The sequence below is a fragment of the Heterodontus francisci genome, unplaced genomic scaffold, assembly GCF_036365525.1.
Source record: "Heterodontus francisci isolate sHetFra1 unplaced genomic scaffold, sHetFra1.hap1 HAP1_SCAFFOLD_1234, whole genome shotgun sequence".
NCBI classification, from domain to species: domain Eukaryota; kingdom Metazoa; phylum Chordata; class Chondrichthyes; order Heterodontiformes; family Heterodontidae; genus Heterodontus; species Heterodontus francisci.
In genome coordinates, this window is record NW_027142057.1 from 8518 (window position 1) to 80358 (window position 71841).

General features: G+C 46.4%; 1 long non-coding RNA gene across 1 annotated transcript; it reads left to right on the forward strand.

Annotated features, from left to right (window-relative positions):
* Positions 1-8938: 8938 nt before the first annotated feature.
* Positions 8939-33864, forward strand: LOC137366386 (uncharacterized). The gene is made up of 3 exons (XR_010973348.1): positions 8939-9049; positions 21021-21281; positions 33837-33864. It is a non-coding gene; the product is annotated as an uncharacterized lncRNA (long non-coding RNA).
* Positions 33865-71841: the final 37977 nt, after the last annotated feature.

Genomic DNA, 71841 nt, shown 5'->3' on the forward strand with positions numbered 1-71841 from the left:
CTATCACTCCCTCTCACTCGTTCCATCTCTGCCTCTCTCCCTGACCCTCCATCTGTCTTCCCACCCCCCACTCATGACTCCATCTCTCTCCTTTTATCTCTGTCTCTATCCCTCCTTCTGTCCTTCCTTCCCTGTCACTCCATTTCTTTCCCTGTCTCTCTCTCTGTCCCTCCATCTGTCTTTCCCTCTCTGTCTAGCCCGCTCTCTCCTTCCATCTGTGCCTCACTCTCTCTCTCTCTCTCTCTCCATCTGTCTTTACCTCTCTGTCTCTCCCTCTCTCTCCATCTATCTCTGTCTCTCTCTCTCTATCTTTCCATATGTCTTTCCCTTTCTGTCACTCCCTCTCTCTCCTTCCATCTCTGCCTCTCTCTCTTTCTGTCTCTCCAACAGCCTTTCCCTCTCTGTCTGTCCCACAATCTCCTTCTCTCTCTGTCTCTGCCTCTCACTCTGTCTCTCTGTCTCTCTCTCTCTGTCCCTCCATCTGCCTTTCCCTCCCAGTCACTCCTTCTCTCTCCTTCTATCTCTGTCTCTCTCTCTGTCCCTCCATCTGTCTTTCCCTCTCTGTTGCTCCCTCTCTCTCCTTCTATCTCTGTCTCTCTCTCTGTTCCACCATTTGCTTTCCCTCTCTGACACTCCCTCTCTCTCCTTCTATCTCTGGCTCTGTCTCTCGATCCCTCCATCTTTCTTTCCCTCTCTGTCACTCCCTCTCTCTCCTTCTATCTCTGTCTCTCTCTCTCTATCCCACCATCTGTCCCTCCCTCTCTGTCACTCCCTTTCTCTCCTTCTATCTCTGTCTCTCTCTCTCTATTCCTCCATCTGTCCCTCCCTCCCTGTCACTCCATCTCTCTCCTTCTCTCTCTGTCTCTCAGTCTGTCCCTTTATCTGTCCTTGCCTCCCTGACATTCCCTCTCTCTCCTTCCATCTCTGTATCTCTCTCTGTCTCTCCATCTGTATTTCCCTCTGTCACCCCCTCTCTCCTTCTCTGTCTCTCCCTCTCTCTCCTTCTCTCTCACTCTGTCCCTCCATCCGTCTTTCCCTCCCTGTCATTCCCTCTCTCTCCTATCTCTGTCTTTCTCTCTGTCTCTCCATCTGTATTTCCCACCCACCCCCCCATCACTCCATCTCTCTCCTTCTATCTGTCTCTATCTCTCGATCCCTCCATCTGTCCTTCCCTCCCTGTCACTCCATTTCTCTCCCTGTCTCTCTCTCTCTGTCCCTCCATCTGACTTTCTGTCCCTGACACTCCCTCTCTCTCCTTCTCTCTCTGTCTCTCTCTCTGTCCCTCCATCTGTCTTTCCCTCTCTGTCTCTCCCGCTCACTCCTTCCATCTCTGCCTCTCTCTCTCTCTGTCTCTCCATCTGTCTTTACCTCTCTGTCTCTCCCTCTCGATGCATCTATCTCTGCCTCTCTCTCTCTCTGTCTCTCCATATGTCTTTCCCTTCCTGTCACTCCCTCTCTCTCCTTCCATCTCTGCCTCTCTCTGTTTCACCAACTGCCTTTCCCTTTCTGTCTCACCCACATTCTCCTTCTCTCTCTGTCTCTGCCTCTCTCTCTGCCTCTCTCTCTCTCTCTCTCTCTCTGTCCCTCCATCTGCCTTTCCCTCCCAGTCACTCCTTCTCTCTCATTCTATCTCTGTCTCTCTCTCTGTTCCACCATTTGTCTTTCCTTGCTGTCACTCCCACTCTCCTTCTCTCTGTCTCTCCCTCTCCCTCCTTCTCTCTCTCTCTGTCCCTCCATCTGTCTTTCCCCCCATGTCACCCCCTCTCTCTCCTTCTATCTCTGTCTCTCTGTCTCTATCTCTCCATCTCTCATTGCCTCCCAGTCACTCCCTCTCTCTCCTTCAATCTCTGTCTCTCTCTTGGTCTCTGCATCTGTCTTCCCACCCACCCCCATCATTCAACCTCTCTCCTTCGATCTCTGTCTCTCTCTCTCTCTATCCCTCCATCTGTCCTTCCTTCACTGTCACTCCATCTCTCTCCTCTCTCTGTCTCTCACTCTGTCCCTCCATCTGTCTTTCCCTCTCTGTCACTCCCCCCCTCTCCTTCCATCTCTGTCACTCCCTCTCTGTCTTTCTATTTCTATCTCTGTCTCTCTCTCTCTATCTCTCCATCTGTCCTTCCCCCACTGTCACTCCATCTCTCTCCTCTCTCTGTCTCTCACTCTGTCCCTCCATCTGTCTTTCCCTCTCTGTCACTCCCTCCCTCCCCTTCTATCTCTGTCTCTATCTCTGCGATCACTGACACGAGGAGAGAGACAGAGGGACGGAGGTTTACATATGAAGGCATAGAGAGTGCTGGAGAGAGGGACAAACTTGGAGAGAGAAAGAGATTGTTGAGTTGGATGAAGAGGATAATGTAAGATATATTAATTTGATTTAATCTTTCACTGCTGTGCACACAAACATATTTGAGATAGGTATGGAGAGAAACAAAACATCGGGAGAGGGAGGAATGCAGATGAAGTTGGGGCCCAGGCGGACACTTTTGATGATCCAGAAGGAATAGCCTCCATTTTAAATATTCAGCCAGCTATTCCACTGTGGGAACCATCACACCCTCATGATATTGTTTGTGGAAATTTCATGCTGGCTTATTGGTCAATTTTTAAACCTGTGATTGATAGATTCTTGTTAACCAAATGTATTAAGAGAGAAAGGGGCAAAGGTGGGATATATGGTGTTATTTCGATCACAGATCAGCCCTGATCTCATTGAATGCTGGAACAGGGTCGAGGGGTTAAATTGCCTCCTCATCTTCCGATGTCTGATGTTAAGTATCCTTCTTTCACTCTCAGACACCCTGTCAGTCTGTGTCTCCCTCTATTTCTCTCTTTCTGTCTCTCTCTCTGTCTGTTTTGGACAGTGTAGAGTGAGATTCACTCTGTATCCACCCCATGATGTTCCTGTCCTGGGACTGTTGGATGGGACAGTGTAGAAGGAGCATTACTCTGTATCTAATCCATGCTGTACCTGTCTGGGGAATGTTGATGGGAGAGTGGAAACAGAGAGGTCTGGGACCAGGGTCCTCATGGGGAGGACTTAATGGTGCCTCCTAATTGACCAGTTAGCAATATTGGTGCTCCAGGGATGAAAGGGACATTGGCTGAGTGGATACGACATTGACTGAGAGAGTGGACAATGGTTGTTTCAGACTGGAGGGAGGTATACAGTGGAGGTTTATATTAGGATCACTGATCTTTTTGATATATACTAATGACTTGGACTTGTGTTTACAGGGCATAACTTCAATGTTTGCCAATGTTTGTGACATCTGCAATGTAATAAACCGGGAAGGGACTAGTAGCAGACTTCAGGAGGAGAGAGGCAGTCTGGTGAAATGGAACACACAAGAACAAATGAATTAGGAGCAGGAGTAGGCCATTCGGCCCCTCGAGCCTGCTCTGCCATTCAATGGCTGATCTGATTGTGAACTCAACTCCACTTTCCTGTCTGTGTCCCATAACCCTTGACTCCCTCATTGATCAAAAATCTATCGAACTCAGCCTTGAATATATTCAATGATCCAGCCTCCACTGCTCTCTGGGGAAGAGAATTCCACAGACTGACCCCCCCTCTGAGAGAAACACATTTCTCCTCATCTCAGTTTTAAATGGGACGTCCCTAATTTTTAAACTGTGTCCCCTAGTTCTAGTCTCCCCAACAAGGGGAAACATCCTCTCAGCATCCACCCTGTCCAGTCCCCTCGGGACCTGAGATGTTTCACTCAGATCACCTCTCATTCTTCTAAACTCCAGTGGGTATAGACCCAACCTGTTCAACCTTTCCTCATAAGATAACCCCTTCATCCCAGGAATCAGCCCAGTGAACCTTCTCTGAACGACTTCGAATGCAATTATCTTATTTCTTCAGTAAGGAGACCAAAAGTGTCCACAATCCTGCAGACGTCGTCTAACTTATGCCCTGTACAGCTGGAACAACACTTCCCTACTTTTATATTCTATTCACCTTGCAATAAACAACAACATTCCATTTGCCTTCCTAATCACTCGCTGTAGCTACACGGTAACATTTTGTGATTCATGTACCAGGACACCCAGATCCCTCTGTACCGTACAGTTCTGCAGTCTCTCTCCATTTCAATAATATACTGATTTTTATTCTTCCTGCTAAAGTGGACAAGCTCACATTTTCCCACATTGTACTCCATCTGACAATTTTTTGCTCACTCACTTAACCTATGGAAATCTCTTTGGAGACACTTTATGTCCTCTTGACAGCTTACTATCCAACCTATCATTGGACAGACACAGGGCAGGTTAACTTCAATGCTGAGAAATGTGAAGTGATGCATTTTGGAAGGAAGACTGAGTGATATAAACTAAATGGTACAATGTTAGAATGGGTGACAGGACAGAGAGATCTGGGATTTCATCAATGTTCCCTGTTCTCCCCAAAAGCTCAATTTGGGGCTTGGAATCTGTGAGTTGAATTTAGCTTCATCCTGAAAAGTGTTAGTAAACGTGTTGGGAAATGTGTCAAAAGCTGTTTCCATTCAGACATTCCTGCATTGTGGAAGTGTGAGCTATCTTTGCAGAGACAGGAAATAGAGTTGTTTGAATGGACCTGCAGGTTTTGGTTGATGCAATAAGGTGAGAATTTGAATTGTGTCCCTTCCAGATACACAGAATTGAAGGTATTTACAGAACACCACATGAAGTAGTTTACCAATGTCTGACAAACTTCAAAGACTTCAAACACATGGAAGAAGAGGAGAAGGGAACAATATACAAAACCTCAGTCAGTCAGACAACAGCAGGAGGAAAATGAATCTCTTTTTATGGGTTTTAATTTGAAGGCCTGAGCTGATGATAGAAAAAGCAGGAGTTCAAATCCCACACAGGGCTGTTGTGAATTTGAATTTTTTTTTAAACATTAATGTGGAGTTAAAAAGCCTCGAGGTTGGAATGATTCACTCCTGTCTACTCGTGCAAAGCCCGTGTGTGTCTCAGTTTTGCTGTATTTATTAATGATTTAAGATGTTGTGGTAGAATGCAACATACCCAAGTTTACCAATGACACAAAAATAGGCAGCATTGTAAGCAGTGTAGCTGGAAGCATCAAATTACAAAGAGATATTAATATCTTAAATAAATGGGCAAAACTGTGGTAGTTAGATTTCAATGTCAGTAAAAAAGGACCAGAACAGAGTACTTTATAAATGGTGAAAAGATAGAAACACTGGAGGTCCAAAGAGACTTTGGGGGGGGTCCGTGTCCATTTGAGTGCAGTGTAGATTTACCAGAATGATAACTGGACTCCAAGGGTTAAATTACGAGGTGACATTACACAAACTGGGGATTTATTGCCTGGAATTTAGGAGGATCAAGGTGATTTGTTCGAAGATGTTGAGATATTTAGGGGAACTGATGGGGTAGTTTGGGAGAAACTATTTCAGCAGCTTGGGAACATAGGAACAGGAGTAGGCCATTCAGCCCATCGAGCCTGCTCTGCCATTCAATACGATCATGGCTGATCATCCACTTCAATGCTTTTTTCCCAGACTGAGTTTCCACAGCCCTCTGGGATAGAGAATTCCAAAGATTCACAACCCTCTGAGCAAAGACATTTCTCCCCATCTCTGACCTAAGTGGCTTCCCCCTTATTTTGAAATTGTGTCCCCTGGTTCTAGACTCCCGAACCAAAGGAGACATCTTACCTGCATCTAACCTGTCTATCCCTTTAAGTATTTAGTATGTTTCAATAAGATCACCTCTCATTCTTCTAAACTCCAATGAGTATCGGCCCAACCTGTTCAACCATTCCTCATAAGACAACCCCTTCATCCCAGGAATCAGCCGAGTGAACCTTCTCTGAACTGGTTCCAATGCATCCAGGCCTGACCATTTATCCACTTTGAAAGTTGCCAAACACCTTAATATTTCCCTCTCACTCTGTTTATCCCATCCAATATTTCACACTCTTCCTCTTTAACTACAATATCTGCATTGTTCCCCCTCTTTTATAAAGATGGAGACAAAGTATTCATTAAGAACCATGCCCACATCTCCCACCTCCACACACACATTCCCTTTTTGGTCCCGAATACTCTATCCTTAATTATCCTCTTGCTCTTCATTTATTTATAAAACATCTTTGTGATTTCTTTGATTTAATGGTAATATTATTTTCCGGCCATTTCATTACTCTCCTAATTTGATTTTTAATTTCACCCTTGTACTTTCTCCACTCATCTCGGCCTCTGTGGTATTGAGCTCTCGGTATCCAACATAAGCTTCCCTCTTGTGCCTTATCGTACCCGGTTTGATCCTTGACATGCAAGGGGATCTAGATTTGGGAGCCCCACCCTGTTTGTCTTTGTGTGAACATATTTGATATCAACCCTCAGTAACTCTCACTGCTCTGACACTGATTGACCTTCAAGGAGCTGTTTCCAATCCACTTTGCTAAAATCCCCCATCTCTGGATCCACCATCCCCTCTGCTCCCTACAATGGACTCTCACATCCTTCTGAAAGTGTGGTCACCAGAATTGGATGCAGTATTCTGGTCGAGGCCTAACCAGAGGTTTATAAACATTCAGCATAACTTTCATGCTTTTGTATTCAAAATCTCTATTTATGAAGCCCAAGATCCCATATGCTTTGCTGCCTACTTTCTCAATATGTCCTGCCACCTTCAAAGATGTATGTACATGTATCCCCAGGTCTCTCTGTCCCTGCACACTCCCTAGAACTGGGCCATTAAGTCTATATTCCCTCTCCCTATCCCTTCTGCCCATTTCACATTTCCCTGTATTAAATTCCTTCTGCCACTTGTCTGCCCATCCCACTCACCTATCTATGTCCTGTTGGAGTCGATTGGTGTCACCCTCACTGTTTGCATCTCCTCCAAGTTCGTTAACGGCAAATATTAAAATTTTACAAGAAGCACTGACTTTTGGGGAACACTGCTGTCTCCCATCTTCCAGTCTGAAAAACAACCATTTACCACAACTCCCTGTTTTCTGTCCTTTCACCAATTTTTGATCCAAGCTGACACTGGCCCTCCTATCCCATGAGCCTCAGTTTTGTTAACCAGAATTTTATGTGCCACTTTGTCAAACGCTTTCTTCAAATCCATATCAAATCCATTGCATTCCCTTCATCAACCTTCTCTGTTACTTCATCAAATTCTTGCTGGCTTTCCCTAATGAACTCAAACCTCTCCAAGTGCCTGTTGATTTTTTTCTCTTTCAATGATTTCTCCAATTGTCCTTTTGAAAGTTACTATTGAATCTGTCTCCACCACTATCAGACATTGCATTTCAAATCTGAAGCACTTGTGTGGAAAAAAAATCCTTTTCCTCATGTCGCCAATGTTTGTTTTTGCCGATCACCTTCAATCTGTGCTCTCTGGTTATCAATCCTTCAGCCATTGGAAACACTTTCTCTTTATTTCCTCCATCTAAAGCTTCCATGATTTGATACACCTCGATCAAATCTCCTTTTAATCTTCTCTGCTCTAAGGAGAACAAGCCCAGTTTCTCCAGTCTATCAGTGTAACTGTAATAATCTCATCCAGGAACCGTTCTAGTAAATCTCTTCTGTACATTCACCAAAGCCTCCATGTCTTTCCTAAAGTGTGGTTCCAGAATTGGACACAATACTGCAGCCGAGGACAAACTATTATTTTATAAATGTTTAACATCACTTCCTGACTTTTACACTCTATACCTGTTTATAAAGCTCAGGATCCCATCGGCTTTATTAACCCATCAACAAAGGGGGAAATTCTCCCAGAACAATTGATCAGTTCCCTTAGACATGAATCCGTGAGTCGTTCCGAGGCTGAAGGGAGGGTTTAGAGAGAACCCCAAACTGGTCATTTTTTGAAGCAGAAAACCATCAATGCATTGGCAGGGATATTAATAAAGCCCTTCGGAAGACAGGAGGAAGCCATTCGTCCCCTCGAGAATGTCCTGCCCATTCATTCAGGTCATGGCTGATTTGCTCCTTACCCACATCGAGCTGTCTCTGCTCCGAAAACATTAATACCCTTTCCGAACAAATCTCTACCGGCAATCAGGAATTAATGTCACTGCCTGTTAATACTGGGGAATTCCTTCCCTAAACCTCTCCGTCTCTCTATCTCTCATTCCTGCTTAAAGACGTTCCTTAAAACTAACCTCTTTGACCAAGCTTTTTGTCATCAGCCTTAATCTCAACTTCTGTGGGTTTGGTGTCAGATTTTGTTTTGTAATGCACCCTGTGCAGCGTCTTTGGGACTTTTTATTCCTCACCTTCTCCTTCACTCCGTCACTCTCTCTCTTTCTTTCTCTCCCTCACCCCCCTCCCTCTCTCTTTCTCCCCCTCACCTCTAAGACAAGTATATCCTTCCTTCAGTACTGAGACCAGGACTGTACACAATATTCCAGGTGTGGGCTCACAGAAATACCATCACACACCTAACTTGTGTCTTGCAAGTGATGGAAAAGCTTTGGGGAGTCAGGGGGTGAGTCACTTGTAGCCCAGTATTGATGTGATTTTGTCAGCTCAGTTCCTGGTCAATGTTTCCCCAGGATGTTGACGTTGGGGGATTCAGCGATGGGATAATGCTTTGAATGCCAAGGGGAGGTGGTTGGATTCTCTCTTGTTGCAGATGGTCATTGCCTGGCACTTGTGTGAGGTGAATGTTACTTGTCACTGGTCGGCCCAAACCTGAATGTTGTCTGGGTCTCGGTGCATGTGGCTCTGGATTGCTTCATTATCTGAGGCAAAATACTGTGGATGTTGGAAATCTGGAAATCATCGAGCTGAATCACTAACTCTGTTTTTCTCTCCACAGATGCTGCCTGACCTGCTCAGTATTTAAAGCACTTTCTGCTGGGATCTCAGCTGAAGATGGTTGAGCCTCGGACACTACCCTGAGGAACTCCTGCAGTGATGTCCTGGGACTGAGATGATTGACCTCCAACAACCACAACCATCTTCCTTTGTGCTCGGTATGTGTCCAACCAGCGGATTCCCACTGACTTCAGTTTTACTCGGGCTCCTCGATGTCACACACGGTCAAATGCTGCCTTGATGTTAAGGTCAGTCTCTCTTCCCAGTAGCAGACAGGAGTGAATCATTCCCTTTGACCCTTTGTACACTGAAGAAGCTGTGTTTCTTCACAGCCTGATACAGGACTGTACACGGCCGATTAATGTAGCCCATCAAACACTCCCAGAGCAGGTTCAGCACAGCTTAGGAACAGAGTACAGTTCCTTCAACATTCTCTCTCTGTCTTCCTCTCTCTGTCTCTCCCTCCTGCTATCTCTGACACGAGGAGAGAGACAGAGGGAGAGAGGGTTAGATATGCAGACAGAGAGAGTGTTGTGGAGAGGGACAAGGTTGGAGAGAGAGAGATTGCAGGGTCGATTGAAAGGGAGAATGTAAGAGAAATTAATTTGATGTAATCCTTCACTGCTGTGTGCACAAACATTTCAGAGATAGGTATGGAGACAGAAACATCGGGAGATATATCTGTCGCTCTCTCTGTCCCTCCATCTGTCTTTCCCTGTCTGTCACTACCTCTCTGTCCTTCTATCTCTGTCTCTATCTCTGTTCGTCCATCTGTCTTTCCCTCTACGTCTCTCCCTCTCTCTCCTTCTATCTCTGTCTCTCTCTCTCTCTATCTCTCCATGTGTCTTTCCCTCCCAGTCACTCCATCTCTCTCCTTCTATCTCTGTCTCTCTCTCTCTCTATCCCTCCATCTGTCCTTCCCTGCCTATCACTCCATCTCTCTCCCTGTCTCTCTCTCTCTGCCCCTCCATTTGTCTTTCCCTCCCTGACACTCCCTCTCTCTCCTTCTCTCTCTGTCTCTCTCTCTGTCTTTCCACCTGTATTTCCCTCCCTGTCTCTCCCTCTCTCTCCTTCCAACTCTGCCATTCTCTCTCTCTGTCTCTCCAACTGCCTTTCCCTCTCTGTCTCACCCACACTCTCCTTCTCTGTCTGTCTCTGCCTCTCTCTGCCTCACTCTCTGCCTCTCTCTCTGTCTCTCTGTCTCTGTCTCTCTCTCTCTGTCCCTCCATCTGCCTTTCCCTCCCAGTCACTCCTTCTCTCTCCTTCTATCTCTGCCTCTCTCTCTGTTCCACCATTTGTCTTTCCCTCTCTGTCACTCCCACTCTCCTTCTCTCTGTCTCTCCCTCTCCCTCCTTCACTTTCTCGCCGTCCCTCCATCTGTCTTTCCCATCATGTCACTCCCTCTCGCTCCTTCTATCTCAGTCTCTCTCTCAATCCCTCCATCTGTCTTTCCTTGCTGTCACTCCCTCTCTCTCCTTCTATCTCTGACCCTCTCTCTCTCTGTCCATCTGTCCTTCCCTCTCTGTCTCTCCCTCTCTCTCCTTCTCTCTCTGTCTCTCACTTTGTCCCTCCGTCTGTCTTTCCCTCCCTGTCACTCCCTCTCTCTCCTTCTATCTCTGTCTTTCTCTCTGTCTCTCCATCTGTCTTTCCCTCCCCATCACTCCCTCTCCTTCCATCTCTGCCTCTCTCTCTGTCTTTCCCTCCCAGTCACTCCTTCTCTCTCCTTCCATCTCTGCCTCTCTCTCTGTCTTTCCCTCCCAGTCACTCCTTCTCTCTCCTTCCATCTCTGTCTCTCTCTCTGTCCCTCCATCTGTCTTTCCCTCTCTGTTGCTCCCGCTCTCTCCTTCTATCTCTGTCTCTCTGTCTGTCCCTCCATCTGTCTTTCCCTCTCTGTTGCTCCATCTCTCTCCTTCTATCTCTGTCTCTCTGTCTGTTCCACCATTTGTCTTTCCCTCTCTGTCACTCCCACTCTCTTTCTCTCTGTCTCTTCCTCTCCCTCCTTCTCTCTCTCTCTATCCCTCCATCTGTCTTTCCCCCAATGTCACTCCCTCTCTCTCCTTCTATCTCTGTCTCTGCCTCTTCCTCTGTCTCTCTCTCTCTCGCTGTCCCTCCATCTGTCCTTCCCTCCCTGTCACTCCATCTCTCTCCTTCGCTCTCTCTCCCTCACTTTGTCCCTCCATCAGTCTTTCCCTCTCTGACACTCCCTCTCTCTCCTTCTATCTCTGTATCTCTCTCTGTCCCTCCATCTGTTTTTCCCTCTGTCAGCCCAATTCTCCTTCTCTGTCTCTCCCTCTCTCTCACTCTGTCCCTCCATCCGTCTTTCCCTCCCTGTCACTCCCTCGCTCTCCTGTCTCTATCTTTCTCCCTGTCTTTCCATCTGTATTTCCCTCCCTATCACTCTCTCTCACTCGTTCCATCTCTGCCTCTGTCCCTGTCCCTCCATCTGTCTTCCCACACCCTCCCATCACCCCATCTCTCTCCTTCTATCTCTGTCTCTATCTCTCTATCCCTCCATATGTCTTTCCCTCCCTGACACTCCCTCTCACTCCTTCTCTCTCTGTCTCTCTCTCTGTCCCTCCATCTGTCTTTCCCTCCCTGTCTCTCCCGCTCTCTCCCCCTCTCTGACGCTCCCGCTCTTCTCTTCCATCTCTGCCTCTCTCTCTCTCTGTCTCTCCATCTGTCTTTCCCTCTCTGTCTGTCCCTTTCTCTCCTTTCATCTCTGCCTCTCTCTCACTCTCTGCCCATCCATCTGTCTTTACCTCTCTGTCTCTCCCTCTCTCTCCATCTATCTCTGTCTCTCTCTCTCTGTCTTTCCATATGTCTTTCCCTTCCTGTCACTCCCTCTCTCTCCTTCCATCTCTGCCTCTCTCTCTCTCTGTCCCTCCAACTGCCTTTCCTTCTCTGTCTCATCCACACTCTCCTTCTCTCTCTTTCTCTGCCTCTCCCTCTGTCTCTCTGTCTCTCTCTCTCTGTCCCTCTATCTGCCTTTCCCTCCCAGTCACTCCCTCTCTCTCCTTCTATCTCTTTCTCTCTCTCTGTCCCTCCATTTGTCTTTCCCTCTCAGTTGCTCCCTCTCTCTCCTTCTATCTCTGTCTCTCTCTCTCTGTTCCACCATTTGTCTTTCCCTCTCTGTCACTCCCACTCTCCTTCTCTCTATCTCTCCCTCTCCCTCCTTCACTTTCTCGCCGTCCCTCCATCTGTCTTTCCCCCCATGTCACTCCCTCTCGCTCCTTCTATCTCAGTCTCTCTCTCTGTCCCTCCATTTGTCTTTCCCTCTCTGTTGCTCCCTCGCTCTCCTTCTATCTCTGTCTCTCTGTTCCACCATTTGTCTTACCCTCTCTGTCAATCCCACTCTCCTTCTCTCTATCTCTCCCTCTCCCTCCTTCACTTTCTCACCGTCCCTCCATCTGTCTTTCCCCCCATGTCACTCCCTCTCTCTCCTTCTATCTCTGACCCTCTCTCTCTCCGTCCGTCTGTCCTTCCCTCCCTGTCTCTCCATCTCTCTCCTTTTATCTCTGTCTCTCCATCTGTCTGTCCCTCTCTGTCTCTCCCTCTCTCTCCTTCTCTCTCTGTCTCACACTTTGTCCCTCCGTCTGTCTTTCCCTCCCTGTCACTCCCTCTCTCTCCTTCTATCTCTGTCTTTCTCTCTGTCTCTCCATCTGTCTTTCCCTCCCCATCACTCCCTCTCTCCCCTTCCATCTCTGTCTCTCCATCTGTCTTTCCCTCCCTGTCACTCCCTCTCTCTCCTTCCATCTCTGCCTCTCTCTGTTTCTCCAACTGCCTTTCCCTCTCTGTTTCTCCCAATCTCTCCTTCTCTCTCTGTCTCTGCCTCTCTCTCTGTCTCTCTCTCTGTCCCCCCATCTGTCTTTCCCTCTCTGTCTCACCCTCTCTCTCCTGCTATCTCTGTCTCTCTCTCTCAATCCCTCCATCTGTCCATCTGTCCTTCCCTCCCTGACACTCCCTCTCTCTCCTTCTCTCTCTGTCCCTCCATCTGTCTTTCCCTCCCAGTCTCTCCCTCTCTCTCCTTCCATCACTGTCTCTCTCTCTCTGTCTTTCCATCTGTCTTTCCCTTCCTGACATTCCCTCTCCCTCCTTCCATCTCTGCCACTCTCTCTCTCGCTCTGTCTCTCCAACTGCCTTTCCCTCTCTGTCTCTCCCAATCTCTCCTTCTCTCTTTGTCTCTGCCTCTCTCTCTGTCTCTCTCTCTCTGTCCCTCCATCTGTCTTTCCCTCTCTGTCTCTCCCTCTCTCTCCTTCCATCTCTGTCTCTCTCTCTCTATCTCTCCATCTCTCTTTCCCTCCCAGTCACTCCCTCTCACTCTTTCAATCTCTGTCTCTTCCTCTCTCTCCTTCTATCACTGTCTCTCTCACTGTCTTTCCATCTGTCCTTCCCTCCCTGTCACTCCCTCTCTCTCCTTCCATCTCTGCGTCTCTCTCTTTTTCTGTCTCTCCAACTGCCTTTCCCTCTCTGTCTCTCCCAATCTCTCCTTCTCTCTCTGCCTCTGCATCTCTCTCTGTCCCTCCATCTGTCTTTCCCTCTCTGTCTCTCCCTCTCTCTCCTTCCATCTCTGCCTCTCTCTCTGTCTCTCCATCTGTCTTTCCCTCTCTGTCTCTCCCTCTCTCTCCTTCTATCACTGTCTCTCTCTGTCTTTCCATCTGTCATTCCCTCCCTGTCACTCCCTCTCTCTCCTTCCATCTCTGCCCCTCTCTCTCTCTGTCTCCAACTGCCTTTCCCTCTCTGTCTCTCCCTCTCTCTCCTTCTATCTCTGTCTCTCTCTCTCTATCTCTCCCTCTCTCTTTCCCTCCCTGTCACTCCCTCTCTCTCCTTCCATCTCTGCCTCTCTCTCTTTCTCTGTCTCTCCATCTGTCTTTCCCTCTCTGTCTCTCCCTCTCTCTCCTTCAATCTCTGTCTCTCCCTCTCTCTCCTTCTATCACTGTCTCTCTCACTGTCTTTCCATCTGTCCTTCCCTCCCTGACACTCCCTCTCTCTCCTTCTCTCTCTGTCTCTCTCTCTGTCCATCCATTTGTCTTTCCCTCCCTGTCTCTCCCTCTGTCTCCTTCCATCTCTGCACCTCTCTCTGTCTCTCCATCTGTCTTTCCCTCTCTGTCTCTCCCTCTCTCTCCTTCTACCACTGTCTCCTTCTCTCTGTCTTTCCATTTGTCATTCCCTCCCTGTCACTCCCTATCTCTCCTTCCATCTCTGCCTCTCTCTCTCTCTCCAACTGCCTTTCCCTCTCTGTCTCTCCCAATCTCTCCTTCTCTCTCTGTCTCTGCCTCTCTCTCTGTCTCTCTCTCTGTCCCTCCATCTGTCTTTCCCTCTCTGTCTCTCTCTCTCTATCTCTCCATCTCTCTTTCCCTCCCAGTCACTCCCTCTCTCTCCTTCTATCACTGTCTCTCCATCTGTCTTTCCCTCCCCGTCACTCCCTCTCTCTACTTCCATCTCTGCCTCTCCCGCTGTCTCTCCATCTGTCTTTCCCTCTCTGTCTCTCCCTCTCTCTCCTTCTTTCACTGTCTCTCTCCCTCTGTCTTTCCATCTGTCTTTCCCTCCCTGTCTCTCCCTCTCTCTCCTTCCATCTCTGCCTCTATCTCTCTCTCTGTCCCTCCATCTGCCTTTCCCTCTCTGTCTCTCCCAATCTCTCCTTCTCTCTCGTTCTCTGCCTCTCTCTCTGTCTCTCTCTCTGTCCCCCCATCTGTCTTTGCCTCTCTGTCTCTCCCTCTCTCTCCTTCAATCTCTGTCTGTCTCTCTCTATCTCTCCATCTCTCTTTCCCTCCCAGTCACTCCCTCTTTCTCCTTCAATCTCGGTCTCTCCCTCTCTCTCCTTCGATCACTGTCTCTCCCTCTCTGTCTTTCCATCTGTCTTTCCGTCCCTGTCACTCCCCCTCTCTCCTTCCATCTCTGCCCCTCTCTCTTTCTCTCTGTCTCTCCAACTGCCTTTCCCTCTCTGTCTCTCCCAATCTCTCCTTCTCTCTCTCTGTCTCTCTCTCTGTCCCTCCATCTGTCTTTCCCTCTCTGTCTCTCCCTCTCTCTCCTTCTGTCTCTGTCTCTCTCTCTCTCCATCCCTCCATCTGTCCAATGGTCCTTCCCTTCCTGTCACTCCATCTCTCTCCTTCTCTCTCTGTCTCTCTCTTGGTCTCTCCATCTGTCTTCCCACCCAGCCCCATCACTCCATCTCTCTCCTTCTATCTCTGTCTCTCTCTCTCTCTGTCCCTCCATCTGCCCTTCCTTCACTGTCACTCCATCTCTCTCCTCTCTCTGTCTCTCACTCTGTCCCTCCATCTGTCTTTCCCTCTCTGTCACTCCCTCCCTCTCCTTCTATCTGTCTCTATCTCTGCTATCACTGACACTAGGAGAGAGACAGAGGGACGGAGGGTTAGATATGAAGGCATAGAGAGGGCTGTTGAGAGAGACAAACTTGGAGAGAGAGAGAGATTGTTGAGTTGGATGAAGAGGATAATGTAAGATATATTAACTTGATTTAATCCTTCACTGCTGTGTACACAAACATATTTGAGATAGGTATGGAGAGAAAAAAAACATCGGGAGAGGGAGGAATGCAGATGAAGTTGGGGCCCAGGCGGACACTTTTGATGATCCAGAAGGAATAGCCTCCATTTTAAATATTCAGCCAGCTATTCCACTGTGGGAACCATCACACCCTCATGATATTGTTTGTGGAAATTTCATGCTGGCTTATTGGTTAATTTTTAAACCTGTGATTGATAGATTCTTGTTAAACAAATGTACTAAGAGAAAAGGGGCAAAGGTAGGATATATGGTGTAAGTTTGATCACAGATCAGCCCTGATCTCATTGAATGCAGGAACAGAGTTGTGAATTGCATCCTCCTCTTCCAATATCCCCTGTTAAATATCCTTCTTTCTCTGTCAGTCACCCTGTCAGTCTATGTCTCTCTGTTTCTCTCTTTCTGTCTCTCTCCCTGTCTCTATCGGACAGTGTAGAGTGAGATTCACTCTGTATCCACCCCATGATGTTCCTGTCCTGGGACTGTTGGATGGGACAGTGTAGAAGGAGCATTACTCTGTATCTAATCCATGCTGTACCTGTCTGGGGAATGTTGATGGGAGAGTGGAAACAGAGAGGTCTGGGACCAGGGTCCTCATGGGGAGGACTTAATGGTGCCTCCTAATTGACCAGTTAGCAATATTGTTGCTCCAGGGATGAAAGGGACATTGGCTGAGTGGATACGACATTGGCTGAGAGAGTGGACAATGGTTGTTTCAGACTGGAGGGAGGTATACAGTGGAGGTTTATATTAGGACCACTGATCTTTTTGATATATACTAATGACTTGGACTTGTGTTTACAGGCATAACTTCAATGTTTGCCAATGTTTGTGTCATCTGCAATGTAATAAACAGGGAAGGGACTAGTAGCAGACTTCAGGAGGAGAGAGGCAGTCTGGTGAAATGGAACACACAAGAACAAATGAATTAGGAGCAGGAGTAGGCCATTCGGCCCCTCGAGCCTGCTCTGCCATTCAATGGCTGATCTGATTGTGAACTCAACTCCACTTTCCTGTCTGTGTCCCATAACCCTTGACTCCCTCATTGATCAAAAATCTATCGAACTCAGCCTTGAATATATTCAATGATCCAGCCTCAACTGCTCTCTGGGGAAGAGAATTCTACTGTCTGACCCCCCTCTGAGAGAAACACATTTCCCCTCATCTCAGTTTTAAATGGGACGTCCCTAATTTTTAAACTGTGTCCCCTAGTTCTAGTCTCCCCAACAAGGGGAAACATCCTCTCAGCATCCACCCTGTCCAGTCCCCTCGGGACCTGAGATGTTTCACTCAGATCACCTCTCATTCTTCTAAACTCCAGTGAGTGTAGACCCAACCTGTTCAACCTTTCCTCATAAGATAACCCCTTCATCCCAGGAATCAGCCCAGTGAACCTTCTCTGAACTACTTCGAATGCAATTATATAATTTCTTCAGTAAGGAGACCAAAAGTGTCCAAAATCCTGCAGACGTCGTCTAACTTATGCCCTGTACAGCTGTAACAACACTTCCCTACTTTGATATTCTCTTCACCTTGCAATAAACAACAACATTCCATTTGCCTTCCTAATCACTCGCTGTAGCTACACGGTAACATTTTGTGATTCATGTACCAGGACACCCAGATCCCTCTGTACCGTACAGTTCTGCAGTCTCTCTCCATTTCAATAATATACTGATTTTTATTCTTCCTGCTAAAGTGGACAAGCTCACATTTTCCCACATTGTACTCCATCTGACAATTTTTTGCTCACTCACTTAACCTATCGAAATCTCTTTGTAGACACTTTATGTCCTCTTGACAGCTTACTATCCAACCTATCATTGGACAGACACAGGGCAGGTTAACTTCAATGCTGAGAAATGTGAAGTGATGCATTTTGGAAGGAAGACTGAGTGATATAAACTAAATGGTACAATGTTAGAATGGGTGACAGGACAGAGAGATCTGGGATTTCATCAATGTTACCTGTTCTACCCAAAAGCTCAATTTGGGGCTTGGAATCTGTGAGTTGAATTTAGCTTCATCCTGAAAAGTGTTAGCAAACGTGTTGGGAAATGTGTCAAAAGCTGTTTCCATTCAGACATTCCTGCATTGTGGAAGTGTGAGTTATCTTTGCAGAGACAGGAAATAGTGTTGTTTGAATGGACCTGCAGGTTTTAGTTGATGCAATAAGGTGAGAATTTGAATTGTGTCCCTTCCAGATACACAGAATTGAAGGTATTTACAGAACACCACATGAAGTAGTTTACCAATGTCTGACAAACTTCAAAGACTTCAAACACATGGAAGAAGAGGAGAAGGGAACAATATACAAAACCTCAGTCAGTCAGACAACAGCAGGAGGAAAATTAATCTCTTTTTATGGGTTTTAATTTGAAGGCCTGAGCTGATGATTGAAAAAGTAGGAGTTCAAATCCCACGCTGGGCTGTTGTGAATTTGAATTTTGTTTTTTCTAAAAATAAACATAAATCTGGAATTAAAAACCCTCTAGGTTGGAATGATTCACTCCTGTCTACTAGTGCAAAGCCCGTGTGTGTCTCAGTTTTGCTGTATTTATTCACGATTTAAGATGATGTGGTAGAATGCAACATACCCAAGTTTACCAATGACACAAAAATAGGCAGCATTGTAAGCAGTGTAGCTGGAAGCAGAACAATGCAAAGAGATATCTGAAGTGAATGGTTAAAACTGTGGTAGATAGATTTCCATGTCAGTAAAAAAGACTAGAACAGAGTATTTTATAAATGGTGAAAAGATAGAAACACTGGAGGTTCAAAGAGACTTGAGGGGTCCATGTCCATTTGAGTGCAGTGTAGTTTTACCAGAATGATAACTGGACTCCAAGGGTTAAATTACGAGGTGATATTACACAACCTGGGGATTTATTCCCTGGAATTTAGGAGGATCAAGGTGATTTGATCAAAGTTGTTGAGATATTAAGGGGAACTGATGGGGTCATTTGAGAGAAACTATTTCGGCAGCTTTGGAATATAGGAACAGGAGTAGGCCATTCAGCCCATCGAGCCTGCTCCGCCATTCAATACTATCATGGCTGATCATCCACTTCAATGTGTTTTTCCCAGACTATCCTCATATCCCTTTATGACATTGGTATTCAGCAATCTGTCAATCTCTGCTTTAAACATACTCAATGACTGAGCTTCCACAGCCCTCTGGGATAGAGAATTCCGAAGATTCACAACCCTCTGAGTAATGACATTTCTCCTCATCTCTGTCCCAAGTGGCTTCCCCCTTATTTTGAAATTGTGTCCCCTGGTTCTAGACTCCTCAACCAGGAGAAACATCTTACTTACATCTACCCTGTCTATCTGTAATGTTCCCCAAGGGTCTCCACACAGCCTGTCTCCCCGTCCCCCTGCTTCTAAAGTGTCTCAGGGTCTCCTGGCACTTTCTATCTCTCTGCTTCTGTCTCTATCCCTCAGTATCTCTCTGTTGCTCTACCTCTGTTCCTCTCTCTCTGTCTATCACTCTCTCCCACCATGTTGGTTATCATTGGGGGTTGAGTTAAATCACAGACAAAATAAACACTTCACCTGTCTGCCCCGGAATAAATAGCAAAATGTGTGGATATTTTATGTCTGTATTCAGACAATATAGACAGGAGTGTATATTATATGATGGGATGCTGCAAATCGATTTACACTGGTACTGTTGGAAAAACAACTTAAAAAGAATTATTCACAAGTCTAGTCCAACTTAACGACAGATTTGACCCGATAAGGTAATAAATGCCAAAAGTCTGGAGTTTTTTGGAAAACGTTAAGCTTTACTCTGTCTGGCTTTCAGAAATTAAACATGACACATGCACTGCAAGATTAAAGATTATACATAGGTTAGGTTACATAGAATTTTGGAAGGACTAACAAGGCTAGGGAATATCCAATGAATGGTAGGATCATAGGAAGTACCGAGTGTCAGAGGGATCTTGGTGTACTTGTCCATAGATCACTGAAGGCTGCAGCGCAGGTAGACAAGGTGGTGAGGAAGGTATATGGGATACTTGCCTTTATTAGTTGAGGCATAGAATATAAGAACAGGGAGGTTATGATGGAGCTGTATAAAACACTGGTTAGGCCACAGCTGGAGTACTGTGTACAGTTCTGGGCACCACACTATAGGAAGGATGTGATTGCACTGGAGAGGATGCAGAGGAGATTGACCAGGATGTTGCCTGGGCTGGAGCATTTCAGCTATGAAGAGAGACTGAAAAGGCTGGAGTTGTTTTCCTTAGAGCAGAGAAGGCTGAGGGGGGACCTGATTGAGGTGTACAAAATTATGAGGGGCATTGATAGGTTAGATAGGAAGAAACTTTTTCCCTTCGCGGAGGGGTCAATAACCAGGGGGCATAGATTGAAGGTAAGGGGCAGGAGGTTTAGAGGGGATTTGAGGAAAATATTTTTCTCCTGGAACGTTATTGGATGATTTGTTGAAGGTTTACAAAATAATACGGGAAACTGATATGGTGGACTGAGAGTAAATATTCCCTTTGGCTGCAGAGTCAGGAACTTGGGGTATAGTCAAAAATATAAACAGTGGCCACTTTGACTTCATCCCATCGTGTCGTATGTACATTCTCACATATAGCAGGTATAGCAGCACATATATAACAGGATAACAGGTATAACTGTAGTTATAGTATTCAGCTGAAAATTGATCAGTTACATTGTTATTTCAGTCCATATTTACAGTACACACGGTACCTTACTGTTGTAATAAAGTCATATAGTGTCTATTCATCCCACTGGGGCAAAATGTCACTGGCTCAACATTCTCACCAAATACTAAAGCATTCCACAATGCAAGACTCACAAATTCAACACAAGTTTCCTTTTCTGAGTCTCGCTGGTCTGTTCTGATTCTCTGAGGGATTACTGATGCTTATCCTCCACATGAGCAGTTGTCCTAATCCCGTGTGCCTGTCCTGCTCCCAAACCCGGCATCCACTTACATTAAGGCAAGTGATACAGGAGCGTCTCAGTGACTGAGGCAGGTGAGTCTTGAGGCTGAGCCGGGGACAGTGAGTGACCCGGGTTAATCCGACACTCCAGGGACAGTTTAAACTGAACTGTACTCTGTATCTAACCCGTGCTGTACCTTCTCTGAGATTGTTTTCTGGGGCAGTGCAGACGAGGAGAGTTATTCCTTACCCATTTTAAACATGGAGAAGTGAATATCCAAGAGATTGTTTTAAATGTGATGAGGGTTTCTGCCTCTACCATCCTTTAGAGTTATAGAGAGATACAGCACTTATACAGGCCCTTCGGCCCGCCCAGTCTGTGCCGGCCATCAACCACCCATTTTATACTAATCCTTTCAGGCAGTGAGTTCCAGACACCCACCAGCCACTGGGTGAAGAAACTATTGATGTGTTTCGTTCAGTTAAGTTTGATGTCAATGTTTCCCCAGGATGTTGACGCTGGGGGATTCAGTGATGGGATAATGCTTTGAATGCCAAGGGGAGGTGGTTGGATTCTCTCTTGTTGCAGATGGTCATTGCCTGGCACTTGTGTGACGTGAATGTTACTTGCCACTGCTCGGCCCAAACCTGAATGTTGTCCGGGTCTTGGTGCATGTGGCTCTGGATTGCTTCATTATCTGAGGCAAAATACTGTGGATGCTGGAAATCTGGAAAGCATCGAGCTGAATCACTAACTCTGTTTCTCTCTCCACAGATGCTGCCTGACCTGCTCAGTATTTAAAGCACTTTCTGCTGGGATCTCAGCTGAAGATGGTTGATCCTCGGACACTACCCTGATAAACTCCTGCAATGAAGTCCTGGGACTGAGATGATTGACTTCCAGCAACCAAAACCATCTTCCTTTGTGCTCGGTATGTGTCCAACCAGTGGAGAAATTTCCCCCGATTCCCACTGACTTCAGTTTTACTCGGGCTCCTCGATGTCACACTCGGTCAAACGCTGCCTTGATGTTAAGGTCAGTCTCTCTTCCCAGTAGCAGACAGGAGTGAATCATTCCCTTTGACCCGTTGTACACTGAACAAGCTGTGCTTCTTCACAGCCTGATACAGGACTGTACATGGCCGATTAATGTAGCCCATCAAACACTCCCAGAGCAGGTTCAGCACAGCTTAGGAACAGAGTACAGTTCCTTCAACATTCTCTCTCTGTCTCTCCCTCCTGCTATCTCTGACATTAGGAGAGAGACTGAGGGAGAGAGGGTTAGATATGAAGGCAGAGAGAGGGCTGTAGAGAGGGACAAATTTGGAGAGAGAGAGATTGTTGAGGTGGATGAAAAGGATAATGTAAGATATATTAATTTGATGTAATCCTTCACTGCTGTGGACACAAACATATAAGAGATAGATATGGAGAGAAAAAAACATCGGGAGAGTGGGAAATGCAGACAATGTTGGGGCCCAGGCGGATAATGTTGATGATCCAGAAGGAACAGTCTCCATTTTAAACATCCAGCAAGCTATTCCACTGTGGGAGCCATCACACCCAAACAGACATAGACACACACACAAACACACAGAAATACCCACACAATTATATTGGTTGTGCAAATTTCATGCTGACTTATTGGTTAATTTTTAAATCTGTGATTGATAGATTCTTGTTAACCAAAGGTATTAAGAGATAAGGGGCAAAGGCAGGATATATGGTGTAAGTTACATCACAGATCAGCCAAGATCTCATTTGATGCCGGAACAGGGCTGTGGGGTTGAATTGCATCCTCCTCTTCCAATATCCCCTGTTAAATATCCTTCTTTCTCTTTTAGTCACCCTGTCAGTCTATGTCTCTCTGTTTCTCTCTCTCTCTCTCTCTCTGTCTGTCTCTATCGGACAGTGCAGAGTGAGATTCACTCTGTATCCACCCCATGATGTTCCTGCCCTGGGAGTGTGTGATGGGACAGTGTAGAGGGAAATTTACTCTGTGTCAAACCCAACATTGTGCTTAGCTTGGGAATATTTAATAGGACAGTGTAGCTGGAGATTTACTCTGTATCCCTGGAATTTTGAAGGCTCAGGTGTGATTTGATGATTGTTTTCAAGATAATAAGGGAAACTGATGGGGTAGACAGAGAGTAACAATTCCCACTGGCTGCAGAGTCTAGAACATGGGGGCATAGTCTAAAAATATAAACCTAGTCTAAAAACCTTTCAGGAGTGAAATGAAGAAACACTTCAACACACCAGGTGTGGTATCAGTTTGGAACTCTCTTCCACAAACAGCAATTGATGCTGAGACACTTGTTAATTTTTAAATCTGAGTTTGATAGATTTTTGTTAACCAAAGGTATTAAGGGGCAAAGATAGGTACATGGAGTTAGATCACAGATCAGCCATGAGATCATTGAATGACAGAACAGGGTTGAGGGGCCAAATGGCCTCCTCCTCTTCCTCTGTCCTACGACAAATATCCTGCGATCACGCTCTGTGTCTTGGTCTCTGTCTCCCTCTTTGTCTCTCTTTCTGTCTGTCTGTCTGTCTCTCTCTCTCTCCTCTCATCTGTGGAAATCCACACACATCAGTCAGCCATTTTAGGTTCATTTTCAGTGGCCATTTTATGTTCCCACAACACTGGGACATTTATCGCTGTCTATCCCAAACCATCTCTCTTTGTCGTCTATTTGTGTTCTCCTCACAGCTTATTGTCCCTCCTAACCTAGTATCTCTCTCCTTTGCTCTGTCTCACTCACGCACTCTCCCCCCTCTCTCTCCCCCCCCATTTCTCTCTCCCCCCATTTCTCTCTTCCTCCCCCAAACCCCCCCCCCCGCCGCAATCTCTCTTTAAGTGTCCTGTTATCACATCCTTTATTATAGATTCAACCATTTTCCCTATGACTGATGTTAGACGAACAGGTCTTTAGTTCCCTATTTTCTCCCTCCTTCCTTTTGTAGATAGTGGGGTTACATTTGCTACCTTCTAATCTGCCTCTCTCACTCTGCCTCTCTCACACTGCCTCTGTCCCTCGCTATCTGTCTTTCCCCCCTCTCTCTCTCTCTATCTCTCCCTCTCTCTCTTTTTCTCTCTCTCGCTCGATCTCTACCTCTCTCTCTCTACCTCTGTCCACGTCTCAATTTGTGCCTCCCTCACACCATCTCTCCCTCTCTCTGTCTCTCTCTATCTTTCTGTCTGCCTCTCTCTCTCTGCCTCTCTCTCTCTCTCTGCCTCTCTCTCTCTCTCTGTCACTCCCTCTCTCTCTTTCGCTGCCTCTGTCCACGTCTGAGTTTGTGTCGACTCCACACCATCTCTCCCTCCCTCTCTCCCTCCCTCTCTCTCTCTCTTTCTCCCTCTCTCCCTCCCTCTCTCTCTCTGTCTCTGTCTCAGAGTTACAGCTCAGATGATTAACCTCTTTATCCATGTGTTATGAACACGGGACTTTGTCTCTCTCCCATTTTCCAGGATGTTGCCAGGACTGGAGAATTGTAGCTATGAGGATAGGCAGGGGTTGTTGTCCTTGGAAAAGAGAAGGCTGAGGGGAGATCTGATTGAAATGTACAAAATGTTGAGGGTCCTGGATAGAGTGGAGGTGAAGGGCAGAGAACCATAGCAGAAAGGTCAGTGACGAAGGGGCAGAGATTTAAAGTGATTGGCAGAAAAATTAGAGGGGAGTTGAGGAAAATCTTTTTCACCCAGAGGGTCGCAATGGTCTGGAACTCACTGCCTGAAAGGGTAGTTGAGGCAGAGACCCTCAACTCATTCAGAAGGAGTCTGGATAGACACCTCAAGTGCGGTAAGCTGCAGGGCTCCAACCAAATGCTGGAAGGTGGGATTAGAATCGGTTGATCGTTTTTCGGCTGGCACAGAGAGGATGGGCCAAGTGGCCTCTTTCTGTGCCTTAAAATTTCTATGTTGCCCTCGCCAACTCTATTTTTCCCTCTGTTACCCTCTGAATCCCAGTCTCTCCCTCTCTGTTACTCTCTGAATCCCAGTCTCTCCCTCTCTGTTACCCTCTGAATCCCAGACTCTCCCTCTCTGTTACCCTCTGAATCCCAGTCTCTCCCTCTCTGTTACCCTCTGAATCCTAGACTCTCCCTCTCTGTTACCCTCTGAATCCCAGTCTCTCCCTCTATGTTTCCCTCTGAATCCCAGTCTCTCCCTCTCCATTACCCTCTGAATCCCAGTCTCTCCCTCTCTGTTACCCTCTGAATCCAAGACTCTCCCTCTCTGTTACCCTCTGAATCCCAGTCTCTCCCTCTCTGTTACCCTCCCGATCCCAGTCTTTCCCGCTCTGTTACCCTCTGAATCCCAGACTCTCCCTCTCTGTTACCCTCTGAATCCCAGTCTCTCCCTCTCTGTTACCCTCTGAATCCCAGCCTCTCCCTCTCTGTTACCCTCTGAATCCCAGTCTCTCCCTCTTTGTTACCCTCTGAATCCCAGTCTCTCCCTCTATGTTTCCCTCTGAATCCCAGTCTCTCCCTCTCCATTACCCTCTGAATCGCAGTCTCTCCCTCTCTGTTACCCTCTGAATCCAAGACTCTCCCTCTCTGTTACCCTCTGAATCCCAGTCTCTCCCTCTCTGTTACCCTCCCGATCCCAGTCTTTCCCGCTCTGTTACCCTCTGAATCCCAGACTCTCCCTCTCTGTTACCCTCTGAATCCCAGTCTCTCCCTCTCTGTTACCCTCTGAATCCCAGTCTCTCCCTCTCTGTTACCCTCTGAATCCCAGTCTCTCCCTCTATGTTTCCCTCTGAATCCCCGTCTCTCCCTCTCCGTTACCCTCTGAATCCCAGCCGCTCCCTCTCTGTTACCCTCTGAATCCAAGTCTCTCCCTCTCTGTTACCATCTGAATCCCAGACTCTCCCTCTCTGTTACCCTCTGAATCCCAGTCTCTCCCTCTCTGTCTCTCTCTCCCTCCCTCTCTGTTTCTTTCTCTCTCGCTGTCTCTCTCTGTCTCTCAGTGTCTCTCCCTCTCTCTCTCTCTGCCTCTGTCCACACCTCTGTCTCTCTCACACCATCTCGCCCTCCCTCTCTCTGTCTCTCCCTCTCTCTATCTCTCTCTCTCTCTCTCCTTTTACTTTGTCTCTCCCTATCTCCCTTTCTCACCCTCTGTCCATGACTCTGTTTACATCTCTCTCATTCTCTGTCTCTGCCTATCTCTCTCTCTCTCTCTCTCTGTCTCAGTCCATGACTCCATTTGTGGCTCCCTTACACCATCTCTCCCACTCTCTCTGTCTCTCTCTCTGTCCGTCCATCTGTCTTTCCCTCCCTGTCACTCCATCTCTCTCCTTCTCTCTCTGTCTCTCACTTTGTCCCTGTATCTGGCTTTCCCTTCCTGACACTCCCTCTCTCTCCTTCGCTTTCTGTCTCTGCCACTCTCTCTGTCTCTCTCTCTGTCCGTCCATCTGTCTTTCCCTCCCTGTCACTCCATCTCTCTCCTTCTCTCTCTGTCTCTCACTTTGTCCCTGTATCTGGCTTTCCCTTCCTGACACTCCCTCTCTCTCCTTCGCTTTCTGTCTCTGCCACTCTCTCTGTCTCTCTCTCTGTCCGTCCATCTGTCTTTCCCTCCCTGTCACTCCATCTCTCTCCTTCTCTCTCTGTCTCTCACTTTGTCCCTGTATCTGGCTTTCCCTTCCTGACACTCCCTCTCTCTCCTTCGCTTTCTGTCTCTGCCACTCTCTCTGTCTCCCTCTCTGTCTCTCCGTCTCACTCCTTCTATCTCTGTCACTCCCGCTCTCTCTCTGTCTCTCGCTCTGTCCAACCATCTGTCTTTCCTTCTCTGTCTCTCCGTCTCTCTCCTTCTATCTGTCTCTCCATCTGTCTTCCCTCTCTGTCTCTCCCTCTCTCTCCTTCTCTCTCTGCCTCTCTCTCTGTCTCTCTCTCTGTCCCTCCATCTGTCTTCCACTCTCTGTCACTCCCTCTCTCTCCTTCCATCTCTGTCTCTCTCTCTGTTCCTCCATCTGTCTTCCCCCCGCGTCACTCCCTCTCTCTCCTTCTATCTCTTTCTCTGTCTCTCTGTCTGTCCCTCAGTCTGTCTTTCCCTCTCTGTCACTCCCTCACTCTCCTATCTCTGTCTCTCTCTCTCTATCCCTCCATCTGTCCTTCCCTCCCTGTGACTCCATTTCTCTCCCTGTCTCTCTCTCTGTCACTCCATCTGTCTTTCCCTCTCTGTCTCTCCACACTCTCCTTCTATCTCTGTCTCTCTCACTCTCTGTCTTTCCATCTGTCTTTCCCTCCCTGTCACTCCCTCTCTCTCCTTCCATCGCTGCCTCTCTCTCTCTCTGTCTCTCCAACTGCCTTTCCCTCTCTGTCTCTCCAACCCTCTCCTTCTCTCTCAGTCTCTGCCTCTCTCTATCCCTCCATCTGTCCTTCCCTCCCTGTCACTCCATCTCTCTCCTCTCTCTCTCTCTGTCCCTCCATCTGCCTTCCACCCCCCATCACTCCCTCTCTCTCCGTCTCTCTCTCTCTATCCCTTCATCTGACCTTCCCTCCCTGTCACTCCATCTCTCTCCTTCTCTCTCCGTCTCTCACTTTGTCCCTCCATCTCTCTTTCCCTCTCTGTCTCTCCCTCTCACTCCTTCTATCTCTGTCTCTCACTGTGTTCCTCCATCTGTCTTTCCCTCTCTGTCTCTCCCTCTCTCTACTTCTCTCTGTCTCTGCCTCTCTCTCTGTCTCTATCTCTGCCCCTCCAGCGGTCTTTCCCTCTCTGTCTCTCCTTCTATCTCTGTCTGTCCATCTGTCTTTCCCTCTCTGTCTCTCCCTCTCTCTACTTCTCTCTGTCTCTGCCTCTCTCTCTGCTCCTCCATCGGTCTTTCCCTCTCTGTCACTCCCTCTCTCCTTCTCTCTGTCTCTCCCTCTCTCTCCTTCTCTCTCTCTCTGTCCCTCCATCTGTCTTCCCCCCCGACTCTCCCTCTCTCTCCGTCTCTCTCTTTCTATTCCTCCATCTGACCTTCCCTCCCTGTCACTCCATCTCCCTCCTTCTCTCTCTGTCTCTCACTTTGTCCCTCCATCTGTCTTTCCCTCTCTGTCTCTCCCTCTCACTCCTACTCTCTCTGTCTCTCACTGTGTCCCTCCATCTGTCTTTCCCTCTCTGTCTCTCCCTCTCTCTCCTTCTATCTCTGTCTGTCCATCTGCCTTTCCCTCTCTGTCTCTCCCTCTCTCTCCTACTCTCTGTCTCTGCCTCTCCCTCTGTCTCTCTCTCTGTCTCTGTCCCTCCATCTGTCTATCCCTCACTTGCACTCCCTCTCTCTCTCCTTCTATCTCTGTCTCTCTCTTTGTCCCTCCACCTGTCTTTCACTCTCTGTCACCCTCTCTCTCCTTCTCTCTCACTCTGTCCCTCCATCTGTCTTTCCCTCCCTGTCAATCCCGCTCTCTCCTTACATCTCTGCCTCACTCTCTCTGTCCCTCCATCTGTCTTTCCCTCTCTGGCTCTCCGTCTCTCTCCTTCTCTCACTGTCTCTGCCTCTCTCTCTGTCCCTCCATCTGTCTTTCCCTCCCTGTCACTCTATCTCGCTCCTTCTCTCTTTGTCTTACACTCTGTCCCTCCATCTGTCTTTCCCTCCCTGACACTCCCTCTCACTCCTTCTCTCTCTGTCTCTCTCTCTGCTATCACTGACACTAGGAGAGCGACAGAGGGAGGGAGGGTTAGATATGACGGCAAAGAGAGGGCTGTAGTGAGGGACAAACGTGGAGAGAGAGAGATTGTTGAGGTGGATGAAGAGGATAATGTAAGATATAATAATTTGATGAAATCCTTCACTGCTGTGTACACAAACATATTTGAGATAGGTCTGGAGAGAAAACGAACATCGGGAGAGGGAGGAATGCAGATGAATTTGGGGCCCAGGCGGTCACTTTTGATGATCCAGAAGGAATAGCCTCCATTTTAAACATCCAGCAAGCTATTCCACTGTGGGAGCCATCACACCCAAACAGGCATAGACACAAACACACAAACACACAGAAATACCCACACAATGATATTGTTTGTGGAAATTTCATGCTGGCTTATTGGTTAACTTTTAAACCTGTGATTGATAGATTCTTGTTAAACAAATGTATTAAGAGATAAGGGGCAAAGGTAGGATATATGGTGTAAGTTTGATCACAGATCAGCCATGATCTCATTGAATGCCGGGACGGAGGTGTGGGGTTAAATTGCATCCTCCTCTTCCAATATCCCCTGTGAAATATCCTTCTTTCTCTCTCAGTCACCCTGTCAGTCTATGTCTCTCTGTTTCTCTCTTTCTGTCTCTCTCTCTGTCTGTTTCGGACAGTGTAGAGTGAGATTCACTCTGTATCCACCCCATGATGTTCCTGTCCTGGGACTGTTGGATGGGACAGTGTGGAAGGAGCAATACTCTGTATCTAATCCATGCTGTACCTGTCTGGGGAATGTTGATGGGAGAGTGGAAACAGAGAGGTCTGGGACCAGGGTCCTCATGGGGAGGACTTAATGGTGCCTCCTAATTGACCAGTTAGCAATATTGGTGCTCCAGGGATGAAAGGGACATTGGCTGAGTGGATACGACATTGGCTGAGAGAGTGGACAATGGTTGTTTCAGACTGGAGGGAGGTATACAGTGGAGGTTTATATTCGGACCACTGATCTTTTTGATATATACTAATGACTTGGACTTGTGTTTACAGGGCATAACTTCAATGTTTGCCAATGTTTGTGTCATCTGCAATGTAATAAACAGGGAATGGACTAGAAGCAGACTTCAGGAGGAGAGAGGCAGTCTGGTGAAATGGAACACACAAGAACAAATGAATTAGGAGCAGGAGTAGGCCATTCGGCCCCTCGAGCCTGCTCTGCCATTCAATGGCTGATCTGATTGTGAACTCAACTCCACTTTCCTGTCTGTGTCCCATAACCCTTGACTCCCTAATTGATCAAAAATCTATCGAACTCAGCCTTGAATATATTCAATGATCCAGCCTCCACTGCTCTCTGGGGAAGAGAATTCCACAGACTAACCACCCTCTGAGAGAAAAACATTTCTCCTCATCTCAGTCTTAAATGGGAGAGCCCTCATTTTAAACTGTGTCCCCTCGTTCTAGACTCCCCGACAAGGGGAAACATCCTCTCAGCATCCACCCTGTCCAGTCCCCTCGGGACCTGAGATGTTTCACTCAGATCACCTCTCATTCTTCTAAACTCCAGTGGGTATAGACCCAACCTGTTCAACCTTTCCTCATAAGATAATCCCTTCATCCCAGGAATCAGCCCAGTGAACCTTCTCTGAACTACTTCGAATGCAATTATAGAATTTCTTCAGTAAGGAGGCCAAAAGTGTCCACAATCCTGCAGACGTTGTCTAACTTATGCCCTGTACAGCTGTAACAACACTTCCCTACTTTGATATTCTATTCACCTTGCAATAAACAACAACATTCCATTTGCCTTCCTAATCACTCGCTGTAGCTACACGGTAACATTTTGTGATTCATGTACCAGGACACCCAGATCCCTCTGTACCGTACAGTTCTGCAGTCTCTCTCCATTTCAATAATATACTGATTTTTATTCTTCCTGCTAAAGTGGACAACCTCACATTTTCCCACATTGTACTCCATCTGACAATGTTTTGCTCACTCACTTAACCTCTGGAAATCTCTTTGAAGACACTTTATGTCCTCTTGACAGCTTACTATCCAACCTATCATTGGACAGACACAGGGCAGGTTAACTTCAATGCTGAGAAATGTGAAGTGATGCATTTTGGAAGGAAGACTGAGTGATATAAACTAAATGGTACAATGTTAGAATGGGTGACAGGACAGAGAGATCTGGGATTTCATCAATGTTACCTGTTCTACCCAAAAGATCAATTTGGGGCTTGGAATCTCTGAGTTGAATTTAGCTTCATCCTGAAAAGTGTTAGCAAACGTGTTGGGAAATGTGTCAAAAGCTGTTCCCATTCAGACATTCCTGCATTGTGGAAGTGTGAGCTATCTTTGCAGAGACAGGAAATAGAGTTGTTTGAATGGACCTGCAGGTTTTAGTTGATACAATAAGGTGAGAATTTGAATTGTGTCCCTTCCAGATACACAGAATTGAAGGTATTTACAGAACACCACATGAAGTAGTTTACCAATGTCTGACAAACTTCAAAGACTTCAAACACATGGAAGAAGAGGAGAAGGGAACAATATACAAAACCTCAGTCAGTCAGACAACAGCAGGAGGAAAATGAATCTCTTTTTATGGGTTTTAATTTGAAGGCCTGAACTGATGATTGAAAAAGTTGGAGTTCAAATCCCACACTGGGCTGTTGTGAATTTGAATTTTGTATTTTCTAAAAATAAACATAAATCTGGAATTAAAAAACCTCGAGGATGGAATGATTCACTCCTGTCTACTAGTGCAAAGCCCGTGTGTGTCTCAGTTTTGCTGTATTTATTAACGATTTAAGATGATGGGGTAGAATGCAACATACCCAAGTTTACCAATGACACAAAAATAGGCAGCATTGTAAGCAGTGTCGCTGGAAGCAGAACAATGCAAAGAGATATCTGAAGTGAATGGTTAAAACTGTGGTAGATAGATTTCAATGTCAGTAAAAAAGACTAGAACAGAGTACTTTATAAATGGTGAAAAGATAGAAACACTGGAGGTTGAAAGAGACTTTGGGGGGTCCATGTCCAATTGAGTGCAGTGTAGATTTACAAGAATGATAACTGGACTCCAAGGGTTAAATTACAAGGTGATATTACGCAAACTAGGGATTTATTGCCTGGAATTTAGGAAGATCAAGGTGATTTTATCAAAGTTGTTGAGATATTAAGGGGAACTGATGGGGTAGTTTGCGAGAAACTATTTCGGCAGCTTTGGAATATATGAACAGGAGTAGGCCATTCAGCCCATCGAGCCTGCTCCGCCATTCAATACGATCATGGCTGATCATCCACTTCAATGTGTTTGTCCCAGACTATCCTCATATCCCTTTATGTCATTGGTATTCAGCAATCTGTCAATCTCTGCTTTAAACATACTCAATGACTGAGCTTCCACAGCCCTCTGGGATAGAGAATTCCTAAGATTCACAACCCTCTGAGTAATGACATTTCTCCTCATCTCTGTCCCAAGTGGCTTCCCCCTTATTTTGAAATTGTGTCCCCTGGTTCTAGACTCCCCAACCCCCAGGAGAAACATCTTACCTGCATCTACCCTGTCTATCTATCAGGTTACCAAAGAGTCTCCACACAGCCTGTCTCCCCGTCCCCCTGCTTCTAAAGTGTCTCAGGGTCTCCTGGCACTTTCTATTTCTCTGCTTCTGTCTCTATCCCTCACTGTCTCTCTGTTCTCTCTCCATTTCTATCTCTCCCTATCTCTCTGTTACTCTACCTCTGTTCCTCTCTCTCTGTCTATCACTCTCTCCCACCATGTTGGTTATCATTGGGGGGCTGAGTTAAATCACAGACAAAATAAACACTTCACCTGTCTGCCCCGGAATAAATAGCAAAATTTGTGGATATTTTATGTCTGTATTCAGACAATATAGACAGGAGTGTATATTATATGATGGGATGCTGCAAATCGATTTACACTAGTACTGTCGGAAAAACAACTTCAAAAGAATTATTCACAAGTCTAGTCCAACTTAACGACAGATTTGACCCGATAAGGTAATAAATGCCAAAAGTCTGGAGTTTTTTGGAGTACGTTAAGCTTTACTCTGTCTGGCTTTCAGAAATTAAACATTACACATGCACTGCAAGATTAAAGATTATACATAGGTTAGGTTACATAGAATTTTGGAAGGACTAACAAGGCTAGGGAATATCCAATGAATGGTAGGATCATAGGAAGTACCGAGTGTCAGAGGGATCTTGGTGTACTTGTCCATAGATCACTGAAGGCTGCAGCGCAGGTAGACAAGGTGGTTAGGAAGGTATATGGGATACTTGCCTTTATTAGTTGAGGCATAGAATATAAGAACAGGGAGGTTATGATGGAGCTGTATAAAACACTGGTTAGGCCACAGCTGGAGTACTGTGTACAGTTCTGGGCACCACACTATAGGAAGGATGTGATTGCACTGGAGAGGATGCAGAGGAGATTGACCAGGATGTTGCCTGGGCTGGAGCATTTCAGCTATGAAGAGAGACTGAAAAGGCTGGAGTTGTTTTCCTTAGAGCAGAGAAGGCTGAGGGGGACCTGATTGAGGTGTACAAAATTATGAGGGGCATTGATAGGTTAGATAGGAAGAAACTTTTTCCCTTAGCGGAGGGGTCAATAACCAGGGGGCATAGATTGAAGGCAAGGGGCAGGAGGTTTAGAGGGGATTTGAGGAAAAGATTTTTCTACCGGAAGGTTATTGTGTGATTTGATGAAGGTTTACAAAATAATAAGGGAAACTGATAGGGTGGACTGAGAGTAAATATTCCCTTTGGCTGCAGAGTCAGGAACTTGGGGCATAGTCTAAAAATATTAACAGTGGCCACTTTGACTTCATCCCGTCGTGTCGTATGTACATTCTCACATATAGCAGGTATAGCAGCACATATATAACAGGATAACAGGTATAACTGTAGTTATAGTATTCAGCTGAAAATTGATCAGTTACATTGTTATTTCAGTCCATATTTACAGTACACACGGTACCTTACTGTTGTAATCAAGTCATATAGTGTCTATTCATCCCACTGGGGCAAAATGTCACTGGCTCAACATTCTCACCAAATACTAAAGCATTCCACAATGCAAGACTCACAGATTCAACACAAGTTTCCTTTTCTGAGTCTCGCTGGTCTGTTCTGATTCTCTGAGGGATTACTGATGCTTATCCTCCACATGAGCAGTCGTCCTAATCCCGTGTGCCTGTCCTGCTCCCAAACCCGGCATCCGCTTACATTAAGGCAAGTGATACAGGAGCGTCTCAGTGACTGAGGCAGGTGAGTCTTGAGGCTGAGCCGGGCACAGTGAGTGACCCGGGTTAATCCGACACTCCAGGGACAGTTTAAACGGAGCTTTACTCTGTATCTAACCTGTGCTGTACCTTCTCTGAGAGTGTTTGATGGGGCAGTGCAGACGAGGAGAGTTATTCCTTACCCATTTTAAATATAGAGAAGTGAATATCCAAGAGATTGTTTTAAATGTGATGAGGGTTTCTGCCTCTACCATCCTTTAGAGTCATAGAGAGATACAGCACTTTTACAGGCCCTTCGGCCCACCCAGTCTGTGCCGGCCATCAACCACCCATTTTATACTAATCCTTTCAGGCAGTGAGTTCCAGACACCCACCAGCCACTGGGTGAAGAAACTATTGATGTGTTTCGTTCAGTTAAGTTTGATGTCAATGTTTCCCCAGGATGTTGATGCTGGGGGATTCAGTGATGGGATAATGCTTTGAATGCCAAGGGGAGGTGGTTGGATTCTCTCTTGTTGCAGATGGTCATTGCCTGGCACTTGTGTGACGTGAATGTTACTTGTCACTGGTCGGCCCAAACCTGAATGTTGTCTGGGTCTTGGTGCATGTGGCTCTGGATTGCTTCATTATCTGAGGCAAAATACTGTGGATGCTGGAAATCTGGAAAGCATCGAGCTGAATCACTAACTCTGTTTCTCTCTCCACAGATGCAGCTTGACCTGCTCAGTATTTCCAGTATTCTCTCCTGGGATCTCAGCTGAAGATGGTTGAGCCTCGGACACTACCCTGAGGAACTCCTGCAGTGATGTCCTGGGACTGAGATGATTGACCTCCAACAACCACAACCATCTTCCTTTGTGCTCGGTATGACTCCAACCAGCGGATTCCCACTGACTTCAGTTTTACTCGGGCTCCTCGATGTCACACTCGGTCAAACGCTGCCTTGATGTTAAGGTCAGTCTCTCTTCCCAGTAGCAGACAGGAGTGAATCATTCCCTTTGACCCTTTGTACACTGAACAAGCTCTGCTTCTTCACAGCCTGATACAGGACTGTACACGGCCGATTAATGTAGCCCATCAAACACTCCCAGAGCAGGTTCAGCACAGCTTAGGAATAGAGTATAGTTCCTTCAACATTCTCTCTCTGTCTCTCCCTCCTGCTATCTCTGACGCTAGGAGAGAGACAGAGGGAGAGAGGGTTAGTTATGAAGGCAGAGAGAGGGCTGTAGAGAGGGACAAAGTTGGAGAGAGAGAGATTGTTGAGGTGGATGAAAAGGATAATGTAAGATATATTAATTTGATGTAATCCTTCACTGCTGTGTACACAAACAGAAAGAGATAGATATGGCAGAAAAACACATCGGCAGAGAGGGAAATGTAGATGAAGTTGGGGCACAGGCAGATACATTTGATGATCCAGAAGGAACAGCCTCCATTTTAAACATCCAGTAAGCTATTCCACTGTGGGAGCCATCACACCCTCATGTTATTTGTTGTGCAAATTTCTTGCTGGCATATTGGTTAATTTTTAAAGCTGTGATTGATAGATTCTTGTTAACCAAAGGTATTAAGAGATAAGGGGCAAAGGCAGGATATATGGTGTACGTTACATCACAGATCAGCCAAGATCTCATTGGATGCCGGAACAGGATTGTGGGGTTAAATTGCATCCTCCTCTTCCAGTATCCCCTGTTAAATATCCTTCTTTCTCTTTTAGTCACCCTGTCAGTCTATGTCTCTCTGTTTTTCTCTTTCTGTCTCTCTCTGTCTCTATCGGACAGTGCAGAGTGAGATTCACTCTGTATCCACCCCATGATGTTCCTGCCCTGGGAGTGTGTGATGGGACAGTGTAGAGGGAAATTTACTCTGTGTCAAACCCAACATTGTGCTTGGCTTGGGAATATTTAATGGGACAGTGTAGTTGGAGATTTACCCTGTATCCCTGGAACTTTGAAGGCTCAGGTGTGATTTGATGATTGTTTTCAAGATAATAAGGGAAACTGATGGGGTGGACAGAGAGTAACAATTCCCACTGGCTGCAGAGTCTAGAACATGGGGGCATAGTCTAAAAATATAAACCTAGTCTAAAAACCTTTCAGGAGTGAAATGAAGAAACACTTCAACACACCAGGTGTGGTATCAGTTTGGAACTCTCTTCCACAAACAGCAATTGATGCTGAGACACTTGTTAATTTTTAAATCTGAGTTTGATAGATTTTTATGAAACCTCTCTGTCACTCCCTCTCTCTTCTCCCATCTCTGCCTCTCTCTCTCTCTCTCTCTCCATCTGTCTTTCCATCTCTGTCGCTCTCACTCTCTCCTTCTCTCTCTGTCTCTCTCTGTCCCTCCATCTGTCAAAGAACAAAGAACAGTACAGCACAGGAACAGGCCATTCGGCCCTCCAAAACTGCGCCGATCTTGATGCCTGCCTAAACTAAAACCTTCTGCACTTCCGGGGTCCGTATCCCTCTATTCCCATCCTATTCATGTATTTGTCAAGATGTCTCTTAAACATCTCTATGGTCCCTGCTTCCACCACCTCCCCCGGCAACACGTTGCAGGCACTCACCACCCTCTGTGTAAGGAACTTGCCTCGCACATCGCCTCTAAACTTTGCCCCCTCTCACCTTAAACCTCTGTCCCGTAGTAACTGACTCTTCCACCCTGGGAAAAAGCTTCTGACTATCCACTCTGTCCATGCCACTTATAACTTTGTAAACCTCTATCATGTCGCCCCTCCACCTCCGTCGTTCCAGTGAAAACAATCCGAGTTTATCCAACCTCTCCTCATCGCTAATGCCCTCCAGACCAGGCAACATCCTGGTAAACCTCTTTGGTACCCTCTCCAAAGTCTCCACGTCCTTCTGGTAGTGTGACGACCAGAATTCTAAGTGTGGCCTAACTAAAGTTCTGTACAGCTGCAACATGACTTGCCTATTTTTATACTCTATTCCCCGACCGATGAAGGCAAGCATGCTGTATGCCTTCTTGACTACCTTATCCACCTGTTTTTCCCTACTTGACACTCCCTCTCTCTCCTTCTATCGCTGTCTCTCTCTCTCTGTCTCCCATCTGTCTTTCCCTCCCTGTCACTCCCTCTCTCTCCTTCTATCTCTGTCTCTGTTCTATCCCTCCATCTGTCCTTCCCTCCCAGTTACTCCATCTCTCTGCTTCTCTCTCTGTCTCTCTCTCTCTGTCCCTCCATCTGTCTTTCCCTCCCTGACACAACCTCTCTCTCCTTCTATCTCTGTCTGCCTCTCACTCTGTCCCTCCATCTGTCTTTCCCTCTCTGTCTCTCCATCTCTCTCCTCTCTCTGTCTCTTTCTTTGCCCCTCCATCTGTCTTTCCCTCTCTGTCTCTCCGTCTCTCTCCTTTTCTCTCTCTCTGTCCCTCTCACTCTGTCTCTCTCTCTCTCTCTCTCTGTCTCTCCCTCTCTCTCCTTCTATCTCTGTCTCGCCATCTGTCTTTCCCTCTCTGTCAGTCCCTCTCTCTCCTTCTCTCTCTGTCTCTGCCTCTCTCCTTCGATCTCTGCCTCTCTCTCTGTCTCTCTCTCTGTCCCTCCATCTGTCCATCAGGCTCCTCGATGCCACACTCGGTCAAACACTGCCTTGATGTGAAGGTCAGTCTCTCTTCCCAGTAGCAGACAGGAGTGAATCGTTCCCTTTGACCCGTTGTACACTGAACAAGCTGTGTTTCTTCACAGCCTGATACAGGACTGTACACGGCCGATTAATGTAGCCCATCAAACACTCCCAGAGCAGGTTCAGCACAGCTTAGGAACAGAGTACAGTTCCTTCAACATTCTCTCTCTGTCTCTCCCTCCTGCTATCTCTGACACGAGGAGAGAGACTGAGGGAGAGAGGGTTAGATATGAAGGCAGAGAGAGGGCTGTAGAGAGGGACAAAGTTGGAGAGAGAGAGATTGTTGAGGTGGATGAAAAGGATAATGTAAGATATATTAATTTGATGTAATCTTTCACTGCTGTGGACACAAACAGAAATAGATAGATATGGAGAGAAAAAAAACATCGGGAGAGGGGGCAATGTCGATGATGTTGGGGCCCAGGCAGATACTTTTGATGATCCAGAAGAAATAGCCTCCATTTTAAACATCCAGTAAGCTATTCCACTGTGGGAGCCATCACACCCTCATGATATTGTTTGTGGAAATTTCATGCTGGCTTATTGGTTAATTTTTAAACCTGTGATTGATAGATTCTTGTTAAACAAAGATAGTAAGAGATAAGGGGCAAAGGCAGGATATATGGTGCAAGATAGATCACAGATCAGCCCTGATCTCATTGAATGCCGGAACAGGGTTGTGGGGTTAAATTACATCCAATATCCGATGTTAAATATCCTTCTTTCTCTGTCAGTCACCCTGTCAGTCTATGTCTCTCTGTCTAAACTAAATGGTACAATGTTAAAATGGGTGAAGGAACAGAGAATCCTTCCCCATCCAGGAGCTGACAGTGTCTCTCCCTCTCTCTCTCTACCCCCTCTCTCACTCCCCGCTTTTTGCTGTCTCTCTTCCTCTTTCAATCCTGATCCTGACTTTTCTCGGAATCCTTCTTGGTTGAATAGTACCCTGAAATGTTTCAGTCTCACTGTTACAAGGAACAAGTCACATTTCTGTGGTATTTTCGATATCTTAATGATTCAATTTGGAGCTTGGTTTGTGTCAGGTAAATGTGGTTTCTCATTCAGACATTTCTGCATTGTGGAACTGTCAGTTATCTGTGCAGGGACAGGATATCGGGGTGTCTGAATGGAGTTGAAGATTTTGGTTGCTTGAATCGGGTGTGAATTAGATTGTGGATCGTGTCCCTGAAGGTATTTAAGCCGATGTCCTGAGAGAATGAAGTGGTTTACCAATGTCTGAATAACATCAAAGTCTTCAAACACATGAAAGAACAAGATTGGAGACAATACACAAAAGCTGAGACAGTCAGGTCACAACAGGAGGAAGGTGAATGTCTTTTACAGTTTGTAATCTGAAAGCCTGAGCTAATGACTGAAAAAGTCGGAGTTCAAATCCCACATTGGGCTCTTGTGAATTTGAATTTCTCTGAAAATAAAAAATAACTCTGGAATAATAAATCCTCCAGGATGAAATGATTCAATCTCACTGCTCTGACACTGATTTACCTTCAAGTACCGTTTTCCAGTCCACCTTTTCTAAATCGCCTTCCACCGGCCCAGCTTCATTCCCTAAAACTAAGTGTCAAACTGACCCATCTCTTGTTGACCTTGCTACGTACTGGCCTAAAAAACTTCCCCTGAATGTATATTTAGAATTCTGTATCCTTGATACCTTTTACACTAGTCTCAGTTATCAATGCACTAGTTAGGTCTGCACTAGACCCTGTCTCTGTTTATATTACACATGGACCTGTCTCTGCTATAAAAATGGTTTAAAAAGTGGAGAGCAAACCCTCCAATTTATACACTAGATCTGAAGAAATAGGAGCAGGAGTAGGCCATTCAGCCTCTTGAGCCTGTTCTGTCAGTCAATATGATCATGATTGATCTGATAGTGACTTTCACTCCATTTTCCTGCCTGCCCCCCCATAACCCTTGACTCCCTTGTAAATTCATTGACCCAACCTCCACTGCTCTCTGGGGAAGAGAATTCCAAAGCCTAACCAACCTCTGGGAGAAAGAAGTCTTCCTTAGCTCAGTCTTAAATGGCAGACCCTTTATTTTTAAACGGTGCCCCCTAGTTCAAGACTCCTCCACAAGGGAAACATCCTCCCAACATCCGCCCTGTCAAGTCCCCTCAGAATCTTGTATGTTTCAATAAGATCACCTCTCATTCTTCTAAACTCCAATGAGTATAGGCCCAACCTGTTCAACTATTCCTCATAAGATAACCCCTTCATCCCCTTCATCATTTAAGGGCGGCACAGTGGCTAGCACTGCAGACTCACAGCTCCAGGGGCCCGGGTTCGATTCTGGGTACTGCCTGTGTGGAGTTTGCAAGTTCTCCCTGTGTCTGCGTGGGTTTTCTCCGGGTGCTCCGGTTTCCTCCCACACGCCAAAAGACTTGCAGGTTGGTAGGTAAATTGACCATTATAAATTGTCACTAGTATAGGTAGTTGGTAGGGAAATATAGGGACAGGTGGGGATGTTTGGTAGGAATATGGGATTAGTGTAGGATTAGTATAAATGGGTGGTTGATGGTCGGCACAGACTCGGTGGGCCGAAGGGCCTGTTTCAGTGCAGTATCCCTAATCTAATCCCAGGAATCAGCCTAGTGAACCTTCTCTGAACTGATTCCAATGCATCCAGGCCTGACCATTTATTCACTTTCAAAGATGCTAAACACCTTAATATTTCCCTCTCACCCTGTTTATCCCATCCAATATTTCACACTCCTCCTCTTTGAGTACAATGTCTGCATAGTTCCCCCTCTTTTATAAAGATGGAGACAAAGTATTCATTAGGAACCGTGCCCACATCTCCCACCTCCATACACACATTCCCTTTCTGGTCCCTAATACTCTATCCTTAGTTATCCTCTTGCTCTTCATGTATTTATAAAACATCTTTGTGCTTTCCTTGATTTTACTTGGTAATATTATTTTCCGACTATCTTTTTGCTTTCCTAATTTTCTTTTTAATTTCACCCCTGCACTTTCTTCACTCCTCTCGGCTTTCTGTGGTATTGAGCTCTCGGTATCTGATATAAGCTTCCCTTTTGTGCCTTATTCTACCTGGTTTGATTCTTGCTTTCTAAGGGGCTCTAGATTTGGGAGTCTCACCCTGTTTGTCTTTGTGGGAAAATATTTGTTCTCAACCCTCTCAGGGAGTCGAGGTTTCTGCAGAGCAGGCCTGAAAGAGGAGTTGAGTGTTGATACAGATCAGTCATGATCTTATTGAATGGCAGGGCAGGCTCAAGGGGCAGAATGGCCTACTCCTGCTCCTGCGTCTTGTGTTCTTGTGTCCAGTTCAATATCTCCTTTAGTGACTTGGTACCAAATTGTTATTATGTTTTATTCATTTGTTGGATGTGTTCATTACTGGCTATGCCAGCATTTTATTGCCCATCACCAATTGCCGTTGAACCTTCTTGAACCGCTGCAGTCCATGTGGGGTAGGTACACCCACAGTGCTGTTAGGAAGTGAGATCCAGGATTTTGACCTAGTGACAGTGAAGGAATGGTGATATAGTTCCAAGTCAGGATGGTGTGAGACTGGAAGGGAAACTTGCAGGTGGTGGTGTTCCCATATGTGTTTCCTGTTTGTTTGCTCTCTCTCCCCCTCATTATTTCTAGACCTCCCTGTCCTCTGTCCCTCTCTGTCATGGGAACCTAAGAACAGAAGGAAGTGGGTGCAGGAACAGAGAGACCTGGGGATGTCTATGCACAAATTGAAGGTGGCAGAGCTAGTTGAGAAAGTGGTTAAAAGGCGTATGGGATCCTAGGCTTTGTAAATAGAGGCTTAGAGTATAAAAGCAAGGAGGTTATGATGAAGCTTTATAAAACACTGCTTCATCCTCATCTAGTATTGTGTCCAATTCTGGACACCGTACTTTAGGTAGGATGTGGGGGCATTAGAGAGGATGCAGAAAAGACTCACGAGCAAGGTTCCAGGATGAGGGACTTCAGTTGCGTGGATAGATTGGAGAAGCTGGGGTTGTTCTCTGTGTCTTTCTCTGTCTTCCTCTCTCTATCTCTCCCTCCTGCTATCTCTGACACGAGGAGAGAGACAGAGGGAGAGGGGGTCAGTTATGAAGCCAGGAGAAAAAGACCAACAAATTCAGCAACCATTTTGGTGGGAGAAAAGCCAATAACAATCACAAGCTGATGGAGGGACGGGAAATCATTTACGAAGGGACAGAGTATCTGATCACACCCGGGATGGAGTAATCGATGCCGACAAAGCCCATTTCAGCCTGCAATATGAAAAGGAGGGATAGAGAGCTGAGAGGGAATGAGTTAATTTTGACTGAGTTAATGAGGGGGCAATGGCGTCCTGCGCCTCCCACAATGCCCCGCGAGTGAGAAAGGCCCCTATCTGCGGTACAGGCCGCGCTGCACTCTGGGAGGATGCTCCGCACATGCGCATCTCCACAAGAGCGTTAACCGCCGCTTTTTTATATTCTCCCCCCGGCTCAGACATTCAACTTTCCTCCATTGAGATCGACAGCTGAAGCCGCTTCTCCTTTTCCTTTCAGCTGCTGTTTGCGGAAAGAAGAGGCCGGCGGGTGACGTCGCGCAAACATGGCGGCTGATGACACCGCCCTCCCGCCGGGGCGTCGGTGAGATCTCATTGGCTGCCTCACCCCACGTGACAGGAGGTCAAGGGGTCAAAAGCTGCCTGCAGCCTCCGCGCAGCCGCGGTTTGGGCGACTTGTTACCCCGCCCCTGGGGTGGGGGAGGGGGGTCAGCACCAGACTCTTAAAGGGACCCTGCACCACCAGAACTCTCCCAAACTCTTAAAGGGACCCAACATGGACAGAAAGAGCAAGAGACTTGGAGAGCAAATAATAGAGAGGGAAATAGAAAAGAGAGAGTGATGGGGAGAGAGAGAGAGAGGAAGAACTGAGCTTGAAAGAATCATAGAGAGATGGAGAGACTGAGAGAAAATAGGTGAGAGGGAGAGAGTGAGAGAGCAAGAGATGGTGAGAAATGGAGGGAGAATCTCCTCAATTGGACAGAGATGGAGAGAGAGTGATAGAGAGATGTGAAGAGAGATCAAGGAGAAAGGAAGGTGGAGAGTGAGGGAGAGGTGGGGTTTGAGAGTGAGGAAACAGATAAATGGAAAGATAAAGGTGAGGAGAGAGTAACAGAGCAGAAGAGAGAGAGAGAGAGAGATGGAGAGAGAGAGAGAGTGGGAAGGAAAATGAGAAATTAGAGGAAAAGAGCAGACACAGGATGTACAGAAAGTGCGAAAAATGAATGAGAGATAGAGTGTCCGTCAGAGAGAGAGGGAAAGTCTGGGATATATGTGGGCAGAGAGAGAGGCAGATCGTGTGTGTGTGTGAGAGAGAGAGAGACATCAGCACACGTTCACAGGAAAGAAAGTCTCGCCATGTCAAACAGTCATTTAATTGGATGCACAATCAGACAAAAGTAACTTTATCCCCGGGAGAATGAGTGGAGTCAGACATATAAAAACAGATTGCAGGTTAATGCCCAGATAAGCTTAATTAAAGATTAAAAGTTGCAGAGAGAAATCACCCAGTAATCCTAGTTGCAACCCATTGGACTCAATACAATGGTCCAAAAATATTATCACTGCCAATCAAACAATTTCATCAGCTCAACAGCAAACAGTGAAATGATCCACAAACTGCAGTGTTCAATGATTCAAGGAAGATTACAGAGCATGAGAGAGAACATAAAGACAGACAGAGAGTATTTGTTTAGCTTCTCTGCCATTGTCCTGTGATGAGAGGCTGAGTAAATAGGACCTGTATTCTCTGCAGTTTAGAAGAATGAGAGGTGATCTCATTGAAACATATCAGATTCTAAAGGGACTGGATAGGGTGGACACTGAGAGATTATTTCCGCTGGTCGGGAAATGAAAGTCTCCCTTATCCCTTCCTAACCAGCTTATCCACCTGTCCTGTCAGCCTCAGGAATCAGTGAGCATTCACTCCAAGGTCCCGCTATTCACAGACACAGAGATAATGTTGGAGACAGTCATGTTGTTGGTTAGATCAAAATTGCAAATGACAAATGTGATCATAGTTTGATGTAATTCTGTGTACACAGAGGTACAAGAAATAGGTGTAGAGTGTGAAACACCAGGAGAGAGGGAGGAATATAGATGGAGAGAGGGTAACAGTGAGAAAGGGAGAGATATGCATGGAGAGAGAAGTGGAGAGCTACTCTTACTGGTAATCTCTCTCCATCTCCGTCTTCCCCTCTCTCTTACTCACTCAATCAATCACTAGTTCCCCTCTCTGCTACTCTCTCCTTGTTTATTTCTCTCTCTGTACCCTCTTAATCTCAATCTCTCACTGTGTCATACCTTCCAGGATGCTGCACACAGCTTTGCGGGAATGCTGACCGACACTCTCCGTGCCAATCTCGTCCTCTTTCTCTCTGGTAATCTCTCCCCATTGCTATCCTTCCCTCTCCCTTTTCTTCCCTCTCTATATCTATCCCTGTCTTTCTCACTGTTACTCTCTCCATCTGGATGGAGGAGGAGAAAGAGAGGCATATATAGAGGCAGCTTTACTCTGTATCTAACCCCACACTGTACCTTCCCTGGGAGTGTTTTATAGAACAGAGAAGACAGAGATTTACTCAATAGCTAACTAATAGCTTGGCAGCATTTGATGGGACAGTGTAGACGGAGCTTTACTCTGTATCCCTGGAATTTAGAAGGGTAAGGGGTGATCTGATCAAAGTTTAAAGTGGTGGATGGGGTACCAATCAGGTGGACTGCTTTGTCCTGGATGGTGTCGAGCCTCTGGAGTGTTGTCGATGTTACACACATCCAGGCAAGTGGAGAGATGCCATCACACACCTGACTTGTGTCTTGCAGGTGGTTGAAAGGCTTTGGGGAGTCAGGGGGTGAGTCACTTGTAGCCACAGTACTGATGTGATTACTTCAGCTCAGTTCCTGGTCAATGTCTCCCTAGGATGTTGATGCTGGGTGATTCAGCGATGAGATAATGCTTTGAATGCCATGGGGAGGTGGTTGGATTCTCTCTTGTTGCAGATGGTCATTGCCTGTCTGTGTGTGTTTTTCTGTGCTCTGGGAACAATTTCCTCAATGGGAGGTCATAATGCTGCCTCATAATTGACTAATTCACGAAAGGAATGCTGATGGAATAAACGGGACAGGGACAGAGTGGATACAACATTGGCTAAGGGACAGGACACAGAGAGTAGTGGTGAATGGTTGCTTCAGACTGGAGGGCGGTATCTTTGACTGACATAATCTTATACACTTCTATTCAATCTCCCCTCTATCTCCTTTGTTCTCAGGAGATCAAACCCAGCTTTTCCAACCTAACCTTGTAGCTAAAATCCCCCATCTCTGAAACCATTCTGGTAAATCTCTGCACCCTCTCAAGGAACCTCACATCCTTCCTAAAGTGTGGTGACCAGAACTGGACACAATTCTCCAGTTGGGGCTGAAATAGAGCTTTATAAATGTTCAGCATAACCTCCCTGCTTTTGTACTGACTGTATACAGTGCACATTGTGGTACAGTGGTATTCCCCAGGGGTTTGGATTAGGATCACTGATCTTTTTGATATATATTAATGAATTGGACTTGGGTTTTACAGGGCATAACTTCAACATTGTACCATCTGAAATGTAATAAACAGAGAAGGGAATAGTAGTAGTAAATCTCTGTCTTCTCTGTTCCATAAAACACTGTCAGGGCAGGTACAGTGTGCGGTTCAGGAGGATAGAGGCAGTCTGGTGAAATGGTCAGACACATGGCAGGTTAACTTCAATGCTGAGAAATGTAAAATGATGCATTTAGGAAGGAAGGCTGAGGAAAAGCGATATAAACTAAATAGTACAATGTTAAAATGGGTGCTGGTTCAGAGAGATCGGGAATCTGGAGAGATCTGCGTCAGTTTTTATATCTGAAAGATTCAATTTGGGGCTTCGAGTCTTGTCAGTTGAATTTAGCTTCATCCTGAAAAGTGTCAGCAAACAATTTGGGAAATGTGTCAAAAGCTGTTTCCATTCAGACATTCCTGCATTGTGGAAGTGTGAGTTATCTTTGCAGAGACAGGAAATAGAGTTGTTTGAATGGACCTGCAGGTTTTAGTTGATGCAATAAGGTGAGAATTTGAATTGTGTCCCTTCCAGATACACAGAATTGAAGGTATTTACAGAACACCACATGAAGTAGTTTACCAATGTCTGACAAACTTCAAAGACTTCAAACACATGGAAGAAGAGGAGAAGGGAACAATATACAAAACCTCAGTCAGTCAGACAACAGCAGGAGGAAAATGAATCTCTTTTTATGGGTTTTAATTTGAAGGCCTGAGCTGATGATTGAAAAAGCAGGAGTTCAAATCCCACACAGGGCTGTTGTGAATTTGAATTCTATTTTTTCTTTAAAAAAACATAAATCTGGAATTAAAAAGCCTCTCGGTTGGAATGATTCACTCCTGTCTACTAGTGCAAAGCCCGTGTGTGTCTCAGTTTGCTGTATTTATTAATGATTTAAGATGTTGTGGTAGAATGCAACATACCCAAGTTTACCAATGACACAAAAATAGGCAGCATTGTAAGCAGTGTAGCTGGAAGCATCAAATTACAAAGAGATATTAATATCTTAAATAAATGGGCAAAACTGTGGTCGTTAGATTTCAATGTCAGTAAAAAAGACTAGAACAGAGTACTTTATAAATGGTGAAAAGATAGAAACACTGGAGGTTCAAAGAGACTTTGGGGGGTCCATGTCCATTTGAGTGCAGTGTAGATTTACCAGAATAATAACTGGACTCCAAGGGTTAAATTACAAGGTGATATTACACAAACTAGGGATTTATTGCCTGGAATTTAGGAGGATCAAGGTGATTTGTTCCAAGATGTAGAGATATTAAGGGGAACTGATGGCATAGTTTGGGAGAAACTATTTCAGCAGCTTGGGAACATAGGAACAGGAGTCGGCCATTCAGCCCATCAAGCCTGTTCCGCCATTCAATACGATCATGGCTGATCATCCACTTCAATGCCTTTTTCCCAGACTGAGTTTCCACAGCCCACTGGAGTAGAGAATTCCAAAGATTCACAACCCTCTGAGCAAAGACATTTCTCCCCATCTCTGGCCTAAGTGGCTTCCCCCTTATTTTGAAATTGTGTCCCCTGGTTCTAGACTCCCGAACCAAAGGAGACATCTTACCTGCATCTAACCTGTCTATCCCTTTTAGTATTTAGTATGTTTCAATAAGATCACCTCTCATTCTTCTAAAGTCCAATGAGTTTAGGCCCAACCTGTTCAACCATTCCTCATAAGACAACCCCTTCATCCCGGGAATCAGCCGAGTGAACCTTCTCTGAACTGGTTCCAATGCATCCAGGCCTGACCATTTATCCACTTTCAAAGATGCTAAACACCTTAATATTTCCCTCTCACTCTGTTTATCCCATCCAATATTTCACACTCCTCCTCTTTAACTACAATGTCTGCATTGTTCCCCCTCTTTTATAAAGACGGACCCAGAGAATTCATTCAGAACCATGCCCACATCTCCCAACTCCACAGGTAAACATTCAGCATAATTTTCATGCTTTTGTACTCAAAGTCTCTATTTATGAAGCCTAAGATCCCATATGCTTTGCTGACTACTTTCTCAATATGTCCTGCCACCTTCAAAGATGTATGTACATGTATCCCCAGGTCTCTCTGTCCCTGCACACTCCCTAGAACTGGGCCATTAAGTCTATATTCCCTCTCCCTATCCCTTCTGCCCATCTCACATTTCCCTGTATTAAATTCCTTCTGCCACTTGTCTGCCCATCCCACTCACCTATCTATGTCCTGTTGCAGTCGATTGGTGTCACCTTCACTGTTTGCATCTCCTCCAAGTTTGTTAACGGCAAATATTAAAATTTTACAAGAAGCACTGACTTTTGGGGAACACTGCTGTCTACCATCTTCCAGTCTGAAAAACAACCATTTACCACAACTCCCTGTTTTCTGTCCTTTCACCAATTTTTGATCCAAGCTGACACTGGCCCTCCTATCCCATGAGCCTCAGTTTTGTTAACCAGATTTTTCTGTGCCACTTTGTCAAACGCTTTCTTCAAATCCATATAAAATCCATTGCATTCCCTTCATCAACCTTCTCTGTTACTTCATCAAATTCTTGCTGGCTTTCCCGAATGAACTCAAACCTCTCCAAGTGCCTGTTGATTTTTTTCTCTTTCAATGATTTCTCCAATTGTCCTTTTGAAAGCTACTATTGAATCTGTCTCCACCACGATCAGACATTGCATTTCAAATCTGAAGCACTTGTGTGGAAAAAAAATCCTTTTCCTCATGTCGCCAATGTTTGTTTTTGCCGATCACCTTCAATCTGTGCTCTCTGGTTATCAATCCTTCAGCCATTGGAAACACTTTCTCTTTATTTCCTCCATCTAAAGCTTCCATGATTTTATACACCTCGATCAAATCTCCTTTTAATCTTCTCTGCTCTAAGGAGAACAAGCCCAGTTTCTCCAGTCTATCAGTGTAACTGTAATAATCTCATCCAGGAACCGTTCTAGTAAATCTCTTCTGTACATTCACCAAAGCCTCCATGTCTTTCCTAAAGTGTGGTTCCAGAATTGGACACAATACTGCAGCTGAGGACAAACTATTATTTTATAAATGTTACGCATCACTTCCTGACTTTTACACTCTATACCTGTTTATAAAGCTCAGGATCCCATCGGCTTTATTAACCCATCAACAAAGGGGGAAATTCTACCAGAACAATTGATCAGTTCCCTTGGACATGAATCCGTGAGTCGTTCCGAGGCTGGTGGGAGGGTTTAGAGAGAACCCCAAACTGCTCATTTTTTGAAGCAGAAAACCATCAATGCATTGGCAGGGATATTAATAAAGCCCTTCGGAAGACAGGAGGAGGCCATTCGTCCCCTCGAGAATGTCCTGCCCATTCATTCAGGTCATGGCTGATTTGCTCCTTATCCACATCGAGCTGTCTCTGCTCCGAAAACATTAATACCCTTTCCGAACAAATCTCTACCGACAATCAGGAATTAATGTCACTGCCTGTTAATACTGGGGAATTCCTTCCCTAAACCTCTCCGTCTCTCTATCTCTCATTCCGGCTTAAAGACGTTCCTTAAAACTAACCTCTTTGACCAAACATTTGGTCATCACACTTAATCTGAACTTCTGTGGGTTTGGTGTCAGATTTTGTTTTAGAATGCACCCTGTGCAACGTCTTTGGGACTTTTTATTCCTCACCTTCTCCTTCACTCCGTCTCTCTCTCTCTCTCTCTCTCTCTCTCCCCCTTCCCCCCCCCCCATCTCCCCCTCTCGCTCTCTCTTCATCCCCCCACCCCCCTCTCTCTTTTTCTCCCCCTCACCCCCTCTTTCCCTCTCTCTCTCTTTATACCCCCTGCCCCTCTCTCTCTCTCTCTCTTTCTCCCCCTCACCCCCTGTCTCTCTCTCTATCTCTTTGAAAAATTCAGCGATGGGATAATGCTTTGAATGCCAAGGGGAGGTGGTTGGATTCTCTCTTGTTGCAGATGGTCATTGCCTGGCACTTGTGTGACGTGAATGTTACTTGTCACTGGTCGGTCCAAACCTGAATGTTGTCTGGGTCTCGGTGCATGTGGCTCTGGATTGCTTCATTATCTGAGGCAAAATACTGTGGATGCTGGAAATCTGGAAAGCATCGAGCTGAATCACTAACTCTGTTTCTCTCTCCACAGATGCTGCCTGACCTGCTCAGTATTTAAAGCACTTTCTGCTGGGATCTCAGTTGAAGATGGCTGGGCTGAGGACACTACCCTGATAAACTCCTGCAGTGATGTCCTGGGACTGAGATGATTGACCTCCAACAACCAAAACCATCTTCCTTTGTGCTCGGTATGATTCCAACCAGTGGAGAGATTTCCCCCGATTCCCACTGACTTCAGTTTTACTCGGGTTCCTCGATGTCACACTCGGTCAAACGCTGCCTTGATGTTCAGGTCAGTCTCTCTTCCCAGTAGCAGACAGGAGTGAATCGTTCCCTTTGACCCGTTGTACACTGAACAAGCTGTGCTTCTTCACAGCCTGATACAGGACTGTACACGGCCGATTAATGTAGCCCATCAAACACTCCCAGAGCAGGTTCAGCACAGCTTAGGAACAGAGTACAGTTCCTTCAACATTCTCTCTCTGTCTCTCCCTCCTACTATCTCTGACATTAGGAGAGAGACAGAGGGAGAGAGGGTTAGATATGAAGGCAGAGAGAGGGCTGTAGAGAGGGACAAAATTGGAGAGAGAGAGATTGTTGAGGTGGATGAAAAGGATAATGTAAGATATATTAATTTGATGTAATCCTTCACTGCTGTGTACACAAACATATAAGAGATAGATATGGAGAGAAAAAAACATCATGTGAGGGGGAAATGTAGATGAAGTTGGGGCCCAGGCGGATAATTTTGATGATCCAGAAGGAACAGCCTCCATTTTAAACATCCAGCAAGCTATTCCACTGTGGGAGCCATCACACCCAAACAGACATAGACACAAACACAAACACACAGAAATACCCACACAATTATATTGGTTGTGCAAATTTCATGCTGGCTTATTGGTTAATTTTTAAATCTGTGATTGATAGATTCTTGTTAACCAAAGGTATTAAGAGATAAGGGGCAAAGGCAGGATATATGGTGTAAGTTACATCACAGATCAGCCAAGATCACATTTGATGCCGGAACAGGATTGTGGGGTTAAATTGCATCTTCCTCTTCCAATATCCCCTGTTAAATATCCTTCTTTCTCTTTTAGTCACCCTGTCAGTCTATGTCTCTCTGTTTCTCTTTTTCTGTCTCTCTCTCTGTCTCTCTCGGACAGTGCGGAGTGAGATTCACTCTGTATCCACCCCATGATGTTCCTGCCCTGGGAGTGTGTGATGGGACAGTGTAGAGGGAAATTTACTCTGTGTCAAACCCAACATTGTGCTTAGCTTGGGAATGTTTAATGGGACAGTGTAGCTGGAGCTTTACTCTGTCTCCCTGGAATTTTGAAGGCTCAGGTGTGATTTGATGATTGTTTTCAAGATAATAAGGGAAACTGATGGGGTAGACAGAGAGTAACAATTCCCACTGGCTGCAGAGTCTAGAACATGGGGGCATAGTCTAAAAATATAAACCTAGTCTAAAAACCTTTCAGGAGTGAAATGAAGAAACACTTCAACACACCAGGTGTGGTATCAGTTTGAAACTCTCTTCCACAAACAGCAATTGATGCTGAGACACTTGTTAATTTTTAAATCTGAGTTTGATAGATTTTTGTTAACCAAAGGTATTAAGGGGCAAAGATAGGTACATGGAGTTAGATCACACATCAGCCATGAGCTCCTTGAATGACAGAACAGGGTTGAGGGGCCAAATGGCCTCCTCCTCTTCCTCTGTCCGACGACAAATATCCTGCGATCACGCTCTGTGTCTTGGTTTCTGTCTCCCTCTTTGTCTCTCTTTCTGTCTGTCTGTCTGTCTCTCTCTCTCTCCTCTCATCTGTGGAAATCCACACACATCAGTCAGCCATTTTAGGTTCATTTTCAGTGGCCATTTTATGTTCCCACAACACTGGGACATTTATCGCTGTCTATCCCAAACCATCTCTCTTTGTAGTCTATTTGTGTCCTCCTCACAGCTTATTGTCCCACCTAACCTAGTATCCCTCTCCTTTGCTCCGTCTCACTCACACACTCTCCCCCCTCTCTCTCCTCCCCCCATTTCTCTCTCCCCCCCATTTCTCTCTTTCCCCCCCCCACCCCCTGCAATCTCTCTTTAAGTGTCCTGTTATCACATCCTTTATTATAGATTCGAGCATTTTCCTATTGACTGATGTTAGACGAACAGGTCTTTAGTTCCCCATTTTCTCTTTCTTTCCTTTTGTAAATAGTGGAGTTACATTTGCTACCTTCTAATCTGCCTCTCTCACTCTGCCTCTCTCACACTGCCTCTGTCCCTCGCTATCTGTCTTTCCCACCCCCCCTCTCTCTCTATCTCTCCCTCTCTCTCTTTTTCTCTCTCTTGCTCGATCTCTACCTCTCTCTCTCTACCTCTGTCCACGTCTCAATTTGTGCCTCCCTCACACCATCTCTCCCTCTCTCTGTCTCTCTCTAGCTCTCTGTCTGCCTCTCTATGTCTGCCTCTCTGTGTCGTCTTCTCTCTCTGTGCCTCTCTCACTCTCTATCTGTCTCTCCCCCAGCACTCTCTCTCTGTCTCTCCCTCTCTCTCTTTCTCAACCTCTGTCCATGTCTCAATTTGTGCCTCCCTCACACAATCGCTCCCTCTCTCTCTGTCTCTCTCTAGCTCTCTGTCTGCCTCTCTCTCCCTCTCTCTGCCTCCCTCTCTCTGCCTCCCTCTCTCTGCCTCTCTCTCTCTGTCTCTCTCTCTCCGTCTCTCCCTCTCTCTCTTTCGCTGCCTCTGTCCACGTCTCAGTTTGTGTCTCCCCCACACCATCTCTCCCTCCCTCTCTCTCTGTCTCTCTCTGCCTCTCTCTCTCTGCATCTCTCTCTCTCTCTGCATCTCTCTCTCTCTCTGCATCTCTCTCTCTCTCTGCCTCTCTCTCTCTCTGCCTCGCTCTCTCTGACTCTCCCTCTCTATCTCTCCCTCTCTCTCTTTCACTGCCTCTGTCCACGTCTCAGTTTGTGTCTCCCCCACACCATCTCTCCCTCCCTCTCTCCCTCCCCCTCTCTCTCTCTTTCTCCCTCTCTCCCTCCCTCTCTGTCTCTGTCTCAGAGTTACAGCTCAGATGATTAACCTCTTTATCCATGTGTTATGAACACGGGACTTTGTCTCTCTCCCATTTTCTAGGATGTTGCCAGGACTGGAGAATTGTAGCTATGAGGATAGGCAGGGGTTGCTGTCCTTGGAACAGAGAAGGCCCTCTCCAACTATCTCTGTCTCTGCCACTCTCTCTGTCTTTCTCTCTGTCCCTTCATCTGTCTTTCCCTCTCTGTCACTCCTCCTCTCTCCTTCGATCTCTGTCTCGCTCTCTCTGTCCCTCCATCTTTCCTTCCCTCCCTGTCACTACATCTCTCTCCTTCTCTCTCTGTCTCTCACTTTGTCCCTCCATCTGGCTTTCCCTTCCTAACACTCCCTCTCTCTCCTTCTCTCTCTGTCTCTGCCACTCTCTCTGTCTCTCTCTCTCTGTCCCTCCATCTGTCTTTCCCTCTCTGTCTCTCCGTCTCACTCCTTCTATCTCTGTCACTCCCGCTCTCTCTCTGTCTCTCTCTCTGTCCCTCCATCTGTCTTTCCTTCTCTGTCTCTCCCTCTCTCTCCTTCTATCTCTGCCTCTCCATCTGCCTTTCCCTCTCTGTCTCTCCCTCTCTCTCCTTCTCTCTCTGTCTCTCTCTCTGTCTCTCTCTCTCTGTCCCTCCATCTGTCTTTCCCTCTCTGTCTCTCCCTCTCTCTCCTTCTCTCTCTGCCTCTCTCTCTGTCCCTCCATCTGTCCTTCCCTCCCTGTAACTCCATCTCTCTCCCTGTCTCTCTCTGTCTGTCCCTCCATCTGTCTTTCCCTTTCTTTCTCTCCACACTCTCCTTCTATCTCTGTCTCTCTCGCTCTCTGTCTTTCCATCAGTCTTTCCCTTCCTGTCACTCCCTCTCTCTCCTTCCATCGATGCCTCTCTCACTCTCTGTCTCTCCAACTGCCTTTCCCTCTCTGTCGCTCCCATTCTCTCCTTCTCTCTCTGTCTCTGCCTCTCTCTCTGTCTCTCTCCCTCTGTCCCTCCATCTGCCTTTCCCTCCCAGTCACTCCTTCTCTCTCCTTCTATCTCTGTCTCACTCTCTGTCCCTCCATCTGTCATTCCCTCTCTGTTGCTCCCTCTCTCTCCTTCTATCTCAGTCTCTCTCTCTGTTCCACCATTTGTCTTTCCCTTTCTGTTGCTCCCTCTCTCTCCTTCTATCTCTGTCTGTCTCTCTGTTCCACCATTTGTCTTTCCCTCTCTGTCACTCCCACTCTCTTTCTCTCTGTCCCTCCATCTGTCTTTCCCCCCATGTCACTCCGTCTCTCTCCTTCTATCTCAGTCTCTGCCTCTTCCTCTCTGTCTCTCTCTCTCTCTCTCTGTCCCTCCGTCTGTCTTTCCCTTTCTGTCACTCCCACTCTCTCCATCTCTCTCTGTCTCTCTCTCTCTCCCTGCATCTGTCTTTCCCTCTCTGTCTCTCCCACATTCTCCATCTCTCTCTGTCTCTCCATCTGTCTTTCCCTTTCTGTCACTCCCTCTCTCTCCTTCTCTCTCTGTCCCTCACTTTGTCCCTCCATCTGTCCTTCCCTCCCTGTCACGCCATCTCTCTCCCTCACTTTGTCCCTCCATCAGTCTTTCCCTCTCAGTTGCTCCCTCGCTCTCCTTCTATCTCTGTCTCTCTCTCTGTTCCACCATTAGTCTTTCCCTCTCTGTCACACCCACTCTCCTTCTCTCTGTCTCTTCCTCTCCCTCCTTCACTTTCTCGCCGTCCCTCCATCTGTCTTCCCCATCATGTCACTCTCTCTCGCTCCTTCTATCTCAGTCTCTCTCTCTATCCCTCCATCTGTCTTTCCTTGCTGTGACTCCCTCTCTCTCCTTCTATCTCTGACCCGCTCTCTCTCTGTCCATCTGTCCTTCCCTCTCTGTCTCTCCCTCTCTCTCCTTCTCTCTCTGTCTTTCTCTCTGTCTCTCCATCTGTCTTTCCCTCCCCATCACTCCCTCTCTCTCCTTCCATCTCTGCCTCTCTCTCTGTCTTTCCCTCCCAGTCACTCCTTCTCTCACCTTCCATCTCTGTCTCTCTCTCTGTCCCTCCATCTGTCTTTCCCTCTCTGTTGCGCCCTCTCTCTCCTTCTATCTCTGTCTCTCTCTGTCTGTCCCTCCATCCGTCTTTCCCTCTCTGTTGCTCCCTCTCTCTCCTTCTATCTCTGTCTCTCTGTCTGTTCCACCATTTGTCTTTCCCTCTCTGTCACTCCCACTCTCTTTCTCTCTGTCTCTCACTCTCCCTCCTTCTCTCTCTGTCTCTCACTTTGTCCCTCCATCTGTCTTTCCCTCCCTGTCACTCCCTCTCTCTCCTTCCATCTCTGCCTCTCTCTCTGTCTTTCCCTCCCAGTCACTCCTTCTCTCTCCTTCTATCTCTGTCTCTCTGTCTGTCCCTCCATCTGTCTTTCCCTCTCTGTTGCTCCCTCACTTTCCTTCTATCTCTGTCTGTCTCTCTCAATCCCTCCAGCTGTCCATCCGTCCTTCCCTCCCTGACACTCCCTCTCTCTCCTTCTCTCTCTGTCTCTCTCTCTGTCCATCCATTTGTCTTTCCCTCCCTGTCTCTCCCTCTGTCTCCTTCCATCTCTGCACCTCTCTCTGTCTCTCCATCTGTCTTTCCCTCTCTGTCTCTCCCTCTCTCTCCTTCTACCACTGTCTCCCTCTCTCTGTCTTTCCATCTGTCATTCCCTCCCTGTCACTCCCTATCTCTCCTTCCATCTCTGCCCCTCTCTCTCTCTCTCTGTCTCCAACTGCCTTTGCCTCTCTGTCTCTCCCAATCTCTCCTTCTCTCTCTGTCTCTGCCTCTCTCTCTGTCTCTCTCTCTGTCCCTCCATCTGTCTTTCCCTCTCTGTCTCTCTCTCTCTATCTCTCCATCTCTCTTTCCCTCCCAGTCACTCCCTCTCTCTCCTTCAATCTCTGTCTCTCCCTCTCTCTCCTTCTATCACTGTCTCTCCATCTGTCTTTCCATCTGTCTTTCCCTCCCTGTCTCTCCCTCTCTCTCCTTCCATCTCTGCCTCTCTCTCTCTCTCTGTCCCTCCATCTGCCTTTCCCTCTCTGTCTCTCCCAATCTCTCCTTCTCTCTCGTTCTCTGCCTATCTGTCTCTCTCTCTGTCCCTCCATCTGCCTTTCCCTCTCTGTCTCTCCCAATCTCTCCTTCTCTCTCGTTCTCTGCCGATCAGTCTCTCTCTCTGTCCCTCCATCTGCCTTTCCCTCTCTGTCTCTCCCTCTCTCTCCTTCTATCTCTGTCTGTCTCTCTCAATCCCTCCAGCTGTCCATCCATCCTTCCCTCCCTGACACTCCCTCTCTCTCCTTCTCTCTCTGTCTCTCCAAATGCCTTTTCTCTCTGTCTCTCCCAAACTCTCCTTCTCTCTCTCTCTCTGCCTCTCTCTCTGTCTCTCTCTCTGTCCCCCCATCTCTCTTTCCCTCCCAGTCACTCCCTCTCACTCTTTCAATCTCTGTCTCTTCCTCTCTCTCCTTCTATCACTGTCTCTCTCACTGTCTTTCCATCTGTCCTTCCCTCCCTGTCACTCCCTCTCTCTCCTTCCATCTCTGCCTCTCTCTCTTTTTCTGTCTCTCCAACTGCCTTTCCCTCTCTGTCTCTCCCAATCTCTCCTTCTCTCTCTGCCTCTGCATCTCTCTCTGTCCCTCCATCTGTCTTTCCCTCCCAGTCACTCCCTCTCTCTCCTTCAATCTCGGTCTCTCCCTCTCTATCCTTCTATCACAGTCTCTCCCTCTCTGTCTTTCCATCTGTCTTTCCGTCCCTGTCACTCCCCCTCTCTCCTTCCATCTCTGCCCGTCTCTCTTTCTCTCTGTCTCTCCAACTGCCTTTCCCTCTCTGTCTCTCCCAATCTCTCCTTCTCTCTCTCTCTCTCTGTCTCTCTCTCTGTCTCTCTCTGTCCCTCCATCTGTCTTTCCCTCTCTGTCTCTCCCTCTCTCTCCTTCTGTCTCTGTCTCTCTCTCTCTCCATCCCTCCATCTGTCCATCGGTCCTTCCCTTCCTGTCACTCCATCTCTCTCCTTCTATCTCTGTCACTCTCTCTCTCTATCCCTCCATCTGCCCTTCCTTCACTGTCACTCCATCTCTCTCCTCTCTCTGTCTCTCACTCTGTCCCTCCATCTGTCTTTCCCTCTCTGTCACTCCCTCCCTCTCCTTCTATCTCTGTCTCTATCTCTGCTATCACTGACACTAGGAGAGAGACAGAGGGACGGAGGGTTAGATATGAAGGCATAGAGAGGGCTGTTGAGAGAGACAAACTTGGAGAGAGAGAGAGATTGTTGAGTTGGATGAAGAGGATAATGTAAGATATATTAACTTGATTTAATCCTTCACTGCTGTGTACACAAACATATTTGAGATAGGTATGGAGAGAAAAAAAACATCGGGAGAGGGAGGAATGCAGATGAAGTTGGGGCCCAGGCGGACACTTTTGATGATCCAGAAGGAATAGCCTCCATTTTAAATATTCAGCCAGCTATTCCACTGTGGGAACCATCACACCCTCATGATATTGTTTGTGGAAATTTCATGCTGGCTTATTGGTTAATTTTTAAACCTGTGATTGATAGATTCTTGTTAAACAAATGTACTAAGAGATAAGGGGCAAAGGTAGGATATATGGTGTAAGTTTGATCACAGATCAGCCCTGATCTCATTGAATGCAGGAACAGAGTTGTGAATTGCATCCTCCTCTTCCAATATCCCCTGTGAAATATCCTTCTTTCACTCGCAGACACCCTGTCTGTCTGTGTCTCCCTCTATTTCTCTCTTTCTGTCTCTCTCTCTGTCTGTTTCGGACAGTGTAGAGTGAGATTCACTCTGTATCCACCCCATGATGTTCCTGACCTGGGACTGTTGGATCGGACAGTGTAGAAGGAGCATTAATCTGTATCTAATCCATGCTGTACCTGTCTGGGGAATGTTGATGGGAGAGTGGAAACAGAGAGGTCTGGGACCAGGGTCCTCATGGGGAGGACTTAATGGTGCCTCCTAATTGACCAGTTAGCAATATTGGTGCTCCAGGGATGAAAGGGACATTGGCTGAGTGGATACGACATTGGCTGAGAGAGTGGACAATGGTTGTTTCAGACTGGAGGGAGGTATACAGTGGAGGTTTATATTAGGATCACTGATCTTTTTGATATATACTAATGACTTGGACTTGTGTTTACAGGGCATAACTTCAATGTTAGCCAATGTTTGTGACATCTGCAATGTAATAAACCGGGAAGGGACTAGTAGCAGACTTCAGGAGGATAGAGGCAGTCTGGTGAAATGGAACACACAAGAACAAATGAATTAGGAGCAGGAGTAGGCCATTCGGCCCCTCGAGCCTGCTCTGCCATTCAATGGCTGATCTGATAGTGAACTCAACTCCACTTTCCTGTCTGTGTCCCATAACCCTTGACTCCCTAATTGATCAAAAATCTATCGAACTCAGCCTTGAATATATTCAATGATCCAGCCTCCACTGGTCTCTGGGGAAGAGAATTCCACAGACTGACCCCCCTCTGAGAGAAACACATTTCTCCTCATCTCAGTTTTAAATGGGACGTCCCTAATTTTTAAACTGTGTCCCCTAGTTCTAGTCTCCCCAACAAGGGGAAACATCCTCTCAGCATCCACCCTGTCCAGTCCCCTCGGGACCTGAGATGTTTCACTCAGATCACCTCTCATTCTTCTAAACTCCAGTGGGTACAGACCCAACCTGTTCAACCTTTCCTCATAAGATAATCCCTTCATCCCAGGAATCAGCCCAGTGAACCTTCTCTGAACTACTTCGAATGCAATTATATAATTTCTTCAGTAAGGAGACCAAAAGTGTCCACAATCCTGCAGACGTCGTCTAACTTATGCCCTGTACAGCTGGAACAACACTTCCCTACTTTGATATTCTATTCACCTTGCAATAAACAACAATATTCCATTTGCCTTCCTAATCACTCGCTGTAGCTACACGGTAACATTTTGTGATTCATGTACCAGGACACCCAGATCCCTCTGTACCGTACAGTTCTGCAGTCTCTCTCCATTTCAATAATATACTGATTTTTATTCTTCCTGCTAAAGTGGACAAGCTCACATTTTCCCACATTGTACTCCATCTGACAATGTTTTGCTCACTCACTTAACCTCTGGAAATCTCTTTGAAGACACTTTATGTCCTCTTGACAGCTTACTATCCAACCTATCATTGGACAGACACAGGGCAGGTTAACTTCAATGCTGAGAAATGTGAAGTGATGCATTTTGGAAGGAAGACTGAGTGATATAAACTAAATGGTACAATGTTAGAATGGGTGACAGGAGAGAGAGATCTGGGATTTCATCAATGTTACCTGTTCTACCCAAAAGCTCAATTTGGGGCTTGGAATCTGTGAGTTGAATTTAGCTTCATCCTGAAAAGTGTTAGCAAACGTGTTGGGAAATGTGTCAAAAGCTGTTTCCATTCAGACATTCCTGCATTGTGGAAGTGTGAGCTATCTTTGCAGAGACAGGAAATAGAGTTGTTTGAATGGACCTGCAGGTTTTAGTTGATGCAATAAGGTGAGAATTTGAATTGTGTCCCTTCCAGATACACAGAATTGAAGGTATTTACAGAACACCACATGAAGTAGTTTACCAATGTCTGACAAACTTCAAAGACTTCAAACACATGGAAGAAGAGGAGAAGGGAACAATATACAAAACCTCAGTCAGTCAGACAACAGCAGGAGGAAAATGAATCTCTTTTTATGGGTTTTAATTTGAAGGCCTGAGCTGATGATTGAAAAAGTAGGAGTTCAAATCCCACGCTGGGCTGTTGTGAATTTGAATTTTGTTTTTTCTCAAAATAAACATAAATCTGGAATTAAAAAACCTCTGGGATGGAATGATTCACTCCTGTCTACTAGTGCAAAGCCCGTGTGTGTCTCAGTTTTGCTGTATTTATTAACGATTTAAGATGATGTGGTAGAATGCAACATACCCAAGTTTACCAATGACACAAAAATAGGCAGCATTGTAAGCAGTGTAGCTGGAAGCAGAACAATGCAAAGAGATATCTGAAGTGAATGGTTAAAACTGTGGTAGATAGATTTCAATGTCAGTAAAAAAGACTAGAACAGAGTACTTTATAAATGGTGAAAAGATAGAAAAACTGGAGGTTCAAAGAGACTTGAGGGGTCCATGTCCATTTGAGTGCAGAGTAGATTTACCAGAATGATAACTGGACTCCAAGGGTTAAATTACAAGGTGATATTCCACAAACTGGGAATAATTCCCTGGAATTTAGGAGGTTCAAGGTGATTTGATCAAAGATGTTGAGATTTTCAGGGGAACTGATGGGGTAGTTTGCGAGAATCTATTTCGGCAGCTTTGGAATATATGAACAAGAGTAGGCCATTCAGCCCATCGAGCCTGCTTCGCCATTCGAGACGATCATGGCTGATCATCCACTTCAATGTGTTTTTCCCAGACTATCCTCATATCCCTTTATGTCATTGATATTCAGCAATCTGTCAATCTCTGCTTTAAACATACTCAATGACTGAGCTTCCACAGCCCTCTGGGATAGAGAATTCCTAAGATTCACAACCCTCTGAGTAATGACATTTCTCCTCATCTCTGTCCCAAGTGGCTTCCCCCTTATTTTGAAATTGTGTCCCCTGGTTCTAGACTCCTCAACCAGGAGAAACATCTTACCTACATCTACCTTGTCTATTTGTAACGTTACCCCAGGGTCCCCACACAGCCTGTCTCCACGTCCCCCTGCTTCTAAAGTGTCTCAGGGTCTCCTGGCACTTTCTATCTCTCTGCTTCTGTCTCTATCCCTCACTATCTCTCTGTTCTCTCTCCATTTCTATCTCTCCCTATCTCTCTGTTACTCTACCTCTGTTCCTCTCTCTCTGACTATCACTCTCTCCCACCATGTTGGTTATCATTGGGGGTTGAGTTAAATCACAGACAAAATAAACACTTCACCTGTCTGCCCCGGAATAAATAGCAAAATTTGTGGATATTTTATGTCTGTATTCAGACAATATAGACAGGAGTGTATATTATATGATGGGATGCTGCAAATCGATTTACACTAGTACTGTCGGAAAAACAACTTAAAAAGAATTATTCACAAGTCTAGTCCAACTTAACGACAGATTTGACCCGATAAGGTAATAAATGCCAAAAGTCTGGAGTTTTTTGGAGTACGTTAAGCTTTTCTCTGTCTGGCTTTCAGAAATTAAACATTACACATGCACTGCAAGATTAAAGATTATACATAGGTTAGGTTACATAGAATTTTGGAAGGACTAACAAGGCTAGGGAATATCCAATGAATGGTCGGATCATAGGAAGTACCGAGTGTCAGAGGGATCTTGGTGTACTTGTCCATAGATCACTGAAGGCTGCAGCGCGGGTAGACAAGGTGGTTAGGAAGGTATATGGGATACTTGCCTTTATTAGTTGAGGCATAGAATATAAGAACAGGGAGGTTATGATGGAGCTGTATAAAACACTGGTTAGGCCACAGCTGGAGTACTGTGTACAGTTCTGGGCACCACACTATAGGAAGGATGTGATTGCACTGGAGAGGATGCAGAGGAGATTGACCAGGATGTTGCCTGGGCTGGAGTATTTCAGCTATGAAGAGAGACTGAAAAGGCTGGAGTTGTTTTCCTTAGAGCAGAGAAGGCTGAGGGGGACCTGATTGAGGTGTACAAAATTATGAGGGGCATTGATAGGTTAGATAGGAAGAAACTTTTTCCCTTAGCGGAGGGGTCAATAACCAGGGGGCATAGATTGAAGGCAAGGGGCAGGAGGTTTAGAGGGGATTTGAGGAAAAGATTTTTCACCCGGAAGGTTATTGGGTGATTTGATGAAGGTTTTAAATGTGATGAGGGTTTCTGCCTCTTCCATCCTTTCGAGTCATCGAGAGATACAGCACTTATACAGGCCCTTCGGCCCACCCAGTCTGTGCCGGCCATCAACCACCCATTTTATACTAATCCTTTCAGGCAGTGAGTTCCAGACACCCACCAGCCACTGGGTGAAGAAACTATTGATGTGTTTCGTTCTGTTAAGTTTGATGTCAATGTTTCCCCAGGATGTTGACGCTGGGTGATTCAGTGATGGGATAATGCTTTGAATGCCAAGGGGAGGTGGTTGGATTCTCTCTTGTTGCAGATGGTCATTGCCTGGCACTTGTGTGACGTGAATGTTACTTGCCACTGGTCGGTCAAGCCTGAATGTTGTCTGGGTTTTGGTGCATGTGGCTATGGATTGCTTTATTATCTGAGGCAAAATACTGTGGATGCTGGAAATCTGGAAAGCATCGAGCTGAAACACTAACTCTGTTTCTCTCTCCACAGATGCTGCCTGACCTGCTCAGTATTTCCAGTATTCTCTCCTGGGATCTCAGCTGAAGATGGTTGAGCCTCGGACACTACCCTGAGGAACTCCTGCAGTGATGTCCTGGGACTGAGATGATTGACCTCCAACAACCACAACCATCTTCCTTTGTGCTCGGTATGAGTCCAACCAGCGAATTCCCACTGACTTCAGTTTTACTCGGGCTCCTCGATACCACACTCGGTCAAACGCTGCCTTGATGTTAAGGTCAGTCTCTCTTCCCAGTAGCAGACAGGAGTGAATCGTTTCCTTTGACCCGTTGTGTACTGAACAAGCTGTGCTTCTTCACAGCCTGATACAGGACTGGACACGGGCGATTAATGTAGCCCATCAAACACTCCCAGAGCAGCTTCAGCACAGCTTAGGAACAGAGTACAGTTCCTTCAACATTCTCTCTCTGTCTCTCCCTCCTGCTATCTCTGACATTAGGAGAGAGACAGAGGGAGAGAGGGTTAGATATGAAGGCAGAGAGAGGGCTGATTTGGTTGTGCAAATTTCATGCTGGCTTATTGGTTAATTTTTAAATCTGTGATTGATAGATTCTTGTTAACCAAAGGTATTAAGAGATAAGGGGCAAAGGCAGGATATATGGTGTAAGTTACATCACAGATCAGCCAAGATCTCATTTGATGCTGGAACAGGGCTGTGGGGTTGAATTGCATCCTCCTCTTCCAATATCCCCTGTGAAGTATCCTTCTTTCTCTTTTAGTCACCCTGTCAGTCCATGTCTCTCTGTTTCTCTCTTTCTGTCTCTCTCTCTCTGTCTCTATCGGACAGTGTAGAGTGAGATTCACTCTGTATCCACCCCATGATGTTCCTGCCCTGGGAGTGTGTGATGGGACAGTGTAGAGGGAAATTTACTCTGTGTCAAACCCAACCTTGTGCTTGACTTGGGAATATTTAATGGGACAGTGTAGCTGGAGATTTACTCTGTATCCCTGGAATTTTGAAGGCTCAGGTGTGATTTGATGATTGTTTTCAAGATAATAAGGGAAACTGATGGGGTGGACAGAGAGTAACAATTCCCACTGGCTGCAGAGTCTAGAACATGGGGGCATAGTCTAAAAATATAAACCGAGTCTAAAAACCTTTCAGGAGTGAAATGAAGAAACACTTCAACACACCAGGTGTGGTATCAGTTTGGAACTCTCTTCCACAAACAGCAATTGATGCTGAGACACTTGTTAATTTTTAAATCTGAGTTTGATAGATTTTTGTTAACCAAAGGTATTAAGGGGCAAAGATAGGTACATGGAGTTAGATCACACATCAGCCATGAGCTCATTGAATGACAGAACAGGGTTGAGGGGCCAAATGGCCTCCTCCTCTTCCTCTGTCCTACGCCCAATATCCTGCGATCACGCTCTGTGTCTTGGTCTCTGTCTCCCTCTTTGTCTCTCTTTCTGTCTGTCTGTCTGTCTCTCTCTCTCTCCTCTCATCTGTGGAAATCCACACACATCAGTCAGCCATTTTAGGTTCATTTTCAGTGGCCATTTTATGTTCCCACAACACTGGGACATTTATCGCTGTCTATCCCAAACCATCTCTCTTTGTAGTCTATTTGTGTTCTGCTCACAGCTTATTGTCCCACCTAACCTAGTATCTCTCTCCTTTGCTCCGTCTCACTCACGCACTCTCCCCCTCTGAATCCCAGTCTCTCCCTCTCTGTTAACCTCTGAATCCCAGTCTTTCCTGCTCTGTTACCCTCTGAATCCCAGTATCTCCCTCTCTGTTAACCTCTGAATCCCAGTCTTTCCTGCTCTGTTACCCTCTGAATCCCAGACTCTCCCTCTCTGTTACCCTCTGAATCCCAGTCTCTCCCTCTATGTTGCCCTGTGAATCCCAGTCTCTCCCTCTCCGTTACTCTCTGAATCCAAGTCTCTCCCCCTCTGTTACCCTCTGAATCCCAGACTCTCCCTCTCTGTTACCCTCTGAATCCCAGTCTTTCCCGCTCTGTTACCCTCTGAATCCCAGACTCTCCCTCTCTGTTACCCTCTGAATCTCAGTCTCTCCCTCTCCGTTACCCTCTGAATCCCAGCCTCTCCCTCTCTGTTACCCTCTGAATCCAAGTCTCTCCCTCTCTGTTACCCTCTGAATCCCAGACTCTCCCTCTCTGTTACCCTCTGAATCCCAGTCTCTCCCTCTCTGTCTCTCTCTCCCTCCCTCTCTGTTTCTTTCTCTCTCGCTGTCTCTCTCTGTCTCTCAGTGTCTCTCCCTCTCTCTCTCTCTTCCTCTGTCCACACCTCTGTCTCTCTCACACCATCGCGCCCTCCCTCTCTCTGTCTCTCCCTCTCTCTGCTTCTCCATCTCTCTCTCCTTTTACTTTGTCGCTCCCTATCTCCCTTTCTCACCCTCTGTCCATGACTCTGTTTACATCTCTCTCATTCTCTGTCTCTGCCTATCTCTCTCTCTCTCTTTCTCTGTCCATGACTCCATTTGTGCCTCCCTTACACCATCTCTCCCACTCTCTCCGTCTCTCTCTCTGTCCCTCCATCTGTCTTTCCCTCTCTGTCACTCCTCCTCTCTGCTTCTATCGCTGTCTCTCTCTCTCTCTTTCCCTCCATCTTTCCTTCCCTCCCTGTCACTCCATCTCTCTCCTTCTCTCTCTGTCTCTCACTTTGTCCCTGTACCTGGCTTTCCCTTCCTGACACTCCCTCTCTCTCCTTCGCTTTCTGTCTCTGCCACTCTCTCTGTCTCTCTCTCTGTCTCTCCGTCTCACTCCTTCTTTCTCTGTCACTCCCGCTCTCTCTCTGTCTCTCTCTCTGTCCAACCATCTGTCATTCCTTCTCTGTCTCTCCCTCTCTCTCCTTCTATCTGTCTCTCCATCTGTCTTTCCCTCTCTGTCTCTCCCTCTCTCTCCTTCTCTCTCTGCCTCTCTCTCTGTCCCTCCATCTGTCTTTCACTCTCTGTCACTCCCTCTCTCTCCTTCTATCTCTGTCTCTGTCTCTCTGTCTGTCCCTCAGTCTGTCTTTCCCTCTCTGTCACTCCCTCACTCTCCTATCTCTGTCTCTCTCTCTCTATCCCTCCATCTGTCCTTCCCTCCCTGTGACTCCATTTCTCTCCCTGTCTCTCTCTCTGTCCCTCCATCTGTCTTTCCCTCTCTGTCTCTCCACACTCTCCTTCTATCTCTGTCTCTCTCACTCTCTGTCTTTCCATCTGTCTTTCCCTCCCTGTCACTCCCTCTCTCTCCTTCCATCGCTGCCTCTCTCTCTCTCTGTCTCGCCAACTGCCTTTTCCTCTCTGTCTCTCCCACCCTCTCCTTCTCTCTCAGTCTCTGCCTCTCTCTATCCCTCCATCTGTCTTTCCCTCCCTGTCACTCCCTCTCTCTCCTTCCATCGCTGCCTCTCTCTCTTTCTGTCTCGCCAACTGCCTTTCCCTCTCTGTCTCTCCCACCCTCTCCTTCTCTCTCAGTCTCTGCCTCTCTCTATCCCTCCATCTGTCCTTCCCTCCCTGTCACTCCATCTCTCTCCTTCTCTCTCTCTCTCTGTCCCTCCATCTGTCTTCCACCCCCCATCACTCCCTCTCTCTCCGTCTCTCTCTCTCTGCAGTGAGACAGGGACACCAGCAGATGGAGATGGTGAGAGGGGAGACAGTAACTGCAGTGAGACAGGGACACCAGCAGATGGAGATGGTGAGAGGGGAGACAGTAACTGCAGTGAGAGAGGGACACCAGCAGATGGAGATGGTGAGAGGGGGACATTAACTGCAGTGAGACAGGGACACCAGCAGATGGAGATGGTGAGAGGGGAGACAGTTACTGCAGTGAGAGAGGGACACCAGCAGATGGAGATGGTGAGAGGGGAGACAGTAACTGCAGTGAGAGAGGGACACCAGCAGATGGAGATGCTGAGCCATTGCTGATGGGAGATTCTGTGTTACTGAGTTTGAAAGTTTCCAAAAGTTTGAGGAGTTTACTTTGTGTAAACTTGAGATGCTGAATGAAATAATTTCAAGTCAATTTCTGTTAAATGGCTATCTTCCTACTATGTGAACACTTGTAACATTAAACTGGTTCCTGTTTGGAAAAGTATTTTTAGTGATAAAAGATAATTTATAAATAAAACAACAGCATCAAATTAAACTCAAACAATCATTTACAAATAAAAACTCTCTAAATAAGTTGTGTTGAGTTCTTCATCACTAACGTTATGACATCTCTCTCTCTCACTTCTCTTTCTATGCTGGTATCTTCTGTAATATAACTCAGACTAATTGAAGTTTTGATCCGATTGTCTTTTGAAAGTTAATTTCGAATCAGCTTTCAGAAACCTGTCAGTGAATTTCAGACCAGAATAACTCCCTGCCTAATTGTTTCTCCCATCTGCTAGTGTAAACAGTCTCTTCTCACGTCTCCAAACTGAGGGAAAGATTTTGAATACAATTAATTTATCCAGGACAGCAACTGCAGAGGAGCTGAAACCTCCTGAATGTGGACAAGCAATGAACAAAAATCATCTCTGAATCCCCCAGGAGAGCAGAGGAAAGAAACAGTCAGGAAGCAAATGGAAACAAGTGACACTTTATTACAGCAGCAAAAAACTCTTTGTCAGAATGTGGAGGTCGTTCTCGCTGAGCTTTATATAAACTGGAGGTGACAAGTGGAAGATCTTTAATACAATTTGTGTTAAATGTCCATTTTCCAGCTTTGTAAACCCTTGTAACATTAAACTGGTAAATATTAAGAAGGTATTTTTAATTGATTACAGCCTAATGCATAAATACAGCAGCAGCAAAGAATGTGCAAAGTATCATTGAGAAATATAACTGTAAATATGGGTGAGAATTGTGTGAAATGTCACCAGTTGTTAAAGTTCTCTTGGCTGCAGCATTAACCGGGCTCGAGTTTAGTTTGAAAGACAGTGGAATTGAAAATCTGAATAAAAACATCCTGTTTATACTGCAGTCAAACAGGCCTCTCCAGCAAAAACTCATTGTCAGAATTACAAGGTAACTGCAGTGAGACATTTTCAGTCATTTTCTGAACTGTTAACTGGAGGTGAATAGTGGAAGACATTTAATACAATTAGTGTTAAAAGGCCATTATCCAAACCAGCCCCTCCAGGTTTTAAATGACAGCAGTTTTTCTGCTCTGTTGATGATGTTGTTGGGGGAGAGAGAGAGAGAGAGAGAGAGAGAGAGACAGACAGACAGGTTTCTGTCTGGAATGTTCCATTTGGGATATGGCTGGAATATCCCTCTCTCCCCATTCCCTGTTTACACAGAGACTCACCTTGGACTGTCCCATACCTGGGAGGCAGTGTCCAGATGAAGGAAGCTGATAGCTGGTTGGGTGAGCTGTATTTGGGGTGGACTGTCTGTTTTGAGTGACAGGTTCTGGGATATATTAGGACAACATCAGCCTCCATTCTTTCTTTCCATGCGGCTGGTTTGTTCAGGTGAGTTTCTGTATCTCAGTCTCTGTGTCTCTGTGCCCAGGTGAATTGCAAGCTGCTTACAGTGTGTGTGTGTGTGTGTGTGAGAGAGAGTCCAGTCTGAATCCCCTGCTCTCGCTGTCCCAGTCCTGACCCTTGTCTCCAATTCCCACCCCAATCTCCCTCTCCAGGATCTTTTCCCCATGGAGGAGCTGATGGAGGGAAGGTGTTAGAGTCCAATGATGGAGCGCAGACCGTGTGGGATGGTGAGTATCACATCTTTATTGTCCCTCTCTGCCTTTCTCCTTTTGCCTCAATCTCTCTGTGTCTATTTCTCTCTCTGATTCTCTCTCTATGTTCCTCAATCTCTCTCTCAATCTCTCTGTTACTCTCTCTGTCTGTTTCTCTCTCTCTGTGTTTCTCTCTCTCTGTGTTTCTGTCTCTCTCGATTCTCGCTCTGTGTTTCTCTCCCTCTTTTTTTTCTCTCTCTCGCTCTGTTTTTTTCTCTCTCTCTGGTTCTCTCTCTCCCTCTGTGTTCCTCCATCTCTCCCTCTCACTTTGTGTTTGTCTCTCTCTCTGTTTCTCTCTGAATGATTGTGTGTCTTTCTGTTTCAATGGATTTCTTTGTCTTTCTCTCTCTCAATCTCTCTGTGATTCTCTGTCCTTCTCTCTCTCAATCTCTCTGTGATTCTCTGTCCTTCTCTCTCTCAATCTCTTTGTGATTCTCTGTGTGCCTTTCTCACTGGCTTTCTGTCTGTCTCTTTGCTGCCTGCAATTTCTTTGTGTCACAGTTCTTTCCCTCCACTTTTTTCCCTCTTTTTCAGTGTCTCTTTCGGCCTTTTCTCTATTCCTCTGACTTTCTTTCTACTGTATTTCTGACTTTGTCTTTTCTCTATATCTGACTTTCTGTCTTTTCTCTATTTCTGTCTTTTTCTGACTCTCTGTCTTTTCTGTATTTCTGACTATCTGTCTTTTCTCTATTTCTCTGAGTTTGTCTTTTCTCTATTTCTGACTTTGTCTTTTCTGTATTTCTGACTTTGTCTTTTCTCTATTTCTGACTCTCTGTCTTTTCTCTATTTCTGACTTTCTGTCTTTTCTCCATTTCTGACTTTCTGTCTTTTCTCCATTTCTGACTCTTTTCTCTATTTCTGACTCTCTGTCTTTTCTCTATTTCTGACTTTCTGTCTTTTTCTGACTTTGTCTTTTCTCTATTTCTGACTCTCTGTCTTGTCTGTATTTCTGACTTTGTCTTTTCTGTATTTCTGACCTTCTGTCTTTTCTCTATTTCTGACCTTCTGTCTTTTTCTGACTTTGTCTTTTCTCTATTTCCGACTCTCTGTCTTTTTCTGACTCTGTCTTTTCTCTCTTTCTGACTCTGTCTTTTCTCTCTTTCTGACTCTGTCTTTTCTCTCTTTCTGACTCTGTCTTTTCTCTCTTTGACTCTGTCTTTTCTCTATTTCTGACTTTCTGTCTTTTCTCTATTTCTGACTTTCTGTCTTTTCTCTATTTCTGACTTTCTGTCTTTTTCTGACTTTGTCTTTTCTCTATTTCTGACTTCTGTTTCTATCTTTTCTCTCATTCTTTTTCTCTCCCTTCTTTGTCTCTTTCTTCTATCTTTTCTCTCCTTCCTTCTCTCTTTATTTCTCTATCTTTTCGCTCCTTCTTTCTCGCTCATTCTCTCTTTTCTCTCGTGTTTTATCCAACCCCGCCCACCCCCCCCCCCCCCCCCCCGCAATTTCTGACTTTGTCTTTTCTGTATTTCTGACTCTGTCTTTTTCTGACTCTGTCTTTTCTCTATTTCTGACTCTGTCTTTTTCTGACTTTGTCTTTTCTCTATTTCTGACTCTCTGTCTTTTTCTGACTTTGTCTTATCTCTATTTCTGACTCTCTGTCTTTTCTCTATTTCTGACTCTGTCTTTTTCTGACTTTGTCTTTTCTCTATTTCTGACTCTGTCTTTTTCTGACTTTGTCTTTTCTCTATTTCTGACTCTGTCTTTTTCTGACTTTGTCTTTTCTCTCTTTCTGACTCTGTCTTTTTCTGACTCTGTCTTTTCTCTCTTTCTGACTCTGTCTTTTTCTGACTTTGTCTTTTCTCTCTTTCTGACTCTGTCTTTTTCTGACTTTGTCTTTTCTCTCTTTCTGACTCTGTCTCTTTCTGACTCTGTCTCTTTCTGACTCTGTCTTTTCTCTCTTTCTGACTCTGTCTTTTTCTGACTCTGTCTTTTTCTGACTCTGTCTTTTCTCTATTTCTGACTCTGTCTTTTTCTGACTTTGTCTTTTCTCTCTTTCTGACTCTGTCTTTTCTCTATTTCTGACTCTGTCTTTTTCTGACTTTGTCTTTTCTCTCTTTCTGACTCTGTCTTTTCTCAATTCCCCCCCCCGCAATTAATCCCCCCCCGCAATTATCCCCCCCCCGCAATTATCCCCCCCCCGCAATTATCCCCCCCCCGCAATTATCCCCCCCCCGCAATTTATCTCCCCCGCAATTATTTCCCCCTCCTCTGCAATTATCCCCCCCAAAAAATTTCCTCCAACCGCAATTTATATCCACGATGTAAATTTTATCCCCCGCAATAATTCCCCCCCGCAATTAATCCGCCCCCCTGCAATTTATCCCCCCCGAAATTTATCCCCCCCCCGCAATTTATCCCCCCCGCAATTTATCCCCCCCGCAATTTATCCCCCCCGCAATTTATCCCCCCCGAAATTTATCCCCCCCCCGCAATTTATCCCCCCCCCCGCAATTTATCCACCCCCCCGCAATTTATCCCCCCCCCCGCAATTTATCCCCCCCCCCGCAATTTATCCCCCCCCGCAATTTATCCCCCCCCCGCAATTTATCCCCCCCCCGCAATTTATCCCCCCCCCCCGCAATTTATCCCCCCCCCCGCAATTTATCCCCCCCCCCGCAATTTATCCCCCCCCCCCGCAATTTATCCCCCCCCCCGCAATTTATCCCCCCCCTGCAATTTATCTCCCCCGCAATTATTTCCCCCTCCTCTGCAATTATCCCCCCCAAAAAATTTCCTCCAACCGCAATTTATATCCACGATGTAAATTTTATCCCCCGCAATAATTCCCCCCCGCAATTAATCCGCCCCCCTGCAATTTATCCCCCCCGAAATTTATCCCCCCCCCGCAATTTATCCCCCCCGAAATTTATCCCCCCCCCGCAATTTATCCCCCCCCCCCGCAATTTATCCCCCCCCCCGCAATTTATCCCCCCCCCCGCAATTTATCCCCCCCCCCGCAATTTATCCCCCCCCCCCGCAATTTATCCCCCCCCCCCGCAATTTATCCCCCCCCCCGCAATTTATCCCCCCCCCCGCAATTTATCCCCCCCCCCGCAATTTATCCCCCCCCGCAATTTATCCCCCCCCCGCAATTTATCCCCCCCCCCCGCAATTTATCCCCCCCCCGCAATTTATCCCCCCCCGCAATTTATCCCCCCCCCGCAATTTATCCCCCCCCCGCAATTATTTCCCCCCCCCGCAATTTATTCCCCCCCACAATTTATTCCCCCCCACAATTTATCCCCCCCCCACAATTTATTCCCCCCCCCACAATTTATCCCCCCCCACAATTTATCCCCCCCCACAATTTATCCCCCCCCCCGCAATTTATCCCCCCCCCGCAATTTATCCCCCCCCCGCAATTTATCCCCCCCCCGCAATTTATCCCCCCCCCCGCAATTTATCCCCCCCCGCAATTTATCCCCCCCCGCAATTTTTCCCCCCCCCGCAATTATTTCCCCCCCCCGCAATTTATCCCCCCCCACAATTTATCCCCCCCCCACAATTTATCCCCCCCCCCACAATTTATCCCCCCCCCACAATTTATCCCCCCCCCCACAATTTATCCCCCCCCCACAATTTATCCCCCCCCCCGCAATTTATCCCCCCCCCGCAATTTATCCCCCCCCGCAATTATTTCACCCCCCGCAATTTATCCCCCCCCCCCGCAATTTATCCCCCCCCCGCAATTTATTCCCCCCCCCGCAATTTATCCCCCCCCGCAATTAATACCCCCCCCGCAATTATTTCCCCCTCCTCTGCAATTATACCCCCCCAAAAAAAATTTCCTCCAACCGCAATTTATATCCACGATGTAAATTTTATCCCCTGCAATATTTCTCCCCCCCCCCACAACATTTCCCTTTTGTACAGACCCCCACCCAATCTAAATAATCCTCATCTACAGACCCCTATCTGATATCTCAAGTTAACTGACCCCCATCTAATACCCTCACTATCACCAGACCCAGGAACAGACCCCCATCTAATTATCCCCATCCAGGACCGAGTCCCATCTAGATACCCCCCAGGAACAGACTCCCATCTAGATACCCCCCCCAGGAACAGACTCCCATCTAGATACCCCCCCCCCAGGACCGAGTCCCATCTAGAAAGCCCCCCCCCAGGAACAGACTCCCATCTAGATACCCCCCCCCCAGGACCGAGTCCCATCTACATACCCCCCCAGGACCGAGTCCCATCTAGATACCCCCCCCCCAGGAACAGGCACCCATCTAGATACCCCCCCAGGAACCGAGTCCCATCTAGATACCCCCCCAGGACCGAGTCCCATCTAGATACCCCCCCAGGACCGAGTCCCATCTCGATAACCCCCCCCAGGAACAGACTCCCATCTAAATACCCCGCCAATAACAGACTCCCATCTGGATACCCCCCCGGGGACAGACTTCCCTCTAGATACCCCCCCGGGGACAGACTCCCAACTAACTACCCCCCGGGGACAGACCCCCATCTAATTATACCCTTATAATACCCCTATTACAAATACATCCCCGGGGACAGACCCCCATCTAAATACATCCCCGGGGACAGACCCCCATCTAAATACATCCCCGGGGACAGACTGCCACCTAAATACATCCCCGGGGACAGACCGCCATCTAAATACATACCAGGATACAGACCCCCATCTAAATACATCCCCGGGGACAGACCGCCACCTAAATACATCCCCGGGGACAGACCGCCATCTAAATACATACCAGGATACAGACCGCCATCTAAATACATCCCCGGGGACAGACCCCCATCTAAATACATCCCCGGGGACAGACCCCCATCTAAATACATCCCCAGGGACAGACCCCCATCTAAATACATCCCCAGGGACAGACCCCCATCTAAATACATACCAGGATACAGACCGCCATCTAAATACATCCCCGGGGACAGACCCCCATCTAAATACATCCCCAGGGACAGACCCCCATCTAAATACATCCCCAGGGACAGACCCCCATCTAAATACATCCCCGGGGACAGACCGCCATCTAAATACATCCCCGGGGACAGACCGCCATCTAAATACATACCAGGATACAGACCGCCATCTAAATACCCCACCCGGGGACAGACCGCCATCTAAATACCCCACCCGGGGACAGACCCCCATCTAAATACCCCACCCGGGGACAGACCGCCATCTAAATACATCCCCGGGGACAGACCACCATCAAAATAAATCCCCGGGGACAGACCGCCATGTAAATAAATCCCCGGGGACAGACCCCCATCTAAATACATCCCCGGGGACA